At 39.9% G+C, this 72,089-nt stretch overlaps 3 protein-coding genes across 3 annotated transcripts; 2 read left to right on the top strand and 1 right to left on the bottom strand.

Annotated features, from left to right (window-relative positions):
- The first annotated feature begins 640 nt into the window (after positions 1 to 640).
- On the top strand, positions 641 to 1,507 carry LOC138885037 (uncharacterized). The gene is made up of 2 exons (XM_070165922.1): positions 641 to 808; positions 926 to 1,507. Exons 1-2 carry the CDS (start codon positions 641 to 643, stop codon positions 1,505 to 1,507), a joined length of 750 nt encoding a protein of 249 aa, XP_070022023.1.
- A 50,219-nt stretch (positions 1,508 to 51,726) lies between these two features.
- LOC104238490 (serine/threonine-protein phosphatase 7) lies at positions 51,727 to 58,058 on the top strand. The gene is made up of 5 exons (XM_009792852.2): positions 51,727 to 52,473; positions 53,231 to 53,725; positions 56,016 to 56,162; positions 57,449 to 57,556; positions 57,703 to 58,058. The coding sequence occupies exons 1-5, from the start codon at positions 51,925 to 51,927 to the stop codon at positions 57,775 to 57,777; spliced, it is 1,374 nt and encodes a 457-aa protein (XP_009791154.1). The 5' UTR covers positions 51,727 to 51,924; the 3' UTR covers positions 57,778 to 58,058.
- A 1,094-nt stretch (positions 58,059 to 59,152) lies between these two features.
- Positions 59,153 to 70,833, bottom strand: LOC104238491 (protein transport protein SEC24 A-like). The gene is made up of 14 exons (XM_009792853.2): positions 70,664 to 70,833; positions 68,620 to 69,718; positions 68,377 to 68,515; positions 67,145 to 67,335; positions 66,613 to 66,720; positions 66,321 to 66,524; positions 65,943 to 66,174; positions 64,777 to 64,926; positions 64,499 to 64,655; positions 64,162 to 64,289; positions 63,740 to 64,062; positions 63,472 to 63,660; positions 60,798 to 61,037; positions 59,153 to 59,808 (listed from the first exon to the last, which is right to left on the bottom strand). Exons 2-13 carry the CDS (start codon positions 69,697 to 69,699, stop codon positions 60,804 to 60,806), a joined length of 3,135 nt encoding a protein of 1,044 aa, XP_009791155.1. The 5' UTR covers positions 69,700 to 69,718; positions 70,664 to 70,833; the 3' UTR covers positions 59,153 to 59,808; positions 60,798 to 60,803.
- Positions 70,834 to 72,089: the final 1,256 nt, after the last annotated feature.

The raw sequence follows: 72,089 nt of genomic DNA, 5'->3' as shown, positions 1-72,089 counted from the left end.
CCCTTGACAGGGAATTATGGAGGTCGAGCATTAAGGTTGTAGGTTAGGGGAAAGTGTGAATATTTCTACAGCACAATAGAGTGAGACTAGCCAGTTAGGAGTTAGACTAAGAATGTCATTGGTCGTCTATTGATGCAGGGCTTTACCTGCTAGTTTTACTATACCAGCCATCTATTTCGTATTCCGTATTCTGTATTTCATATCTCTTATATTGTTGTTATTTTATTATGCATTTTTATGGTACTAATATATCGGCCCCTATTGTTTTTTTTTAGCCGAGGGTCTCCTGAAAACAGCCTCTTTACCCTTCGGGTTAGGGGTAAGGTCTGCGTACATATTACCCTCCCCAGACCCCACTTGTGGGATTATACTGGGTCGTTGTTGTTGTTGTTGTTGTTGTACCAATACCAACTCCACCACAACATCATCATCAAATCCCGTACCACCAACCACCACTTACCACACTCCATAAAACACACAACCCATTCCCGATCCCCAAAACTCCACCAATGACCATCATTACACCTAAGTCCCTGGCACCCATCAAAGCAACCCTATATATGTGGAAACTGTACCTCACTCTACCCATCCAATCTCATATACATTGAAACCCTCCAAGAAGGACCTGCTCATTAAAAACATGGCTGAAGAACTCAAGAAGTTAACAAGTCAAGTTCAAGGTGTTGAAGGCGACAGAGGAATAGAAGGCTTGAACTATAAAGATCTCTGCATACAACTAGATGTCAAACTGCCAGAGGGGTACAAACCTCCCAAGGTTGAAATGTTCGATGGCACAGGTGATCCCAGGGTTCATCTAAGGACCTATTGTGACAAGCTTGTTGGGGTCGGGAAAGATGAAAAGACCTGGATGAAGCTCTTTATGAGGAGCCTTACTAGGGACGCTTTGTCTTGGTATATCAGCCAGAATCCCAATAAATGGTCCAATTGGGTAAGCATGGCATCAGATTTCATGGACCTGTTCAGGTTCAACACAAAGAATGCACTAGATGTCTTCTACATTCAGAATCTTAATAAAAAACCTACTGAGACTTTTCGCAAATACGGTACTCGTTGGAGGTTAGAAGCGGCCAAGGTCAGACTCTCTTTGGACAAAGAACCGAAGAATAAATTCATCGCCAAGGCACAGGATCCACAATATTATGAGAGATTGATGGTTATTGAAAATCACAAATTCTCTGACATCATTAAACTCGGAGAACGAATCGAAGAAGGAATTAAGAGCGGAATGGTAACAAACTTTGAGGCCTTGCAAGCCACGAATAAGGCACTACAATCAGGTGGCATATCAAAGAAGAGAGATGTTGGGGCGATAATGGTTGCTCAGGGCCCAAAATCTCTACTTACCTATCAGGCACCTCCACCCACATACCAAACACCTTTGCCCACATACCAAACGTCATCACCTACATATCAATCGTCATCTCCTAGATATTACCAACCAGCCACTGTATATCACACCTATAATTCCCAACCGTCCCACTTCTAATCACCATCAACTCGCCAAAATTATCCAATACCAAGACCCAACTTCGACCGCAAGTCGCCCAGACAATACACCATTATTACTGAGCCCATCGACCAACTGTATAAAAGGTTGAAAGCCGCATGTTATGTCACTCCCATTCCTGTTGTGGCATTAGAAAATCCATCCTAATGGGTCAATCAGAATAAAACTTGTGCGTACCATTCCGGTATGAAGGGGAACACCACTGCTGAGTGTCGAACATTAAAAGATAAGATCCAGACACTAATTGAGAACAAGGTCATACAAGCAAAGGAAGTCACCCCTAATGTCCGCAACAATCCCCTCCCAGATCACAGAGGTGATGGTGTACATGTGATAGAGACAAATGATGAATGGGACCCCGAAGGGTCGATCGGGCTTATTCGAGAAGGCGATGACTTTAAGGTTGCAGTCACACTTACTCCTATTGTGGTTCAGACTCAGGCACCAATCGATATTGAGGTAACTGCATCAGTTCCATTTGAGGTTGAAGTGGCTCCACCCACAGCCACCTCCACTCCATTTGAGGTAGAAGTGGTCACAGCTTTCACTGTGACAGTATCAACCATACTCCTATTCAACTCAAAAGCAATACCCTGGGATTATGTCGCCGAGGATCGGCGAAAAGGGAAGGCCAAGATAGAGGAATCTAACGCTGCACAAGGAATGACTAGAATTGGAAGAGTCTATACACATGAACACCTGGGAGGTTCAAGTAAGGAGGCCACTACTAGGTAGCCTATCACTGAGATGGGGCTAGATGACCTGTGGAGGAAAGTGCAGGCAAAAGAATACTCTGTTGTTGACCATCTGAACAAAGCCCCTGCGCAGATGTCTATCCTGTCACTATTGCAGAATTCAAATGCACACTAGAACGCTTTGATGAAAGTACTGAGCGAGGCTTACGTACCCAATAACATCACTGGTGGAGAGATGGACAACATGGTTGGGCAAGTACTTGAAAGACATAAAATTATCTTCCACGAAGATGAGCTACTACCCGAGGGTTTGAATCACAATCGAGTATTGTATATCATAGTGCAATTTGAAGACAAGTTCATTTCCAGGGTCTTGCTTGATGGAGGTTCGAGCCTAAATATTTGTCCATTGGACACTCTGAAAAGGTTGGACAAAGGGTTCCATGAGATACGGGTAGGAAGCATGAATGTGAAGCCTTTCGACGGGTCCTAGAGGGCCACGATCGGGGAAATCAACCTTTGCTTGCAAATGGGGCAAACTTGGTTCGACGTTGAATTCCAAGTGCTTGACATACCAGCCTCATATAATCTTCTGTTGGACCGACTATGGATCCATGCTGCCGGATCCGTGCCTTCCACTCTACATCAAGCCGTGAAGTTTGAATGGAACTGCCAGGAGGTAATCATTCACGGAGATGGAAGTAACCCCATCTACACTAGTCAAACCATCCCGACCATTGGACATAGAAGAAGGCTAGGAGAAGAAACCTATTATCATATCGAACGGGTCAATGCCATCGAGAAGGATAAGTGGTGGAGTAACAAAATAGAAAGCATACTAGCATTGTCCGGATATGAACCCGGCAAAGGGTTGGGAAAGAATCTCCAAGGCATCACCAAACCAATACAGCTAAAAAAAACATTGTACCACTTTTGGGCTCGGATACCAGTATACATGGAAAGAGTACAATGACTGGTCGCCTCCATGGTGTGGACCGTATTACCCTCTTGAGCAGCCAGTGCCACATTTGGAACAACCTTTTCATCAAGCTGATATAATATGGGGGACCGGCAGAGGAAGAAGCACTATCTGGGTTGAGGAATTTGTTCTTTGAGGATGAGGACATGGACTGCGGTGCCATAATTAAGGAGGAAGAAGGCCTCACTATTCAGACTATGGAGAAGGGAGTTGTTCTCAGGAACTAGATCGCCACACCATCTCGAGCTCGCCGAGTCCCTGGGTAGCTTGGCAGAATTTACTTTTATAGCTGTTCTAGGCATTTAAGATTTCCTATAGTTTCGTTTTAAGCTTTACTTGTTTCAAAGTAAATACTCGATTCATCGAGTCGTGCTTTATCTGGACAATTTTTCAAGTTTTAATCAAATGCATTTGCTCTTTATCATTCACTACTATCTTTACACTTTTCTTTCCATATCATTATTATTACTTTTCCTGATGAACCAGTGACTGTGACATGTAATGAGGCAACGCAACATGAGAATAGTGATTTAGAGGAAGAAGATGAGATACCCGAGGAAATCGTCAGGGAGGTTGAAAATTTTGAAAATAATCCTAAGTCCAATCTAGACGAGATTGAAGCAGTAAATTTGGGAGACGCCGAGACCGTCAAGAAGACCCGTATCAGCATTCACTTGTCACCAACAGAGAAGGAAGAGTACATTCGTTTCCTAAAGGAATATGAGGACATCTTCGCATGGTCATATGATGACATGACTGGTTTGAGCACTTCTATAGTGGCTCACAAGTTGCCTAATAATCCCATGTGTCCGCCGGTAAAATAGAAACTCAGAAAGTTCAAACCAGACATGAGCCTGAAAATCAAGGAGGAAGTTACCAAGCAGATCAAAGCCAAGGTTCTTAGGGTGGTTGAATATCTAACCTGGTTAGCTAACATTGTGCCAGTTCCGAAGAAGGACGAGAAGGTCAGAGTATGTGTTGACTATCGGGATTTAACAGAGCAAGTCCCAAGGATGACTTCCTGCTGCCGAATATACATATCCTGATCGATAACTGCGCTAAGCATGAACTCCAATCCTGTGTCGATTGCTTCACGGGTTATCACCAGATTTGGATGGATGAAGAAGATGTAGAGAAGACAGCTTTTATCACACCATGGGGTGTATACTGTTACAAGATAATGCCATTCAGTCTGAAAAATGTTGGGGCCACTTACATGAAGGCCATGACAATCATCTTCCATGATATGATACACAAAGAAATAAGAGGTATATGTGGATGATGTCATTATCAAATTTAAGAGGGCTGCAAATCACATAGCGGACTTGAGAAAGTTCTTTGACAGGCTTAGGAGGTACAATTTGAAATTGAACCCCGCAAAGTGTGCATTCGGGGTTCCCGCAGGAAAGTTACTAGGATTCATCGTCAGTCGTCGAGAGATCGAGCTGGATCCATCTAAAGTCAAGGCTATTCAAGAGTTACCACCACCTAAGAGCAAAAAAGATGTGATGAGTTTCCTAGGACGGCTCAACTACATCAGTCGATTCATAGCACAGTCCACCGTCATATGTGAACCCATCTTCAAGATGCTGAGGAAAGATACCGAAACAAGCTGGACAGAGGATTTTCAGAAGGCTTTTGACAAGATCAAGGAATACCTATCCACACCACCGGTTCTGGTCCCACCAGAACTAGGACGACCTTTGCTACTCTATCTATCTGTATTAGATGGAGCCTTCAGATATGTTCTGGGACAACATGACGAGACGGGAAGGAAGGAGCAAGCCATATATTATTTGAGTAAGAAGTTCACACCTTATTAAGCACGGTATTCTCTACTTAAACGCACTTGTTGTGCTTTGAACTAGACAGCCCAGAAATTGAGGCATTACTTTTATGCCTACACTACATACCTTGTATCCAGGATGGATCCTCTAAAGTATATATTGCAGAAACCCATGTCGACCGGGAAGTTGGCTAAATGGCAGATACTGTTAAGTGAGTTTGATATCGCCTATGTAACTCAAAAGGTGGTCAAGGGACAAGCATTGACAGATCACCTTGCTGAAAATCCGGTGGGAGGAGAATACGAACCCTTGAAAACATATTTTCCTAATGAAAAAGTATCATTCGTAGGAGAAGACATTACCAAAGCATATGACGTTTGGAGGATGTTCTTTGACGGAGTCGCAAATTTCAAAAGAGTAAGCATTGGAGCAGTTTTGGTATCAGAAACAGGTCATCATTATCCGGTATCTGCTAAACTCAGATTTCCTTGCACCAACAACATGGCAGAATATGAAGCCTACATACTAGGGCTCAATATGGCAGTCGACATGAACATTCAGGAGCTGCTGGTAATTGGTAATTCAGATTTGCTCGTGCACCAGGTACAAGGAGAGTGGGCTACCAAAAATTCCAAGATATTTCCATATATGCGCCATGTGCAGGAGTTGAGAAAGAGGTTTACAAAGATAGAATTCCGACATGTGCCCAGAATTCAGAATGAGTTTGTCGACGCGTTGGCCACTTTGTCATCTATGATACAACATCCAGATAAGAACTACATGTCATACCTCCTTTTTCACTACACCCCGTAAGGGCATAAAGGAGTTTTTCCAATTAAAGGACAATCAGAACAGGATTTATTATTATTATTCAGAGTCGCCATTTGGGAGATTAATGGTGTCCCAAGTCACTGGTTGTATCCCGAACCGAGGAAACGTATGACTCTGTTAACAGTCCGCAATCCAGAAATCTGAGTAAGGAATTCTGTTAACCCGGGCGAAGGTGTTAGGCATTCCCGGGTTACGTGGTTCTAGCACGATCGCTCAACTATTGTATTTGATTTTATCTGATTTTAATACATGCTAGCTTATGTGCCTTTTACTCGTAAACTGCTTTTATCGTTATTTTAAAAGAATTGCAACGTCTTGAAAACGCGTTTCGAACCACGTCGTAATCAATGCACCCGTGATTTTCAACACATTTCGACTCCGTTGAGATTTGGATTTGGGTCGCATCATTGCGCACCCGAGTTTAGGAACGTAGTTTTATTAAAGTCGTGCTTAAAGAGTCTAAGGTATTATTATTTTGGGAAAACCATGAAATTCGTTGAACGGCCCTTCCGAATTCTACGTATTCTTATTATAGCCATTTATTGAGGGCCCCACAATTTATGTGTTTCGTTTGGCGAGGCTCGTCCCGTCATTTTTATTTAAAGGTCAACCCTGAAGTGACTATGATTTTTTTTATTTATTTTGTCTCTAAAGAAATAAAGAAAAGAGTCCTAATTAGTTATTATTTAGCAAGACCAAAGCCCGTCAATTATGTATTACCAAACTAATCGCCCTTTGGGCATTGGGCCCAGACAGCCCATGCCGAGCATCCCAAACGGAAACTCGAACAACCCGAGTTGGGCCTGAGTTCAGCCCAAACTCACAGCTAACCAGGCCGTGTGGGAAGAGAGTTGAGGGATCGAATCCTCTGAGCCGGCAGGCCTATTAATTTGCTCAGCCAATGCCGGACTTCTTACTACAAACCACAGTTGGTTGCTCAAACCACTTATTGCAAGTAAAGTGTGAATTCTACAACTCCAGTTCTAATTGAAATTTACAACAATTTTTACGAGCAGAATCAGGCTTTCTTGTTTACTTCTTACTTATAAGCATGGTAACGACATGAAATACTCAAAGGCAGCTATATCCCTTTCCCGGGCAACCTAGCACGACTAGGACAAAATTTGCACATCTTTATTTGATTACAGACTGAAAGCACGCAGCTACTAGAGGTCCATTTAATTACTTTCAAATAAACTCATGAAACAAACTGTTAACCAATTAACCTGACTATTCCATTATCCTAACATAACACTAAATACAACTAATGTGCGAATCAAAAGCTCTCATACATTCAAGATATATCAAATGACAGTATAGCTCATAGAGCATAGTTTCAGTCCATTCATACTTTAAGTTTTAATTACAGTATTCAAACAGCTCAAAGCCAAAGAGATCTAATGTAAAATTAAACTATCGCGATGGTAGAGCCAAAGCAGTGATAGATCTTCATTTTTATTTTACTTTCAACAGGAAATGCTACATCAAAGGCTTGAGGTACCTATTTTATGAAATGGAACAGAGGAATGGTCAGTCAGCAGCAACTCAAACGCAGCAAACCAATGGATGATCAACCAAACACAAATGCACAGCCCAGAAAATGGAATCACAACCCAGAATGAACTCGAAACCAGATTAAAATGAGATATCGACCACAAATCAACTGAATGCACCCAAATAAATCGAAATTGAGCTTGAATTAACCCAAATTGAACTAATAGACCTCAGAAGAATTTCAACACATTAGAATCAAGCTATGAGACCAAGAGCAACTATTGAAATTTCGAGATTGAGCCAAAAGCTCAATGTAACAGTACTTTTGTTGATTTTTTTTACTGCATTTTTTCTCTTTTGAAACTAAGAACTTAGAAGAAAATTTGAATCTAAAGTTTTTAGTTTCAGATCTGGACTGGGAGTTTTTTCTTTGGGGAATATTGGGGCTCCCAAAAAACCTTTCTATTAAGGCATTTAGGCATGCCTTTTATAGGCAGAGCTGAGGGCAGCCCTTATTTTCTGTTTTCTATGTCGGTCCCTATTTAATTTCAACTTCAATCCCCTACTTCTTGCCTTGTGACTCAAGTCAACCCTCTATGTTAACTGAAATATGCCTTAACATCTACACCTAGAAGCTTCTAGGAAATGCTAATATGCATTCCCTGTTTTACCTTTACCCCTTCTCTGAATTACCCCCTTGGAATTATCCGGAACTTATTAACTGCATATTTAAACATTCCCTAATTAAATCAACCTCAAACCCCCAAACAAAATTAAACTATCAAACCAAACAATTTACCCTAAATTCCCTTAAACAACTCGATTACCTAGAAAGTAGAACAATTATAACAAGGAGGTAATACTAAATCATTACGCTAAACTAAAGAAAATCTTGAAACCAGTCTAACAGAATCAAACAGCAAATATTGATTATAGTTATGCGGAATCAGAATTTTAAAGGGATATTTACATAAACTAAGAACTAACCATTAACCTGTGATCAAACAAGCCCAGGTGAGTCAGGCGAACAACCGAAAGACTCAGAACACAAGATGAGAAAAGAACAATAGACATGCAAATTACAATTGGAAATTAACCTAGATGAGAAGGGGAACAAACAGAAGAATATTAAACCACTCGAGAACTCACTGATGGGCTTAAGGTCTGCTAACACTTGGTTCGAATATTCAAGCAGTCCTATTGTCGTTTGACCCCCGGTGATGGTAGAAATATCATGAGGAAGGCGGGGAAAGTCCCATAGCACCGATTTGGTAAAGTTTGATGAAGCCCAGGTTCGCCGGAAAATTTTCAAACCTAAATTCGAATGATTCCACCCATATTTGAAGGACGGGGTTAAGGGTGTTCGATAAAGGATGAAGAGAGGATACTTGGGTATTAATTTGGGGCTGTTTGGCGTAACCGACGCCGTGGCCGGAAAACCTTAACCGGATATTCGACGAGCTCCGGAACGATTCGAGGGACACCAATGGCATGGTTAGAAAGAGGGATTCATGGGGAATCTATGGTATGAATTTGGGACGAACTGGCGTAGGTGTTGTTCACCACTGGCGGCGGCTCCGGTGGTGTTATAGGAAAGTACGAGGAAGAGGACTTTGGTCTTAGGGTTAATTGCCTTATTCAGACAATAATATGTAAAAGGGGGAAATTTCCTGATCGTCGGATCAAAGGAAATCAATGGCCAAGATCAAATAGAGATGAGACGACGTCGTTTTGATAGAGAACTGGACCGGGTGGGGAATGGTCTTTGGGCTGGGTCGGTCACCATTAAATTGTTTTGGGCCTGAGTTGATAAACAAGGCAAGCCCAATTCAGCAGCCTTATTCTCTATTTTTATTTTTCCCTTTTCATTTGTTTCTTTTATCTAATTTTTTTTTTTGTATTTCATCTTATATATTTTTTTGTATTTTTAAGATTTTATAAAATTGCAACAATTAAAATAAAGTCCTAATATATTTCAAAATTAAACTAATTGATTTCTAAAATTATTTTAAAAACTATTTCGGGACGACTTCACAATTAAACAATTTAAAAATGCAAAAGTGAACTATTTTTGTAATTTTCTTCATATTTTGTTCTAAAACAAATTAACCCCTAATTATACTAAAAATATGAAATTAAATCCTAAATGCAAATGCATATTTTTGTATTTTTCATATGAATTAAAATGCACAGATAAAATGCAACAATTAACAGAAAATGACACCAAAATTCACAAAAATTGTAAAATAATAAAGAAATTATTTTGTTTGAATTTCTGGGAATAATTTGCTTTGGGCAAAAATCACGTGCTCACAGCTTCTCCTCTTTGCCCGGAAACACGAAGAGTTTTCGTGCAAAGATAAGTGAGCGGAAATGAGCGATTTTTGCCCGTTTGAATATTTCGTGTGAAGCATTTTTTAAAAGTTTGACCGCACCCTGCTTCGGAGGTTGCCTACATATCCTGGGCTAAACAGGAATCAGGTCAGTGTAGTTCAGGAGTGTCTGGTAGCTGGGACTACCAGGAGCTATGATTTCACTGTGATTGTTGTTGCTGCTGCTGCTTGCTGACCTTCCTTATTACACCATGGCAAAATAAAAGAAGTTAAACTAAACTATGACCTATGAATTACAAAATCCTATCTAAATTCTTCAAACTTGTTGTTGTACTTCCTCGTTGCCTTGTTGTCCTGTGTTTTCTTAGTAAAATCCCTTGTTGCCATTGCAAACTACAAACTGAGGTGTTGTTCCTTTCTTCAAATTGCTGAACTTGAATGTATTCCCTTATTGTACGGGTGGGCTCCCGATTACTGAAACTTGAACTGTATGTCTCTGTTCTCCAGGCGGACTCCTAACTTCTGAATCTTGAAATTGAATGTATTCCTCTGTTATCCAGGTGGGCTCCTGACTGCTGAACTTGAACTTGAATGTATTCCTCTGTTATCCAGGCGGGCTCTTGACTTCAAATAGACAAAACAAAGAAAATTTTCTGCCCCAGTTTGGTGGCTGGGGGCAGATGTGATTGTAAAACTGAACCATATTACCAAGTATTACTAAAGATTTGAAAGCTAGGTCCCATTATTCAGGGGGGTCCTGACAACCCTTAACTAAACGACGGATTAAAATCTAAGTTATATCTTCTACAGGTGTGACTTCTGTTAAATCTTGCTATCTAAGAGGATCTTTAAACTACTCCCCATTATCCAGGAGGGTCCTGAAAATCAAAGGTCAAATTTTATCTTAAGGGTGACAACTTTCATGTCTGAATTACACTACCCTACAACAGAGTTTACGCTAAATGTGGTTATCTAATTGAAATCTTAAAGCTAAGTCCCATTATTTATGAGGGTCCTGGAAAGTTCAAATTGAATCTTGTCTCGAATATGCACACTTCTAAACCAACTTATACTCCTTTAGGGTACGTTTATGCTAGATTATGTTATTTTTGAACTTTAAACTAGGTCCCATTTTCCAGGAGGGTTCTGAAAATTAAAAAGCAAACCTTTTTGGTAACTGCCTTTCTCCACATAGAGTTCCTCTGAAACCAACGAACTTTTCTGTCCCTATTTTAATCAAAGAAAATTTGTCAGTTCAAAATGGTGGTTAGTTGGTGGCATTCCTGCTGGAGATCTTTCTGCTGCATTGTTTTGTTCCGACTAGCTTCCCGAACTGGCCCTGAACCGCTTTGACTTTCTGACTGATCTTCGAACCCCTGACTCTGGCAAACCGAGTGTTCTGTACCCATGTTGTTGTTTCACACCTCTGACCCTTTTTCTGAATCTTTGCACTTCCCATGACATTTCCCAATCATTCCACCGATGACATTTCCGGTGATTCCCTGTATTCCACCTTTCATCACATTATTTTTGACATGCTCTGACCACATCGCGCTTTACACTTTCCGGAATCTGGTAGTGAGTTTTGAAATCCCTTTCCACTTGCTTTGAACAAAACTGACATTGAAACATTTTAGACAGATAAAACCCCCAAAGAAAATGAAATGCAATGAGTTTACGAGTTAAGGATAAGAAGAATCCAAAACTGGATGACTGCTAAAAAGAAAAGGGAAAGAAACTTATCTGACCGGAACAGTCGGTACCAATCGTCATGACATGCATTTCGAACTAATCGTCCCAATCTGTCCAACTAACCAACTCTTAGTCACCACCCTTTGTTGCCCCAGAATTTCCATCACTTTATTACTTTATCCAAACCTTAGCCTTGTTCGTCCTGTGGTGCCTCGAAACAGTTTTCCACCAACAGACCTTTCTCCATCAATCATTTCTCAACTCACTTTCGCCTCAAGGTGACCGCAAGGGTTTTCACCAATAAGACTCTCTCATTTTATTCTTTCTCTCAACTCTCGTCGCCTTACGGTGCCTGTGCAGGTTTTCACCAATAAGACTATCTCATTTTTATCTTTTTGCTTTTCTTGCTTGAACTAGAGTGTTGCCCAGACATGAATTACATTTACCTACTTGACTTGGCATTTCTCAAAGATTGATCAGAAGGTCTTTCTTTGGACCGTAATATGGGCTTTGAAAGGGGCTAGAAAGAAAGGGTATGAAAGTTTCAAAATAATTTCAAAATGGGTTAAAATTACAACTTTCGAAATCAGATTTCTTACAACAACCATGACTTCTGCCCCAGTTTCTTGCTTGGGGACTTTAGATTTTATTTTGGTATGACTGAACCTCAGAGAGACTGCCTACGTACCCTTTCGAGATCAAGTCAAACGTAGTTCACGTCATAGAGACTACGTTGTTGTTGTTTTTTTCTTTTCTACTCTTCTTTTCCTTTCTTTTCTTCATTTTCTTTTCTTTTCCCTTTCTTTTCTTTTTTCTTTTCTTCTTTTTTCTTTTCCTTATGTCTGGCACCTATGTTTCTTGATTGTGCCGTTGATTCCGAAAGAGGGGTATGAACGAAAATAATTAATGCTCAAAGGGGATAACAAGGGATAAAGTGTTTGGATAGCAGAACAAAATGTCTTCGTCATTTCAATCTTTAAAAGGTGCCAAATACAAACAAGTACAATCAAAATAAAGAAATCATACATAGTATCTCTTGACCACATCGGAATTGATGGCCATTTATACACATTTTCCTTCTATGTCTGTCAAATATAGTGCACCATTAGACAACACTCTGGTTACAACAAATGGCCCCTGCCAGTTTGGGGCGAACTTTCCTTTTGCTTCAGCCCAATGAGGCAAAATACATCTCAGCACTAACTGTCCGACTTCAAACTTCCTCGGATGCACTTTCTTGTTGTACGCTCTTGCCATTCTTTGCTGGTACAGTTGACCATGACACACTGATGCCAATCTCTTCTCGTCAATCAAACTCAACTGCTCAAGGCGGCTTTTCACCCATTCATCATCATCGATCTCAGCCTTTACTATGATTTGAAGAGACGGGATTTCCACTTCTGCGGGTATCACTGCTTCCGTGCCATAAACCAAAGAGTAAGGAGTTGCCCCCACCGAGGTACAAATAGTGGTGTGGTATCCCAATAATGCAAAATGCAGCTTTTCATGCCACTGTCTAGATCCTTCCACCATTTTCCGGAGTATTTTCTTAATATTCTTATTGGCTGCCTCAACCGCACCATTTTCCTTAGGGTGTTATGGAGTGGAATGACGATGAGTAATCTTGAACTTCTCACATGTCTCCTTCATCAGATGACTATTGAGATTAGCCCCATTGTCTGTGATAATCACCTTCGGGATCCCAAACCGACAAATAATGTTTGAATGCACAAAATCCACCACAGCTTTCTTGGTCACAGACTTGAACGTCTTAGCTTCCACCCATTTGGTAAAATAATCTATAGCTACCAGAATAAACCTGTGCCCATTTGACGCTGTTGGATCAATTGGCCCAATAACATACATGCCCCAGGCAACAAAAGGCCATGGTGCGGACATCGTATGTAGTTCTGATGGTGGAGAATGAATCAAGTCTCCATGCACTTGGCACTGATGACATTTACGTACGAAACTGATACAATCTCGCTCCATAGTAAGCCAATAGTAACCTGCCCGTAGGATCTTCTTTGCCAAAACATATCCGCTCATATGCGGTCCACAGACTCCCGAATGTACCTCAGTCATGATAGATATGGCCTGCCTTACATCCATGCAGCTCAACAACCCGAGGTCTAGAGTTCTTTTGTACAACACTCCTCCACTAAGGAAAACCCCGCTTGCCAACCGTCGAATTGTTCGTTTCTGATCACCTGTGGCCTGTATCGGATACACACCCATCCTGATATATTCCTTGATGTCATGAAACCACGGCTCACCGTCAAGTTCCTCTTCCACTACATTACAATAAGCGTGTTGATCGCGGACCTGAATCTGCAAAGGGTCCACGTAAGCCTTATCCGGATGGTGTAACATCGATGCCAGAGTAGCCAACGCATCGGCCACTTCATTATGAATCCTTGGAATGTGCATGAATTCTATTAACTGAAACCGCTGACAAAGCTCATGTAAACATTGTCGGTACGGTATAAGCTTTAAGTCCCGTGTTTCCCATTTTCCTTGAATTTGGTGTACCAGTAGGTCTGAGTCACCCATGACCAAGACTTCCTGGACACCCATATCTACAACTAATCTCAACCCTAATATACATGCCTTATATTCTTCCATGTTGTTCATACAATAAAAACGAAGCTGAGTTGTAACAGGGTAATGTTGCCCTGTTTTAGAAATAAGCACCGCTCTTATTCCCACGCCTTTCATGTTTGCGGCCCCATCAAATAAAAGTTTCCATCCTGGCTTCTCAACTTGTTCCAACTCTTCAACATGCGTCACCTCTTCATGAGGGAAATAAGTCTTCAAAGGTTCATAATTTTCATCAATCGGATTCTCGGCCAGATGGTCTGCCAAGGCCTGTGCTTTCATCGTGGTCCGAGTCACGTAGACAATGTCAAACTCTGTGAGCAAGATCTGCCACTTTGCAAGCCTCCCTGTGGGAATAGGCTTCTGAAAGATATACTTTAACGGGTCCAAACGAGATATGAGGTAAGTAGTATAAGATGACAAATAGTGTTTCAGCTTCTGTTCCACCCAAGTTAGGGCGCAACATGTCCTTTCAAGATGAGTATACTTAACCTCGTAGGGTGTGAACTTCTTACTGAGGTAATAGATGGCCTGCTCCTTCCTTCCAGTGATATTATGTTGACCCAATATACAGCCGAACGAATTGTCCAATACCATTAAATATAGAATCAAAGGTCGCCCTGGTTCTAGCGGAACCAACACGGGTGGATTTGACAAATACCCCTTTATCTTATCAAACGCCTCCTGGCATTAGTTTGTCCACTTGACCACAACGTCTTTCTTTAACAGCTTAAAGATAGGCTCACAAGTTGTCGTGAGCTGGGCGACGAACCTGCTGATATAATTCAATCTCCCTAGCAAAGTCATCACCTCGGTCTTGTTCCTCGGAGGTGGCAATTCATGGATGGCCTTGATTTTTGATGGATCCAGTTCAATACCCCGGTGGCTGACTACGAACACCAACAACTTTCTAGACGGCACCCCGAACGCGCATTTTGCAGGATTAAGCTTGAGATTGTACCTGCGAAACCTTTGGAAGAACTTTCTCAGATCCCTGACATGGTCAGATTGCTGTCTAGACTTTACAATCACATCATCCACATACACCTCGATTTCATTGTGTATCATATCATGGAATATTGTTGTCATTGCCCTCATATAAGTTGCCCCAGCATTTTTCAAACCAAACGGCATGACCCGATAGCAGTATGTTCCCCATGGCGTGACAAATGTCGTCTTTTCTGCATCTTTCTCGTCCATTAAAATCTGATGATAACCCGCATAACAATCCACAAAAGAACCAATCTCATGCTTGGCACAATTATCAATCAATATGTGGATAATCGGCAGTGAAAAATTGTTTTTTGGACTTGCCTTGTTAAGATCCCGATAATCGACACACACCCTGGTCTTGCCATCTTTCTTTGGCACATGCACAACATTAGCTAACCAGGTGGGATACCGTGAACCTGAATGACCTTCGCATCAAACTGCTTGGTAATCTCTTCTTTTATCTTTACACTTATGTCTGTTTTGAACTTTCTCAACTTCTGCTTGATAGGAGGGAATGCCGGGTCAGTGGGTAATTTGTGAACCACTAAATCGGTACTTAGACCCGGCATATCATCATACGACCATGCAAAAACATCCTTGTACTCGAACAATGCTTTGATTATCCCCTTCTTGAGTTGTGGCTCCAGATGAACACTTATTTTAGTTTCACGAACATTGTCTGGGTCCCCTAGATTAACTGCTTTTGTGTCATTTAGGTTAGGTTTGAGTTTTTCTTCAAAGTGACTTAATTCTTTACTAACTTCCTCATAGGCCTTGTCATCATAATATTCCACCTCATCATGACACTCGATTTCTTGCACTATTATTTCTAAATTAGATTGGCTTTTAAAACTGGGCCGAAGATTCCTCATGCATGTCATGTCATCGATATCAGCATAAAAAGAACTGTACAGAAAGAAAAAGAAAAAGAAATGGAAACAAAATTAGGAATTAAGAAAGAAAAGGAATTGCATTTCATTGAATGCAAAGATAACAGGGTTTTAACTCATCCTAACGGACGGAACATAGCAACTGAATTACAAACCCTGGAATAATCCAGGTGAACAAAAGGAAAACAAAACCCACTACCGTGACTCCTTCCGAGATAGAAGAGGAGTGGCTTCCCAGTTGTTGACATTAGCATGTAGCCCGATGTACTGTATATCTGCTTTTCTCGACCCTTCCCCGGCCTCAACCATGTTCACCTCAGCAAATACCTTCTCAAACCCTTTCTCCAAGTTCCCATCTGCACCAATCAGTGGACCAAACACCTTTGCCAATAATTGCTTCCCGATACTTGGCCTGACGAAGGACCTGGACAGACGTGGAATTGGTCTGGGAAGAACCCAGCCTCTTTTCTTCATCTTGCAGGCTCGTCTTACATCCGCCGCCGTAGGCTTGAAACCCAGCCTAAAGGTATCCAGATTCTTGGGCAAATAAACTGGCTGAACAATACCTTGCAAATCAGCACCCAACCCTTTGCCTGGTACAAACCCGGTTTTCAACATTTCAGAGGCTACCATGACAGTTGCAGATGTTATTCTGGGGACCAGGATGCTTTACCCCTCAGGAACCTTTTCTACTGAGACTGTATCGAAAACCTGGTAAACCCACGGCCCCTTATCATCATCAGTTTCTATGAAAGGTACGATGGCATCACTTACAATGCTCATGTTGTCTTACCTATGTACTACGATCTCTTGTCTATCCCACTCGAATTTGACCATCTGATGTAGTGTAGAAGGCACCGCTTTGGCAGCGTGGATTCATGGTCGCCCCAACAGAAGATTATAAGACACCGCCACGTCTAACACCTGAAACTCCATGGTGAACTCGACCGGACCAATTGTCAATTCAAGTATGATGTCATCCACTGTGTCTGTACCACCACCATCAAACCCCTGAACGCAGATGCTATTCTTATGAATTCTTTCATCATCAACCTTCAACTTGTTCAATGTAGACAAAGAACAGATATTGGCACTGGACCCATTATCAATCAGTACTCGAGTGACTATCGAATCTTCATATTTCACGTTTAAATAAAGAGCTCTATTATGTTCTGTACCCTCCACGGGCAATTCATCATCAAAAAATGTCACTCTGTTTACCTCAAAGATTTTGTTCGCGATTTTCTCCAAATGATTCACTGAAATTTTATCGGGGACATGAGCTTCGTTCAATATCTTCATCAGAGCCCGGCGATGTTCATCCGAGTGGATAAGCAATGAAAGCAACGAGATTTGGGCTGGCGTTTTCCTTAGCTGCTCAACAATAGAATAATCTTGCACTTTCATCTTTTTCAAGAACTCTTCTGCCTCTTCCTCCGTAATAGCTTTCTTAACTGGTGCCCAATTTTCCTTGGGAGCCCTAGCCTTTCTCAACTCTTCGGGGGCAAAACAACGTCCCAAGCGAGTTAAACCTTGTGTTTCACAGACTTCCTCTTTGATTTCCTTCCCCTTGTAGGTCACAACTACCTGTTCATACTTCCACGGGACGGCTTTACTGTCAATTACTGGTAACTGGGTTACTAGCTTTATAACAACTGGTTCTATGTGATCCCCCTTCACGACTGCTGCAGGTGTGCTTGATACTCCCCGAACCACTACCTTGATCGGCTCTAGTTTCTTTGCAACAACGGAAGATCCTTTCCTCATCACCACAACTGGCTTGTTGTCTATTCTCTTCAACTGAACCGATGGTTTCACACTATCTGACTTTTCATTCACTTTGGCTTCACTAGAACGGATCAGCATGACTGTCTATGAGGGATTCTTAAACTCTGCTCCCTTATGTATCAGTTCAATCATGTTGTCCTCATGATGCGCTGGCAACGGGTTCTGGTTGATATTGGGCGCCTCCGGGGCCTGAACCTCGATTCTATTTGTGTCAATAAGCTCTTGCACAACTATTTTCAATCTCCAACATTTCTCAGTATCATGTCCGGGAGCCCCTGAACAATACTCATAGCTCACTGAATGGTCCAGATTTCTAGGAAGGGGATTTGGCATTTTGGCCTCAACCGAGTTCAACAGGCCTACCTGTCTCAGTTTGTGGAAAAGAGTGGTATAGTATTCTCCCAGCAGAGTGAATGTTTTCTGTTTTTGCATTCTCTCGTTTCTGAAAGCCTGGTTTGGGCGGAAACCGAATCCTGGATTATAAGCCCTCGGGTGTGAATATGTGTTTTGGGTAGCCGGCGTACGCCATTGCGCGTGAGCCGGAGGCTGGGTATAAGTTTGGGCATGATGGACGGAAAAGTGTGGCTTTGGTAGTGGATAATAGTGTTGAGGAGAGCCATATGATGTATACGGGTAATTTGGGTGGTGGGGTCTGGGTTGGTTGTAATAGGGTGAAGGGCTTTTAGACCTGGACCATACTCCGGATTCGACAGTTGCAACCTCTTCTTTCTTCTTCTTCCCAAGCACACCCTCAGTGCCATTTTGAATGGCTTGGGTGGTTGCTTTGATTGCTGAATAAATCATGATCTTATTGGATTTGAGTCCCTCCTCGACCATGCATCCCATATTCACGACTTCATTAAAGGACTTGCCCACTGCTGACACCAAATGACCAAAATAGGTGGGCTCCAAAACATGCAAGAAATAACCAACCATTTCACTCTCTTTCATTGGGGGGTCAACCCTCGCCGCTTGCTCTCTCCAATGGAACCCATATTCTCGAAAGCTCTCACCGGGCTTCTTCTCGATCTTTGTCAATGACAGTCGATCTGGGATGATTTCAAGATTGTATTAAAACTGACAGGCGAAGGCTTGGGCCAAGTCATCCTAGGTGTACCACCTGCTATGGTCTTGTATAGTGTACCATTCCAACGCCGATCCGCTCAAACTTTGGCTGAAATATGCCATCAGCAATTCATCTCTCCCTCTTGCTCCTCTCAACTTGCTACAGAATCCCCTTAAATGTGTTACTGGGTCGCCATGCCCGTCGTACAAATCAAACTTAGGCATCTTGAACCCGGCCGATAACTGAACATCTGGGAACAGACATAAATCTTTATAGGCCACACTTACTTGGCCCCCTAAACTTCTCATGTCTCGGAATGATTGCTCCAAGCTTTTGACCTTTCTGATCATCTCCTCCTGCTCAGGATTTTTGGGCGGCTTCTCGGTGCCTGCCATGAGATCAAGATGATGGGTATAAGAGTAGGGTTCTGGTACTTTGAAGGTAGGCTCAGGGGGATAATACTGGTTATCGTGCGTCTGGAATAGAGGTTCACTGGGGGATCGGTGTAGGGTAGCAGGCGGAGGTGCTATAAAAACGGGAATGATTGGTGGAGAAGGGTATGAGACTTGTTTGGATGGAGGAGCCTGTGATGTATGAGAAGTGGTGCCTTGGCATTGTTGGTAGAGGGGAAATGCTGGAGATGATTTCACAGTGGGTGGCTCCTGAGGTTGAGCCAATGGTGGGATATAAGCGGGGTTAGCAGGATAAACTGGCGGTGGATGCCCCTTCGCCCAGGCTTGGTACATTTCAGTCATCTGTTGTTTCAGCTTATATATTTCCTCCCTTATTGCATGAACGTCCATTTCTTCTACTTCTTTCGATGGGTCAACAATACTCGTATCAGATTCCGGGCCAGTCATGTTCACTTTATCTTTAGACCGGGTGTTGTATGGATGAGTTGCCAGAATGCCAAACAACTAACCACCTACCTGGACTCACACATTTAGACAACAATTCCGTTAGCGATTAGGCTTTAACAGATTGGATAACCGCACATTGGGCATGAATGCACCTATACAGTTAATCATTTCTATTATGCATTTGTTCAACCGCATGCGACATCCCGGCATTTCCTTAGTACCAACTGTAAGCTTTCTCTTTTCTTTTCTCTCTTTCTTTTATTTTCATTCATTTTCTTGTCTTTCCGCTCTTTTCTTTCTTCTTTCCCTTTCTTTGTTTTCTTTTCTTTACTCGGTTACGGTCGAATCCTATGGATATTGCCTACGAATCGTGACCCCGCATGAATCAGACCAGGCGTAGTTCGTGAAAATAAGTGCCAAAATAAAGGAACAATTTTTGGGGATTTTCAAGTTTTTCATTACCACAACATTCTATTACAAACTAAACATTTTGAAATGGAAAATAACAGACTCCAACTAAACTCAAATACAGAATCCGAACATACTAGCATACTTGGACGCAAAATGAAAATAGACTGACAAACAACAAACTCTAGAATGGAAAATACAGACTCGATCTATGAATACATTAGTGCTTCAAAAGTGGGTGCCCGTGGGGCATCGTTCGGCCTCGCCGCGGGCTTAAGTGCCAAATCCCTTTCAAGTTGCTCCAGCTCATACATGGTTTGCTTGACATAAATCATTACTGGCGAGAAGAAGGTAGTGCGGGTCATGTCTTCACATGCCCGGCATCTCCTAAGGATGGCGTGAGCAATGGTCTCAATCCAGTCTCTTGTTCGACCCTTTTCTATAAGCAATCGCCTTACTTGATTATTGCGCGCCTCCAACACATGAGAATCCTGAAGATGCTAATCCTGCAGCTGTTGTATTTCTACTTCCATTCGGGCCAGTAAGTCATAGCAGTGTCCATTTTCGGTCTCAAAAGCTTTAGCTTGCTTAGCTGCTTTATCCTCAAGGGTGACCACTTTTCTTTTCAGACGAGCAATGGTCTTTTCATAATCCTTCTCTAATTGTTGCATGTAATAGGTGCGTTCTTCTGTTCTTTTTACCCACTGTGCCCGGAGTTCCGCTATGGTGCCTTCGGATTTTTTCAGCTCATCCCGGCACTCACTAATTTCCTTTTTCAGCCCCTTTATCAACCGCTCGTCTGACCGGCTCCATTGTTGGTTATTGGCAGCTATCCTCATTTGCTGGATTTGGGCCCTAAGCGCCTCGTTTTCTTGGGCCAACCTGTTCTTTTCTCCCTGATCAGCAGCAACTTGCACACTGTTCTCAAATTTCAGAGCTCCAATCTGTTGTTTCAGCTTGCAAATTTCTGCCTGATAGCCTTCTTCTTTTGCTAGCCAACCCCATTGTCCTTGTGATGATTTAGTGAAATCCTGGATGTGGGGTCTTTTAGCTAGCCTCTGATGCTCAAGTTCTCTTCTATACCATGCGAGGTATTCTGGCGACATTTCTCCTTTGGCCCGATCCTGCACACAAGTATCTGCTTGTAGATATTGACATTCATTCCAAATCTCGCGGACTTTTGCTTCGGGAAACTGTCCGTTAGGGCTAATCTCAATTACTTGAGCACTAAGATCTTTCTCCCGTCGCACTGTTTGGCATCTCCCGAGTTGTCTCAGAACCCGACATGGAGCATAAGGTTGGATGCTCTTAAGTCCCATCAAAAGAAAATGTGACCTAGCTGCTGGCATGTATATGATTTCTTTAACATGCAACCATCCCAATGTCCACTGTATCTGACTGTCCGTGAGAGTATGAAAGTATGATATCCATGTTGTTACTCCTTCAGGCAGACTAACCCCGTCAATCCTTGTGTAAAACTCTCCTATACATGTTTTGTCAGACGAACCATAACTCAAGAGCTGGGAGCGGTGGCATAGATGCTCGGTCATCCACATTTGTAGCAACAAGTTACACCCCTCAAAAAAGTTGCCTCCGGTTTTGCAGGCAGTGAGAGCTCGGAAAATGTTAGACACGATCATAGGCGCAAGAGTGCTTTCATCTTGAGTAAGCAAGGTACTGACGACCCCGGCTACTTTTATATCAATATTCTCGTCTTTCCTTGGGAACACCAGGAGGCCCAAAAAGGTTATCATGAAAGCCACCCGTCTGTGCTCATCCCATTTTTTACGGTTATTTTTACTGCATAGCTTGATGTCCGTCTTGTTAAACCCTCCCACGTGGCCGTACCTGTCGTATATGAAGCGCAGAGTGCAGAAGTCTTTTGCCAAATCTGAATTGTGGACTGTCCTGGGTATCTTTAATGAGTCTAAAAATCGATGCACCGTGATGGCTCTTGGAGCAACCAGATATTTTCCTCTTAACGGAACCTCAGCATTTCCGATGTACCCGGCGATTTCCTCCAGAGTTGGGGTGAGCTCAAAATCTGAGAAGTGGAAGACATTGTGCGTCGGGTCCCAACAAGTGACCAACGCTCTTATAATATCACCCTGAGGCTTGATTTCCAATAAACCCGTAAGACCTTTCAGATATTTCTTGACTTCGTCGTGTCCTTCTTTGCCTAAATCGTTCCACCATAGCCGCAACTCGAAAGGGATTTTAGTCATTATTGAGAAAGGTTCGTTTTGCATCTTGCTCATCCTGCACATTTATTAAAGTGATTTAAGCAAAAACAAAACTTTTATTTGACTCAGAACAAAATTAACTATTTCTTTTTTTCAAATGTAAAATGAAAGACTCGGTTTCGAACATGGCCTTTCAGCACTCCCAAGAACGAAGATTTTCAGGCTGTGAGAATCAACCGGTCAAAAATCAAAATGACAAAAAATGGCTGTTTTTGCAAAGTCAGCCTTCCGGTGTCCCTTTCGGGAACATTCGGCTATTTTTTGACAAAAACGACATCACCTAACTTATTTACGACGAAAATTAAAAATTTGATATATTTGTTTTTTGACTATTTTTGCAAAGGGGAGGTTGGACCCGATGAGGGTTGCCTACGTATCTCACGCCCTGTGAGAATCAAACTTGCGTAGTTCGGGCCGAGAAACTAACTATATTTTGAAAACAAGACCCTTTTTTTCATTTTCCATGGCAAGACAAACTATTTTTCCCTTTCTATTTTTTGAAAACAAGACAAAATAACGACTTTTTTTTTCTTTTTCATTTTCGACAAACAATAAACAACCTATTTTTCCCAAACTAAAATAAAAACTCTTTTTTTTTCTTTTTCTTTTCAATAAAAGACTCTTTTTCTATTTTACTTTTGCTTTTAGTAAAACAGACTATTAAAAATAAAGCATTTTTCTTTTTCATTTTCTCAAAATTTCGGCAGAGTTTCGACAGTATTTGGTCATTGGTTTTTCTAAAATAATCAATTAACCCCCTAACTGTTATTTCTCTCTTTTCTCTTTTCCTCTTTTTCTCAATTTTCCAACATTCCCGAGATTCAAAAGCCGGTCTACATGCTGGTTCGAAACAAATATATGTACAGAATAAATAGGATGCATCAAGATGGTCTTTTCATTTCAGGTTGCTAGCCCTAGACGGACCCAACCCCTGTGTTGAGTCCCCTAAGTCAAATGCAGCATGATGCAATTAAGCATTCCTACTAGGGATCCGGCATGAAGTTAAGTTATTCTAGGTTCAAAACCTAGGTATGTGTTCTAAACAGTACATTCGAGCGGACAACTCGAGTCGAGAAGGGGACAGCGTACCGGGGACCCGCGAGATCGTCCGACTTTGCAACTTATCTGAGCCTCTTTTTTATTTCAAGGTATGACACTAACAGAATAGGGAGTCTCAACCAGTAAGCACATCCCCGGAGGTGAAGAGAGAAGGGTGTCGGGACAGTTTATATACAGTTCAAATGATATCAAAGCGGTAGCATTTAGCATATTCAACACAAAACATGTAGGAAAATCAGATATAACCAAATACAACAATTTATCTAAGCTCGAATTCTGAACCCTGAACCAGAGATTCTGGGTTCGCTCCCCAGCAGAGTCGCCAAAGCTGTCACACCTCCTTTTTCACTACACCCCGTAAGGGCATAAAGGAGTTTTTCCAATTAAAGGACAATCACAACGAGATTTATTATTATTATTCAGAGTCGCCACTTGGGAGATTAATGGTGTCCCAAGTCACCGGTTGTATCCCGAACCGAGGAAACGTATGACTCTGTTAACAGTCCGCGAACCAGAAATCTGAGTAAGAAATTCTGTTAACCTGGGAGAAGATGTTAGGCATTTCCGGGTTCTGTGGTTCTAGCACGGTCGCTCAACTATTGTATTTGATTTTATCTGATTTTAATACATGCTAGCTTATGTGCCTTTTACTCGTAAACCGCTTTTATAGTTATTTTAAAAGAATTGCAACGTCGTGAAAACGCGTTTCGAACCATGTCGTAATCAATGCACCCATGATTTTCAACACATTTCGACTCCATTGAGATTTGGATTTGGGTCGCATCAATGCGCACCCGAGTTTAGGAACGTAGTTTTATTAAAGTCGTGCTTAAAGAGTCTAGCGTATTATTATTTTGGAAAAACCATGAAATTCGCTGAACGGCCCTTCCGAATTCTACGTATTCTTATTATAGCCATTTATTGAGGGTCCCGCAATTTATGTGTTTCGTTTGGCGAGGATCGTCCCGTCATTTTTATTTAAAGGTCAACCCTAAAGTGACTATGATTTTTTTTATTTATTTTGTCTTTAAAAAAATAAAGAAAAGAGTCCTAATTAGTTATTATTTAGCAAGACCAAAGCTCGTCAATTATGTATTACCAAACTAATCGCCCTTTGGGCATTGGGCCCAGACAGCCCATGCCGAGCGACCCAAGCGGAAACTCCAATAACCCGGATTGGGCCTGAGATCAGCCCAAACTCACAGCTAACCAGGCCGTGTGGGAAGAGAGTTGAGAGATCGAATCCTTTGAGCCGGCAGGCCTATTAATTTGCTCAGCCAATGCTGGACTTCTTACTACAAACCACAGTTGGTTACTCAAACCACTTATTGCAAGTAAAGTGTGAATTCTCCAACTCCAGTTCTAATTGAAATTTACAGCAATTTTTACGAATAGAATCAGGCTTTCGTGTTTACTTCCTACTTATAAGCATGGTAACGACATGAAATACTCAAAGGCAGCTATATCCCTTTCCCGAGCAACCTAGCACGACAAGGACAAAATTTGGACATCTTTATTTGATTACAGACTGAAAGCACACAGCTACTAGAGGTCCATTTCATTACTTTCAAATAAACTCATAAAACAAACTGTTAACCAATTAACCTGACTATTCCATTATCCTAACATAACACTAAATACAACTAATGTGCGAAATCAAAAGCTCTCATACATTCAAGACATATCAAATGGCAGTATAGCTCATAGAGCACAGTTTCAGTCCATTCATACTTTAAGTTTTAATTACAGTATTCAAATAGCTCAAAGCCAAAGAGATCTAATGTAAAATTAAACTATCGCGATGGTAGAGCCAAAGCAGTGATAGATCTTCATTTTTATTTAACTTTCAACAGGAAATGCTACATCAAAGGCTTGACGGGTACATGTTTTATGAAATGGAACAGAGGAATGGCCAGTCAACAGCAACTCAAACGCAGCAAACCAATGGATGATCAACCAAACACAAATGCACAAACCAGAAAATGGAATCACAGCCCAGAATGAACTCGAAACCAGATTAAAATGAGATATCGACCATAAATCAACTAAATGCACCCAAATAAATCGAAATTGAGCTTGAATTAACCCAAATTGAACTAATAGACCTCAGAAGAATTTCAACACATTAGAATCAAGCTATGAGACCAAGAGCAACTATTGAAATTTCGAGATTGAGCCAAAAGCTCAATGTAACAGTACTTTTGCTGATTTTTTTTACTGCATTTTTTCTCTTTTGAAACTAAGATCTTAGAATAAAATTTGAATCTGAAGTTTTTTGTTTCAGATCTGGACTGGGAGTTTTTTCTTTGGGGAATATTGGGGCTCCCAAAAAACCTTTTTATTAAGGCATGCCTTTTATAGGCAGAGCTGAGGGCAGCCCTTATTTTCTGTTTTCTATGTCGGTCCCTATTTAATTTTAACTTCAATCCCCTACTTCTTGCCTTGTGACTCAAGTCAACCCTCTATGTTAACTGAAATATGCCTTAACACCTACACCTAGAAGCTTCTAGGAAATGCTAATATGCATTCCCTGTTTTACCCTTACCCCTTCCCTGAATTACCCCCTTGGAATTATCCGAAACTTATTAACTGCATATTTAAACATTCCCTAATTAAATCAACCCCAAACCCCCAAACAAAATTAAACTATCAAACCAAACAATTTACCCTAAATTCCCTTAAACAACTCGATTACCCAGAAAGTGGAACAATTATAACAAGGAGGTAATACTAAATCATTACGCTAAACTAAAGAAAATCTTGAAACCAGTCTAACAGAATCAAACAGCAAATATTGATTATATTTATGCGGAATCAGAATTTTAAAGGGATATTTACATAAACTAAGAACTAACCATTAACCTGTGATCAAACAAGCCCAGGTGAGTCAGGCGAACAACCAAAAGACTCAGAACACAAGATGAGAAAAGAACAATAGACATGCAAATTACAATTGGAAATTAACCTAGATGAGAAGGGGAACAAACAGAAGAATATTAAACCACTCGAGAACTCACTGATGGGCTTAAGGTCTGCTAACACTTGGTTCGAATATTCAAGTAGTCCTGTTGTCATTTGACCCCCGATGATGGTAGAAATATCATGAGGAAGGCGGGGAAAGTCCCATAGCACCGATTTGGTGAAGTTTGATGAAACCCAGGTTCGCCGAAAAATTTTCAAACCTAAATTCGAACGATTCCACCCATAGTTGAAGGACGGGGTTAAGGGTGTTCGATAAAGGATGAAGAGAGGATACTGGGGTGTTAATTTGGGGTTGTTTGGTGTAACCGACGTCGTGGCCGGAAAACTTTAACCGGATATTCGATGAGCTCCAGCACGATTCGAGGGACACCAACGGCATGGTTAGAAAGAGGGATTCATGGGGAATCTATTGTGTGAATTTGGGACGGACTGGCATAGGTGTCGTTCACCGCTGGCGGCAGCTCCGGTGGTGTTACAGGAAAGTACGAGGAAGAGGACTTTGGTCTTAGGGTTAATTGCCTTATTCAGACAATAATATGTAAAAGGGGGAAATTTCCTGACCATCGGATCAAAGGAAATCAATGGCCAAGATCAAATAAAGACGAGACGACGTCGTTTTGATATAGAACTGGACCGGGTGGGGAATGGTCTTTGGGCTGGGTCGGCCAATATTAAATTGTTTTGGTCCTGAGTTGATAAACAAGGCAAGCCCAATTCAGCAGCCTTATTCTCTATTTTTATTTTTCCCTTTTCATTTGTTTCTTTTATCTAAATTTTTTTTTGTATTTCATCTTGTATATTTTTTGTATTTTTCAGATTTTATAAAATTGCAACAATTAAAATAAAGTCCTAATATAATTCAAAATTAAACTAATTGACTTCTAAAATTATTTTAAAAACTATTTCGGGACGAATTCACAATTAAACAATTTAAAAATGCAAAAGTGAACTATTTTTGTTATTTTCTTCATATTTTGTTCTAAAACAAATTAACCCCTAATTAATACTAAAAATATAAAATTAAATCCTAAATGCAAATGCATATTTTTGTATTTTTCATATGAATTAAAATGCACAGATAAAATGCAACAATTAACAGAAAATGACACCAAAATTCACAAAAATTGTAAAATAATAAAGAAATTATTTTGTTTGACTTTTCTGGGAATAATTTGCTTTGGGCAAAAATCACGTGCTCACACTACATTGATCTCATTCCGGTGAGGATCCATAATCAGCCGTCATACTGTGTTCATGTTGAAGAAGAAATGGATGGAAAGCCTTGGTTCCATGACATCAAGGAGTATTTGTCAAAAACAGAATACCTGGAGCATGCAAATCACACTCAGAAACGCACACTCTGGAGATTGTCAAATCACTTCTTCCACAGTGGAGAGAACTTGTACAGAAGAACTCCTGATTTGGGTTTACTAAGATGTGTCGATGCAAAGGAAGCTTCTAAGCTACTTGAGGATGTGCATGCTGGGACCTGTGGCCCACACATGAATGGTTTCGTCTTGGCTAAGAAGATACTCAGGGCAGGTTACTTATGGATGACCGTGGAGACAGATTGCATTCATTATGTCCGCAAATGCTTTCAATGTCAAGTACATGCCGATATGATAAAAGTGCCATCAAACGAGCTCAATGCAACAACCTCACCTTGTCCATTCGCCGCTTGGGGAATGGATGCTATTGGTCCGATTGAGCCCACGGCTTCAAAAGGACATAGATTCATTATGGTAGCCATTGTTACTTCACAAAATGGGTAGAAGTTGCATCGTACAAAGTTGTGACCAAGAAAGTCGTCCCAAATTTTGTCAAGGATCAAATTGTTTGCCGATTCGGTTATCCCGAATCCATTGTTACTGATAATACCGCCAATCTCAACAGTGATCTGATGAAAGCTATGTGTGAAACTTTCAAAATCAAGCAAAAGAATTCCACAGCCTACAAAGCTCAAATGAATGGAGCTATAGAAGCCGCCTACAAAAACATTAAGAAGATACTAAAGAAAATGGTAGAGAACCACAAACAGAGGCATGAGAAGTTACCCCTACAGTTCGCACATCAATCGGAGCAACTCCCTACATGCTGGTTTAGGGTACCGAGGTTGTCATCCCAGCCGAAGTAGAGATTCCTTCTTTAAGAATCATACAAGAAGCTGAACTCAGCGATGCAAAATAGATAAGGAGCTGCTATGAGCAATTGGCCCTCATAGATGGGAAGAGGATGAACACAGTGTGTCATGGCCAACTTTATTAGAACAAAATGTCCAGAGTTTTCAACAAAAGGGTCAAACCAAGGCAATTTGCCCTAGGTCAGTTGGTGCTTAAGAAGATCTTCCCACATCAAGATGAAGCCAAAGGGAAATTCTCTCCCAACTGGCAAGGTCTGTACATGGTTCACATGTTACTAACAGGATGAGCACTCATACTTACAGAAATGGATGGAGAAATCTGGCCAAAACCAATCAATTCAGACGCAGTTAAGACATACTATGCTTAGATTATGTATATTTTTCTCTTCTGATGTAATTAAACTACGCTTGACCTGATTCCCGTTTAAGAAGGGATATGTAGGCAGCCTTATGGGTTCGGTCATATCATAATAAAATTTCATTTCCCCCAAGATCAGAAACTAGGGCAGAATTTTGAGGAGGGTCCTCAAAATTCTAGAACAAGTCCGGGCAACGCCAACATGTGTCAGACGACCAGCAACCAGTTAAGAAATTGGGACATAATTTTGAGAAGGATTCTCAAAATTCCGAAGAAGGCTTGGCAAGATCCATTATCCACAAACGGTCAAAAGATCATCTACCAAACTGGGGCAGAATTTTGAGGAGGACCCTCAAAATTCCAATATGAGAGAGTTGCAATGACTTTAAAATGTGTTACAGTCACTAGTTCATCAAAATTACTTGATATATCAATACGTTTCTAAAACAACTCTATTTTTTATCAATAATTGCATATTTTCGAAAACTCTATTTCCATAACAGTCAGGTGTCACCCAGGGAAAATCAGAAGGCTTTCAGAACGAAGCAAAGCAAAGCCGGCCGACAGAAACACGAACCAACTTTCCCCCCACAAAACTTACAATTTTTCTTTGAACGTAGGTACATTTGACGTAACGATAGTGCTCGCACACGTATATACACAAAGCAAATTCATTATCTTTCTGGCCATCAGACACTGAATATATCTCCAGCTAAGACATACACTACTCTTATTTGCTACTCGCTCTTTTCATGAGGCTAATCCCTGCCTCCCCATTTGCATGAGGCTAATAATTTCCACCATCTGCATGAGTCTAATCCTTGACTACATGAGACTAATACCTACCTCCATACTTGCATGAGGCTAATCCTTACCTCCTTATTTGCATGAGGCTAATCCCTGCCTCCCCATTTGCATTAGGCTAATCCTTGACTCCATGAGGCTAATCCCTGCATCCATACTTGCATGAGGCTAATCCTTGCCTCCCTATTTGCATGAGGCTAATTCATGCCTCCATACCTACATGAGGCTAATCCTTGCCTCCATATTTGTATGAGGCTAATCCTTGCCTCCATATTTGCATGAGGCTAATCCTTGCCTCCATATTTGCGTGAGGCTAATCCCTGCCTTCATACCTGCATGAGGCTAATTCCTGCCTCTCCATCTGCATGAGGCTAATCCCTGCCTCCCTATTTGCATGAGTCTAATCCTTGACTCTATACCTACATGAGGCTAATCCTTGCCTCCCTATCTGCATGAGGCTAATCCTCGCCTTCATGCTTGCATAAGTCTAATCCTTGACTTCATACCTGCATGAGGATAATCCTTGCCTCCCAATTTGCATGAGTCTAATCCTTGCCTCCATACCTGCATGAGGCTAATCCTTGCCTCCACATTCGCATGGGGCCAAGCACCGTTCCTTTTTGCACAAGATATTGCTCTATTTCTAAGTACTCTTTATTCACTTTTTAATCGGGCTAAGCTATGCCCTCCATTTCACAAGACTAAGTATTGTCCTGAAAACATCATGACTATTGCATATCATGGGCTGAAATATCGACAATATATCTGAAGGCGTCATAGTCTGAAGTCATCATCCTCATAGCCGGAAGACACCATGCCATGGCCTGAGGATCTCTCAAACTTGCATATCATTATTCAAAGGAGTCATGGTTCGGAGGCATCATCTTTATGGCCCGAGAACATCATTTCATGGCCTGCGAATCCCTCACTAAACAATTCATGGCCCAGGACATCATGGTCTGAGGAAGTCATCTTTAACCATCCAAAGACAACCTTCATGGTCCAAAGGGAATTTGCATCATGTTTATTTTTTTCGCAAATGCATGTTTGTAGCATCTCTTATATGCAGGTAGCCAGTAAGCAACCGCTATCCTAGCAGGTCAGGAGCAATCTCACTCCAGTACCTTCAACTATCCCGAGCTTCAACCGCATGCCTTAACCGTTTTGCATCTCATGTCCATTTTTGCAATAATTTCATTGGCACATTCCTCCAATGAATCCAGAACTACATATGGCCTGATTCCTGTAAAACTAGGGATATGTAGTCATCTCAAAGACCAGAGTTCGGCCTCTATCTTTCAAAACATCTCGCCCGATCAAAATTGGCCATCATTTCTTTACCCAAAAACTCTTTCATCCTTCCCGGGTAAAGAGGGCAGATGTTGATACCCAATTTTTCTCTATATTTTTTATATGCATAAATACCTTCAAAATAGCATATATATGCATATATAAGCATGCACAAGGTCGTTATAATTTTCCCCATAATTTTAAAGATTTTAAATTGATTTATTTCCTTCCCTTTTACTCATAAAATCCCCAATAATTATCCCTCAAATTATTGTTGGGGTGATATAGTCATTTAAGTTCTATATTTATGCTAAAATATTGTTAAAATATTTTTAGTATATTTTTATAATTGCATTTTTTTATTTTTAAAGCTAAATTGCATATAATTGCAATATTAGCCTTATTAATGTATTATTACATTTATATGCATAAAATTGATCTTCTATATTTTTAAAATGTTAAATATCTATTTTAAATCATTTTAGTACACAAAATTATTTTCCATAAATTATCTATTATTTATAAATTATATAGGGATAAATTGGCTATTTAAAATATAGCCAGATTGCATTTCAATTTTAGTCTTAATTTTAACCCAACCCCAGCCTAATTTCGTATTAAATTACCCGACCCAAAGCCTAAACTTGCTTACCTGACCCAGAACTAATTAAATCATGGCAGTTGATCTAAGAGATCAACAGCTCGTATTAACTCCTTCCTTTTTTAATCCTAAACGACCCTAACCCTATCTCATTCTCTCAAACCCGCCGCCTCTATATGTTCCCATCTCCTCTCCTCTCTCAGTAACTCAACCTAACCCTAGCCCCTTTAACCGCCGACCTCTCTTCTCCGGTGATCTCCCATCAACTCCTAAGCCTCCAATGGCTCCTCTAGTGCCAAGCTTGCCTTCTCTAAGGTTTTCAAGGGCCCATGGCCATATCGACTTGCATCTAGGGTTTGTCACTTGTCTATTCTTGGCTACTCCAGTGTGATTTCGAGCAAAATCATGTTGTATTTATTACGATCCTTGGGATTCTAGACAGGTTATTTCATCTCTATATGGATTTCTTCTAAAACCCTAATTTCTTCCTATATCTCTTAGATCCGTACAGACTTAAAACGATTTGAGTTTGTTTCTTTGATATTTTACACTATCCTTGGAACTCTTTACGAGAATTATATGGTTTCAAGTGTTTTCACCTTCTTCTAAAAAATTAGGGTTTCAGAACTTCTTTTAAAACTTTGTTTAAACTTCTATTTATTGCATATTTCGACTGATTCTATGATTTTACTACCTTTTCAACTCACCTATGTTGAAAGCCCTAATTTTCTAGATTTCTTCGTTTGGTTCTGTGTATTAGCATGACTACTCGTTTCTTGTTTGAGTTTCTGTGACCATCTTGTCTCGAATATGTTCTTATTGAGTTTTTTAGCCTAACTCATATCACCTCTATGTGCTTATGTTCGTCTTGACTGTTCAAGGATCGCTTCTTTCTTTCAGTGTTGTTTAACTTGCATGTTTGATATGCCTGATTATTCTTATCTTATTCTATTTAAATGCTGAATACTGAATCACGACTCTCTCTTTGATTAACTCTGAGCTCCTTATTTCTTGGCTTGATTTGAAAACTTCCCCTTAGACCTCCGAATCTCCTGTTTAAACTTGGTTTATTTTCTTATTTATGGGTACCCATGATACTCTCCTTAAATCAGTAATTTCGAGTCCTTGATTCATTGATTTACTATATGCTGCTTTTCGATTATTTCCCTATTCTACAGCTTTATTTTGTTTTCTTACCTTATTTGGTTAACCGAGTATTTTACTGATTCTGCACTAGCTATTTCCTTAATTGAACTCTTATGTTTTTACCCCTAATTGTCAATTTTGTACCTAATACCCTACTTGATTTCTTTCCTTAAATATTTTCTGCCCATTACTGTTGGTTAACTATCCCTTAATTAAAGGGGTACTTGCATTGATTTGATTCTGATTAGTACTTGATTCCATAATTACTATACTACTATGGTTCTTGCCTTATTTTTACCTAGTTTTAAACTACTATATATACACACACTCTCATTAACACAAACACGCGAACATTGGTTCAAAAACTCTCTTTTTCACACTAAAAGCTTTCTGCTCTCTTTTGTGTCACTTACTACTGTCTAAAGTCAGCCGGCTGCAAGCCAAGGCTGACTACTGGGTTCTCTTCCACTTTGTGTTTACTACCCCCTTTACTAGTATGTTCTAATTTTAATTCAAGTCCCAAAAACAATATGCTTCTCCTATTATTTCAATTTGTCATGTTTCTAATATGCTTTTACCTATGGTTTTGTTGTTCAACCTGAAATTAGCATGTCTACTTCATTGTCTCCTTTACTGCATGATATATACCCCTTAGGATTCCCTTCTAGTATGTCTTAATGTGTCTATGTTTCCCTAATCTCTGGCATTCCCTTTCTTGTGTAACGTAATTGGCTATCCTAAGCTTCTTGATTCTGTATTAACTCTACAGTTCATGTATACTTTAAAAAGTCTTTACCCCCTTTTAAGGGCCCATGTTCTGTACCTATGTGTATCTATGTTTACTATGTTCCATATGCTTATCCCAAATCCTCATTACCCTCTAAGTGGATGTGTGCACCTGTCTGACTTCATGTATTGAAGTGCTGATAAACTTCTTCTAATTCTGTATTTAGTTTGGTTGATTGTTGATCACTTACCCTTTTTAAATTGTATTATTCAATAACTCCCTATATATTTTACAAAACCATTTGAAGCAAATGTCTTTTAATATTGTTTTCCTACTGAAACCTTTTAAACTATGTCAAGCACTATCACTCTACTCCTAAGTCACTAGGTTCTGCCCCCTCCACTATGTGTACTGCCTTGGAATCCTCTTGAGAACCCTCTAAACTGTGTCACACTGAGGCTGGCCCTTCCACACTGTACTTATTCAATTTGGTTACCAAGTCTAGGTGTGAGCACTGCCCAGGATCCTTGAGATCCTTAGGGAACTTTGACGCACCTAGACAATGATATTGTCTATGAAATTGGCATTTGAGGCCATTTGAGGTTTTGGGAAATCACTTGGGCCTGCTTCAGGCTCCCTATAGCATAACTTCTTCTTTTCCTTTTTTTTCATCTATTTATGTAATGCATTCAGATGGTCTGTAATAACTTGTAAACGAATATTGGGGTAACTAGTGAAAAAGGTGGGTAGTGACATATTTGTGGGGTAATATGGGTAGAAACCCTACCTATAGGACTTTACATTTTTGCTATGTTTGCCTTACCATGTTAGAAATCATGCCTATAGGTGTCAAGTGGTTCCAATAATATAAATCATGTGTATAGGTCTTAAAATCAACTTCATCAGTAGAACCATACCTATAGAACCTTCATATCTTGTTGTGTTTGTCTTACCATGTTAGAAATCATGCCTATAGGTCTCAAGTGGTTCCGACTTAAAATCAATCTCACAAGTAGATACCACGCCTATAGGATATGATCCAATCCAACTTCTGTTATAACGGATATTACATATGTTTTTATTTGTTATCATGCCTACCATTTTCTAACATCAGTTTTTAAACACAATTAGATATCATGCCTATAGGGAACAATACCAGAAATTATGCGTATAGATTTAAAGCAGTTTAGTTTAAACAAGTTAATCCAGTTCACGATTAGTTCACTTCGAAATTAGTTTAATTAGTGGGTTTTTTTCCTAAAAATGAATTCTTAAAAATTGCTTTAATCAATCATTAGACAACATGCCTATAAGGATTCAAGAGTCTATTTTAAAAAACCTGCCTTGTTTTACTATATAAAATGCAGTTATCAGTATTCCGCGTATAGGCAAGCCTAGGGCGTTTTCAAAATCTTGCAATTCTAAAACTATTTCTGTCACTTAATGTTGTTCTGATTTAATAGGCTAAATAAATCAGTAGGCAAACTGATATGGCCATTACTTCTGAGTTTATAAAATAAACTGCCTATCTTCTGTGTCTTGATATTCACTTAGATATCATGTCTTAGGATACTGTTTAACAAAAGGCCCTTATTTGTGTTTGAGTCGTGCTGCTTGTGTGCATTGTTTGTGGAGGTAAACTTGAGCCTTCAATTGCTTATTTCTTGTGTGCTAAGGTCCTAATTGTTCTTGCATGTCGCCTTAGTATTTCCTCCTTTAAACCTTAGGGGTCTATCTAGAACCACATATAGGTAAAGGTCCTAAATCCCTCCAGGACTATTAAGAAGGGACGGGTAACAGCACGTAATAGAGATCGCTGACCAACACTCGCTTTAATGACCAACAAGGGAGTGGGAAGGGTAGATATGGGATATGATGACTACGCACTAATGTCACGTGTAGCCCCTTATTGAGGAGTGTTTACCGGATATTGTGTGGGGTGATCTTATAGGCTAACCAACCTAGGACTCTTCCTTTCCCAAAATTCCATTTTGTTTAAAACTTTATTTTATACAACTTGTTCAAATCTTTATCTTATTATTTGAGTTATGCAACGTGCTTTACTTGTAACCTATTTGATTCAACTATTTATCTGTTAATGGAATAATTTGTAAATATAAGTTCGGCTGGGACTCATAGTTGTGGACCACGAGGGGTGCCTAAGACCTTCCCCTCGAGATCATTTAGATCCCTTACACTAATCTCTGATCATGCAAACCAATCTAAGAGTTAATCACTCTAGGTTCCCTAACGCACCATAACCTGTTAGGTGGCGACTCTTCAAAAACCCAAATTCCCAAAAGGAAATGAGTTATTACCCCCCATGAATGTTGAAACCCGAACTACTCTCTCTCCGCAGAGGGGAAAAAGGGGGCGCGATAGCATACATAAACTAAACAACAACACATGATATTCCCCAATAGAAGCAAGATTAAATAAATCTGGACTCACCTTGACGCATGCATAAACGATGCATCAACGAGTAATATTCTCCAATAAAAGCAAGGCCGCATGCAACATTCTTACCACTTCACCGAGCCCATCCATCGCCAAGCAAAAGTAAATTCGACCATGTTCAAATTAACAAGTCAATGTTCGACCTCGCTCGAACTCATCACAGGTCACAATTCGACCTCGTTCGAATTCACACCCATGTGACCCCCAGCCATCGCCAAGCGAAAGTAAAATTTGACCTCGTTCGAATTAATAAGTCAGTGTTCGACCTTGCTCGAACTCATCATGGGTCACAATTCAACCTCGTTCGAATTCAGACCCATGCGTCCCCCGGTCATCGCCAAGAGAAAGAAAAATTCGACCTCGTTCAAATTAATAAGTCAATATTTGACCTCACTCGAACTCATTATGGGTCACAATTCGACCTCGTTCGAATTCACACCCATGCGGCCCCCGTTCACCGCGAAGCGAAAGTAAAATTCGACCTCATTCGAATTAATAAGTCAACGTTTGACCTCGTTCGAACTCATCACGGGTCACAATTCGGCCTCATTTGAATTCACACCCATGTGGCCCCCAGCCATCGCCAAACGAGAGCAAAATTCGGCCTTGTTCGAATTAATAAGTCAACGTTCGACTTCGCTCGAACTCATCATGTGTCACAATTTGACCTCGTTTGAATTCACACCCATGTGGCCCCGGCCATCATCAAGCGAAAGTAAAATTTGACCTCATTCGAATTAATAAGTCAATGTTCGACCTCGCTCGAACTCATCACGGGTCACAATTTGACCTCATTCAAATTCACACCCATGCGGCCCTTGGCTATTGCCAAACGAAAGTAAAATTTGACCTTGTTTGAATTAATAAGTCAACGTTCGACCTCACTCGAATTTACAAGTAAAAACTGACTCCGCCCAAGTTGGCGAGACAAAATTCGACCTCGCTCGAATTAACAAGTCAAACGTGACCTCGCTCAAACTGGAAAGACAAATTTCGACCTCGCTCGAATTAACAAGTCAAAAATGGCTTCGCTCAAAATTGGTAAGACAAAATTCGACCTCGATTGAATTAAACAAATCCAAATTGACTTCGCTCAAATTTGTAAGATAAAATTCGACCTCGCTCGGGTTAACAAAGTCAAGTTCAAATTAGCAGGTCGAATTTGATCCCACTCAGATCAATTACTAGAAGTAAGGGACTTATTGCGAGAAAATCCAAGAAATTTGAAAAAGAAAAGAGAAGGGAAAGACAAAAACATACAAACGAAGACGAGCCGACTATTCCATTCAAAGAAAAAATAAGTATCTTACAAAGGGTCAAAAAGGGGGCCCCTACACAGCCAACCAAATACAAAAAAAAACTAAGTACAAAAGGACAAATTAAATGCACAAAGGTTTCACTCAGCATTATCACTATCCACGCCACCACCTCCCTTCACGCTCGGTTCGACCACTTCGTCTCCACTACCATCCTCTCCAGCATTGTCATCATCGGAAGGAAGCCATCTTCAATATCAGCACCCCCACCAGCCTCCGTTGTCGTAGGGTCATAACCGTAGGCAAAACGAGCCTCACGTGCCTTAGCCCGAGTATCTTCAAAAGTGGCCTCAGGAAAGCTCCCTTCCATCCACAAAACCATATATATATATATCGTTGGGCCTCAGCATGGACCCATAGCTTGTGTCGCACCCCCTTTTTCCCTCCTCTTTTTTATGGGTAAGAGGTTCGGTTTCTACATTCACGGGGTGTAATGACTCATTTCCTTTTGGGGATTGAGTATTTGAAGAGTCGTCACCTAACGGATTATGGTGCGTTAGGTCACCTAGAGCGATTAACTCTTGGGTTGGTTTGCATTACCAGAGATTAGGGTAAGGGCTTGAAGTAACCTCGAGGGGAAGGTGTTAGGCACCCCTCTTGGTCCACAACTGTGGGTCCCGACCAAACTTATATTCACAAATTAGTCCATTACAAGTAAGCAGTTGGATCAAATAGGTTGCAAGTAAAGCACGTTGGATAATTCAAGTAGTAAGATAAAGGTTTGAACAAGTTGCAAAATAAAGGTTTAAATAAAGAAAGGATTTGGTAAAGAGGGGTCCTAGGTTAGTTATCCTATAGGATCACCCCACGCAATGTCCGGTAAACACTCCTCAATGAAGATCTACACGTGACATTAACACGTAGTCATCATATCCCATGTCTACCCTTCCCATCCCCTTATTGGTCATGCAAAGCGAGTGTTTGGTCAATGATTCCTATTGTGTGCTGCTACCCGTCCATTCTTAATGGACTAGAGGGAGTTAGGACCTCTACCTATAGGTAGTTCTAGATGTACCTCTAAGGTTTAGAAAGGTAAAAATTCTAAGTCGACAGTCAAAAACATCTAGGACTTTCACACATAATGGGAGCAATTAAGAGGCTCAGAGTTTCCTCCTCAAACAAACACATAAGCAGCACGACTCAAGCACAGTTAAGGTCTTAGACTCAGAAGTTACACCCTAGTAGTTGCCTAGGGACTCTTTAAAAGTCTGTTAGGATCAGAAAATGTTAAGCAATGGAGACAGTTTCAAAGAATGCATTTTTGAAAATGCCCTAAAGGCTTGCCTATACGTAGAAGTATTGATGTCTATATTAATACAGAAACAAACAGATTTTGAAATAGACTCCTTTAATACCTATAGGCATAATATCTACTGAGATAGTTTGAAGGAACTTGTTTCAGGAAATACTTAATACTTAATAAAACCAATGCAGAAATGAACTAGGCGTGATTAGTCGATTTATTAGACTAAATTAAACTATCAGACAGTATTGCGAGTAGAGCTCCCTATAGGCATAATATCTAGGCGGATTACTGATTTTAATCGATTTATAGTAACATATAGAAATACTCATTATAACTGAATTGGAATTAAGTCCTATAGGCATGTCATCTATTATTGAACTGATTTAAGACATGAATGTTTGGAACCTATATGCATGGTTTCTAAACATGAGAGAATGTAAAACCTTATAGACATGGTTTCTACTTGATGAGCAAACAAACTTAAAAGTAAAGCCTTATAGATAGGATTTCTATTAGGCAAAGCAAACAGATTAAAGAGTAAAGTCCTATGAGCATGTTTTCTATTAGCAAGCAATCAGATTAGAGAGTGAAACCTTATGAGCATGTTTTCTATTTAGGAAAGCAATCAGACTTTAAAAGTAAGGTCCTAAGAGCAGGATTTCTACCCGTATTACCCCATAAAGTATGCATCTACCCACCCTTTTTTACTAAATACCCCAATATCTGTTTATAAAATATTACAGGCCAATGAATGAATTACATAAATAAAATAGAAAATTAAGAAGCTATTCTATAGGGAGCCTTCAATTAGGCCCAGGTTTCCTAAAGCCTCCAATGGCCTCATATGCCTCTGTTCCATAGACAAATTAGAGTCTAGGTGCATCAAAGTTCCCTAAGGATCTCAAGAATCTCGGGCAGTGCTTACACCTAGACTTAGTAACCAAAGATTGAACAAGTGCAATGTGGAAAGGCCATCCTCAGTATGCCAGAGTTCAGAGGGTTCTCAAAAGGATCCCAAGGCAGTACACATACTAGAGGGGGCAGAACTTATTGACTAAGAGTAGAGTGAGAAGTGATGGACACATGTTAAAGAGGTTTTACTAAGAAACTGTATTTAACCAAAGTCTTTTCCTTTGAAAATAATGTAGTAAAATGACAGAGACTTGCTTGAAGAGATGAACAGAAGTCAAAACACCTTAGGATAGGTTTACACATAGCTAGTTCACAGAACCAAGTAAATTCAGTAGTCACACACAGGGGTCAAGGGGTTTGGGATACATAGAACATTTGACTACAAACACATAACCCAGCAAAGGTCTAGGACTGGTTTAGACATGCTCAGAAATAGCTGACACTGGCATAGTCACAAAACCAGACATGAAGAATACAACCACATAGATGGGTGATAGGGATTTGGGGATTCATGAGATATAGGATGGTAAGTACACAACAAGTAAGAGATTATTGGTAAGACATGCTCAGAAACACACATACGGGGAATATACTGATCTAAAGGAAGGGGAAGGCATAATAACTTGCTGATATTGTAAATCTTAACTACAAGTTTCACAACATAACCACAAATAGAAGCAAACTAGAAATAAGAGAAACTGAAACAATAAGAGAAGCATGTTGTTGTTGGAACTTTGAATTGAAACTAGGACATACCAGTGAAAAGGAGAGTAAGCAGAATGAAAAGAACAAGATAGCACAAATGATTAGCCTTGGCTTGCAGCCGGCTAACTTAGACAGTAGCAAATAGCATAAGAGAGAGAGCAGAGATTTTTTTGTATGAGAGATAGTTTTGAATCCAAGTGTTCATGTGTCTGTGTTAATGAAAGACTAGAGTATTTATAGTTTGAAAACATGTAGTAAATAAGGTAAGAATAATAGTAGCATAGTAATTAAGGAACTCAGAATCAGTCAGTCAGCAATCAAGGCAAATACTCCCTTAAGTTAAGGGAATCAATTCAAACGATAAGAACAAGTATCATATAAGCTAAGAAAAAATCAGTACATGACTAATAAGGAAAGAATCAAGGTTCAGAAAGCATAGGGTAGTCAATTGGACTAGGTTCAGAAAACTCCAATTAAGGAACGATTCAGTAAGAACAAATACCACAGCAAATAAGGTAGGGGATCAGTCAGTTTAAATAGACGAGGTAGAGTTTTAGGGTTTTAAAAGAAAATCTTTCAATCAAGCCATCAAATAAGGGAATCAGGATCAATCAAAAGGGAGTCATGATTCTATACTTCAACATATAAATAGATAAGAACAAACAGACGTAGCAAACATGCAAGGTCAGCAATATCGACAGAAAGGGGCAAGTTTTGAAAAATCAAGATGAATACAATCATATAGAGGTGATATAAGTAGGCTAAAGACTCAGTAAAAACCCATTTGAAGCATGGTAACCACAGAGACTTAACAAGAGTCGAGTAGTCATGCTAACACACAGAACCAAAACAAAGACGATCTAAAAAATTATGGCTTTTAACATATGTGAGTTGAAAAAGCAGTAAGAACATAGAATCAGTCAAGATATGCAAGGATAGAAGTTTCAAACATAAAGAATCAATTTAAACAAAGTGTAGGAGAAGTTCCAAAAAACCCTAAATTTTGAAAGAAAGTAAAGCAGCTTAAAGTTGAAGACTTTTCAAGAGAGGTTTGTGAACAGTGTAGAACATAAAAGAAACAGGCTTGAAGCGTTTAAAAAAGGCCCAGATCTATGAAACACAAACGAAAAATAGGGTTTCAAAGGAAACCTAGGTAGAGATAGAAGAACCTGCTTAGAACTTCATAGATCATAACAAATATGGTAGAGCACGTGATTTTTGCTTCACGAAAACTACTCCAAAAGAAATCAAAAATAAAACAAATTTCTTCTGTGTACAATTTTGAGAATTTGCGTGACATTTTTGGTAATTATTTTGTCCGTAAATGTTTACCCTTGTTGTGATTAATTAAAAAATACAAAAATACATGTTGCATGCACATTCAAGATCTAATTGTATATTTGGAATTAATTAAACCATGTTTTATTTTAAAAGAAAGAAAATCACAAAAATATGTATTTTGTTGCATTTTTGTCATTTATGTGTGCCATTGTGTAATTTTATTTTTTAATTAAATGTTTGACTTTGTGTGTTAATTGTTGTTAAGGTTTAATTAACGATTTTTGTAGGCTAATTTTGGTTTTACAAATTATTTTAGAATTTTATTAATTGTTAATTAAAAATAGAAAAAGAGAAAAAGTTGAAAACAATAAAGAACACTCGGTTTGGGCCCAAAACCTAAAATGAAAATAGGCCCAAACGAGCTGGCCCAATGTATTAAACCGGTCCGTCTCCTCAGAGGTGCCCGAACGGCACCGTTTCTGGCACAGTTGAACGGGGCCATTGATCTCAAATGGATCAACGGCCAAGATCACATCTTTCATACTCGTTCCTGTACCCGACCCGTTTCCCGATTCGAACCGACCCCCAATTAAAACCAAACGACACCATTCCCTTTAAGTGTATTGATCTGGGCCCTAGATCTCATCAGATCGAACGGCTCAGGATCAATTCCCCCCCCACGCCCCCCAAACCAACCCCCACCCCCCTCTCACTTCTTCGTCTCTCTCAACTCAAAGTCCGGTCCCCTTGAAAACCCTAGCCACCACCCCACCCATTCACCTGAAAGTCGGCGGCAACGGCGCCGCTGGCCATGAAAATTACACCCCTGAACCACCATGATCCCCTCTCTCCAAATCCACACTCATCTTACCTAGAATCTTCCCCGAACGTATCGAATCTTCATTTGAAGGTTCGAGCAAAAACCTGATCTACACCAACCGACCCCAGATTCACACCAGTCACGCCCCTGGCCTCATTCATAACCAAACCAAGCTTGGTTTGGTTTGAATCTAGGTAGAGACCTTCGATCCCCAAATCGGACCGTATAAACCCTAGAACTCAAAACCATGGGGGTCTGTCCAGTTTAAAGGAAGAGTTGGGGTCTAATAGACCTTAATCGAGGTGTTCTCAGCCGAGGACACTTCGATTAAAGTCCGTTCGACCTCAAAGAGGTCGAGTCCAGTTCGAGCATGGGTCATTTTGTTCTTAAGCTTCTGAGGTAATTTTCCTTTCCTATTTGTTCCGTTGGTGTTTGTTTATATCTGTTTTTTTTTTGTTTTTGTTTTTGTTTGTTTATTTAAGGTGGTGTATTAATTTTTCAATTTTGTCAATTGATCCCTGTGTCTATCAATATGAAATCACCTCTGTACTTGGTCAAGGTTAATTATTTGCTATTGATTGTATGTGTTGTTCGCGTAGTCGATTCGATATATGTCGTCGATTAGTTTTACAGTCTTGAATGGTAATAATTTGATCCATCCTGCTTTTCTGATTAAGCCATTTGTCTGAATTTAGTTGCGAACTGGTTATAGGTTGTAGCTTGTTGGATAATTAGGGGCCAATTGTTAGTTAGCTGAGTTTGAATGGGTTATAGCTGAAGGGACTAAAACAGATTGAAACGGGGGGGGTAAGGCAGCAATTTCAGGAACTTTTAAGAGGGTATTTCCGGATTTAAAAGAGTCTGAAAATGGCTTAATTTGAATGGCTGTCAATAGGGTATTAAAATACCATTAAACTGATACATTGTTTAAGAATAATGGGGAACAAGACTTAATGGCATGGGGAGGTTGATTAAAATAAGTTAAAATACCCATAACTTTGATTAAAAAGAGAAAAGCATGCGGTATGGGGGCTGTCAGGAATATCATGGGCATTTTCTGATTAGTTTTAGTATGTTTAAGGGGGTATGGGCAGAGAAAAGGTAAAAAAGGTATCAAGGCAGCCTGGTGCTTGCCTATTTTTGCCTATAAATAGGCTCATTTAGAACAAAAGAGGCTGGATTTTTTATCCTCAGAAGCCAGAGAAAAACAAGAGTGTTAAGGCTGGTTGATCCTCATAAGGCTAAGCTTTACATCAAAGAGCTGGAGCTTGTCTTTTTCTTTGAGTGTTTGACAAATCAGAAAACTACTATTTCTTGCATCTGTCTGTGTTCTTTTGGTACTATTGGATTTCAGTTTGGTATTTTCCTAGTTTTCTATTGGTTGAGCACTGTTCCATTGGGTTACGGCTTGATTTTCTGCTTGGTTTTCTTTAAATCTGCCACGGGTTGTCTATTACTGGTTGTTATTGGCTTCACTGGTTGTTGCTGTGTTGCTGAATCTGTTGTGTTGCTGCTTACACTGCTGTTGCTTCTACTGATTTTCCTTTGCTTCTTTGTTTTCCAAATATCAGGTATTTATCTCAACATTGAATGATGTATAAATGTCAAGTTGATTGAAGCCTATTTGGAAGAAAGAATGAAGTGCAAGCACTACTGTTATGGCATTGGTCTCTATGCCGTTTTATTTCCTAATCATTTTGAATGCTCAAGTTCTGTTAGATAGGTAATGGTAATATAGAGATTTGAATAATTAGGATTTGTTATAATTTGTGTAATTTGGACTAAGTGAACCAGTAATATGTGATGGACTGTGATGAAATGAGGAACTATTGAGTATAAATGTATAAATATTTTGGTCGTTGAGTATTAGTTGAGATTGGTTTGAATTGATGGCCGTTGGTTAAGTTGATTTCCAGTATTATCAAAAACACTTTCAATATGTGAATAGGAAGAATGTAAGCTATCGAAGTAAGGTGATACTTTTTCTCAACATGGCAAGTTTTAGATAACGTGAATTAGTATAAAAGTTCGAGTTCTCGAATTCAGAGAGTTTAGAGCAAAGTTGTGGTTTAAAAGGCAGGAATTATTGTTAAGTAGATACAATTAGTAAGGATAATTATAGGCAGTGCATTTTAGGCTAGTGTCACTAGATCTTGACTTTTCAATTCTCATGGTAGCCATGTTAATATTCAATTTAAGCTCGTAAATCGGCACTTTAACAAATTGAGTAATAGTAAGGGATTTGAAACTCGAATTAGTTTGCAATATATTTGTAACTGTGGTTATAGGAGCTTCTGTAGGATAAGGAAGTCGAAGTTCGGTCATCTCCTAATTCACGTTCGCTATCGTACCATTGGCTCATTATTTGGAATACAGTGCGTAGCTTCGGTTTCATTCTTTTGAAATAGATTCGAATGCGGTTTTCCTTAGGTTTAGTTTTAATCCAGTAATTGATTAAGATTCTTTCATTTTTAGAGACGGACAAAAGTAGAAGAATGTAGCCGCTTTAGGATGGTCCTTTTAAAAATAAACGAGATGAGCCTCGCTGGATAAACACATAAACGGCGGGGCCCTCGTTAAATGTATGTATTAAATACTTAGACTTTGGGATGGACCGTTTAGCAAAATTTCACGGCCCTACCCAAAATAATGATACGCTAGTCGCTTTAGGCGCGTATTTAATAATGTTATCTTCTTAAACTCGGGTGCACATTTATGTGACCCAAATCTAAATCTCGACGGAGTCGAAATGTGTCGCTAATCACGGGTGCATTGATTGTGACGTGGTTCGAGATGCATGTCCACGGCGTTGCAAATTCCTTTTAAAAAAAATAATGAATGAGACGAGCCTCGACAAACAAAAATACACAAGCTGCGGGGCCCTCTATACGTGTTGGTAAAATTGCTTAGACTTCGGGATGGACCGTTTAGCAAATTTCACGGCCCTACCCAAAATAATGATACGCTAGTCTCTTTAGGCGCGTATTTAATAATGTTATCTTCTTAAACTCGGGTGCACATTTATGTGACCCAAATCCAAATCTCAACAGAGTTGAAATGAGCCAACAACCACGGGTGCATTGATGTGACGTGGTTCGAGATATATTTTCACGATGTTGCAATTCTCGATAAAAAATAATAATAATGATAAAAGCGGTTAAAAGTTAAAATTCGCACATAGGTTCAACTTGTATTAAATCAGATAGTCAAGCCGAATATGACAGTTGAGCGACCGTGCTAGAACCACGGAACTCAGGAATGTCTAACACCTTCTCCCGGGTTAACAGAATTCCTTATCCGGATTTCTGGTGCGCAGACTGTTAAACAGAGTCATTCTTTTCCTCGATTCGGGATTCAACTGGTGACTTGGGACACCATAAATCTCCCAAGTGGCGACTCTGAATCTTTAAATAAAATCCTGTTTCGATTGTCCTTTAATTGGAAAAACTCCCTTCTACGCCCCTTTGCGGGGTGTAGGTGAAAAAGGAGGTGTGACAGCTCTGGCGACTCTGCTGGGGATTGAACCCAGAATCTTTGGTTCAGGGTTCAGAATTCGAGCTTAGTTGAATTGTTATATTTGGCTTTATTTATTATTTGATCTTATTACATGTTTTGGCCTAAATGTGCAAAATGATGCTTTTTACCGCTTTGATATTATTTGAACTGTACATATAAACTGCGTCGAAACCTTCTCTTCTCACCTCCGGGGATGTACTCACTGGTTGAGACTCCCTATTCTGTTAGTGTTAATACCCTGAAATAAAAGAGGCTCGGAAAGTTTCTAAGTCGACTGGCCTTTTGGTTCCCGGAAAGGAGATCCTTCTTCAATTCGAGTTGTCCGCTCGGGTACACTGTCTAGAACATATACCCAGGTTGAACCTAGAATAACTTGACTTCATGTCGGACCCCTAGTAGGAACGTTTATTTGCATCATGTTGCATTTGACTTAGGGGACTCAACACAGGGTTGGGTCCGTCTAGGTCAAGCAACCTGAAATGAAAAAAGACCATCCTGTTGCATCCTGTTTGTTTTGCACATTTATTTGCTTCATATCTGCATGTTGACCGGCTTCTGAAATCGGGAATTTTTGGAAAATTTGTGAAAAAAGAGAAAAAAAATATAGTAGTGTAGGGATATAACTACTTATTTTTAGAAAAATAAAACCAATATCCAAGTAGTGTCAAAACCATGTCGAAGTTTTGGAAAAAATGAAAAAAATTGTCTTTTTTAGTTTGATTTATTTGAAAAAAAACGCAAAACAAAGGAGTCTTGTTTACAAGTTTAGTTTAGGTTGGATGAAGTACGCCGGTTTGATTCTCACAGGGCGTGAGATACTTAGGCAACCATCGTCGGGTCCAACCTCCACTTTGCAAAAAAAAAAATATAGCCCAAAAATGTCAAAAATTTTAATTTTTCGTCATAGAGTCGGGTGATGCCGTTTTATCAAAAATAGCCGAATGTTCCCAAAAGGGACGCCGAAAGGCTGACTTTGTATAAACGGCCACTTCTGTCATTTTTTTTTATTGATTGGTTAACTCGCACAACCTTAAAATCTTCGTCCCTGAAGTGCTGAAAGGTCGTGTTCGAAAAATCTGGTTTTTTAGGAAAAATAATAAAATCATTTTGAGTTAAATAAATTTTGGTTTGTTTAATCATATTAATAAATGTGCAGAATGAGCACGACTCAAAATGAACCTTTTTCAATCATGAATAAAATCCCCCTCCAGTTGCGGCTATGGTGGAATGATTTAGGCAAAGAAGGGCGTGACGAAGTCAAGAAACATCTGAAAGGTCTCACGAGTTTGTTGGGTATCAGGCCTCGAGGGGATATTATAAGGGCACTGGTCCCTTACTGGGACCCTGCGCACAATGTCTTCCACTTCTAGGACTTTGAACTCACCCCGACTTTAGAAGAAATAGCAGGGTACATCGGCAGTGCTGAGGTTCCGTTGAGGCATAAATACCTGGTTGCTCCAAGAGCCGTAGCGCTAGTTTTTGGACTCGTTGAAGATAGTCAGAACAATCCATAACCCTGACTTGGCAAAAGGTTTTTGCACTCTGAGCTTCATATACCAAAGATACAGCCACATAGGAGGATTCGACAAGCCAGAAAACAAGTTGTGCAGCAAAAGTAACCGTCGAAAGTGGGATGAACATAGACGGGTTGCTTTCATGATAACCTTCTTAGGGATTTTAGTGTTCCCAAGAAAAACGGGAATATTGACATAAAGATAGCTGGGGTCGTCAGTACTTTGCTCACTCAAAATGATAGCACGCTTGCGCCCATGATTGTATCTGATATGTTCCGAGCTCTCACGGCCTGCAAAGTCGGAGGGAGCTTTTTCGAAGGGTGTAACTTGTTATTGCAAATGTGGATGACCGAACACCTATGTCACCAAGCTCAGTTCCTAAGCCATGGATCTTTTGAGAAAACCTGAATAGAGGAGTTCTACACCAGAATTAATGAGGTCCACCTACCTGAAGGAGTCTCGGCATGGACCTCATATTTCCGGAACCTCAACGCCAGTCAAATACAGTGGACACTGGGATGGTTACCGATCGATGAAGTCATATACATGCCAGCAGCTAGGCCCCATTTTCTCTTGATGGGACTTAAGAACATTCAACCTTATGCACCGTATAGGGTTTTGAGGCAGCTTGGGAGGTGTCAGATAGTTCCGAAAGATGAGGATCTAAGCACCCAAGTGATTGAGATCAGTTCCGATGGCCAGTTTCCTGAAGCAAGGGCCGCCAGATTTGGAGCCAATGTCAATACTTGGAGGTAAATACATGTGTACTGAATCAGGCAAGAGGGGAAGTTTCACCCGGATATCAGGCTTGGTACAAAGGGGAAGTGTCGTCTGGAAGGCCGGCTAAAAGACCTCACCTTCAAGAATTTGCCAAGTCCTCACAAGAACATTGGGACTGGTTGGCAAAGGAAAACGAATATAGGGCCACAATAGGCAAGCTGAAACAGCAGGTCATAAATCTTCAGTTTGAAAAAGAAGTTGAGACCGCAGCCAATGAAGGGGACAGAAAGAAATCAGCCCAAGAGAATGACTCCCTTAGAGCTCAAAATCGACGAGTCATAATGGACGCCGACAACCAACGGAGGACACAGTCCGATAAAAGGTTGATAGCAGGGTTAAGGAATCAGGTCATTGAAAGCCGAAAAGACTTGGAAAGATCCGAGGCTAGCATAGCAAGAATACGGGCCAGATGGGCAAAAGGTACAGCAGCACGAAAAAGGCACATATGGCAAGTGAGAAGGGATTATGAAGGGAGCATTGCAATATTGAGAGAAACAAATTCCACTCTCAGAGATCGGGTCTTTAAACAAGCCCGAGATGCTAGAACGGACAGGGAGCGCTGCTATGATTCAATAGCCCGAATGGAAGAACAAATGGAGAGGTTCCAAGATCAGCTCATTGACAACACTCAAGTATTGGGACTAAAGAATCAACGAATAGAACAGTTGTGTATGGAAAGGGATAGAATCAGGGGTAGGATCGATGAGATTGGGCACTACATCACCACGAAGTGTTTAGCATGTGAGGAAATGCCCCGTGACACCCTTTTCGCCTCAGTCATGGGTTATGTCCACCGGATTATGGAAGAATTAAAAGGCTTGCAAAGAGGTCTGGCCCCAAAGCCCGCGGAAAGGCCGAACGATGCCTCGCGAGCACCAAGATTCAAGGCTTTAATGTATCCCTAATTCAAGTCTGCACTTGTTGTTTTTAAGAGTCTGTTGTCTACCCCTTTGTTCTCTTTTCATATCAAACAATGTTAATAGTGGAGTATGTATTTTGATTGTCTTTTTTCAAATGAGTAGCTTGTAATAGTGGAGTATGTATTTTGATGGACCACTCGAAACAATTGTGGCGGCCTCCAAACTCTGCCCCCTACCATGGAAGCTCGCCCGAAACAGGCATCGACTCCATACCTAGGCTGGTATCACCACCGGCTTCAGACACTGCCAAAACAGGATCACCCCCGAGGATGCCTCGATCAAAAGCATCCCCTCCGACATTATCCTATGCCTCTTTGACGGAGCCTCTTCGTCATCACCATGAGAAAGTTCGTTCGCCAAATGAATCGTGGGGACCTGAGTGTCCGACCGAGGAGCAGCCTCTGAATAACCAGATCTGGATGCGGACGCGATTTGCAGAATAGCTAGATTCTGGACGCCCTCATCCGTAGTTGCCACTAGCATGGGCCTAGCAAAAGAGGCCGACTGATGGAAAGTAAGAGCGGGATCCCTCACCCTTCTCGCCCCTCTCCGACCTGCCAATAAAAGATTCGACCAAATGAAAATGTAAGGCAAAGAAAAATACAAAGCAAAGAACTAGATAACTACGACCGAGACAAGGCGACTTACCTGCGGAAGGTTTGCACCCAAACCTCTCGTGAAAGGGTGCCCATTCTCGAATTCCCATCGTATGAGGTAGAATCGAGCTCATCACCCGCGAATATCAGCAACTTGTGGAGGGGGTAGTCTCTCGGCAGCAAAAATAAAAACTCAACGAGATCGCTAGAGGAAAACAACCAACAACCATTTTTTTTAAAAAAAGAGATGAAAAGAAAGGACTACGGGAGAAATCCTACGCCTCGGGGTACTCAACGGGGTAAGACACAACGTGGTCTGTGCGGACATAGAAGTAGTTTTCCCAAAACCGGCGGTTGGTCTTGTCATCCAGCTTCACCATCAGGCCCTTAGTGGCTCGGTGTCAAAGATGTAGCATGGTGCCCCTATGGAAGCTGGGGACGAAGATATGAAGTAGGTGTTGGAGAGAAACCCCCCGATTGGCCAGCTCCACGTATTTGATGCGCATTAAGAAGAGTTTGCATATAGGAGGAGAGTTGAGCCAGACACACCTCGTAGAAGCGGTAAAAATCCGCTGCCAGAGAAGGGAGGGGAAGCGTGTATCCGATGACAAAAGGGTATGCATAGAAAGTGCAGTATCATGGGCAGTGTATATGCACAACGTCAAAACCCGCTGGAACGAGTTCGATATGCTCAGGTATTCTCCATTTGGCTTTAAATACCGCGAGTGTCGCGACATCCATCGTAGAAAGAACAGGTTCCAGCTCATTCTTAGCAGGGCAATTGAAATTCGTCCTTGCCTTCCCTGGGTGGGGAACCACCTCATCTACCATCGGAAAACTCTCTTCCTCTGCCAGACCCACCCCCTCTTCGAGTAGAGGTATATCGTTTTCCGGTACTGGAGCACCAACAACTCGATCAGGGTTAGAAGAAGCACTAACCATCACTTCGGGTGACTGTATAGGTCGGGAGTGTAAAGAAAGGAGGGTAACAACCACGAGGATTGTTGGTAGAAAAATAAATACGAAGAACTGAAGAAGAAGGAAGAATGCCCTAAGATTGTCTTGTAAACGATTGGGAAACACTACATTCGAATGGGAAACTTTTTCCTACTTATAAAAGATATGGATATGCTCGTTTAAGAAACCAATCGCCGCTTTTTTTCAAAAATAATGGAAGGGGCACGAGAAACGATGCAACACACAAAGAACGTGTGCCATAATGACGTTTGACGAATTTAATGTCATTTCGAACTGACATAGTAGTATGACGAAGCACTCAAAATGTCACATCATCATCTCGCTAAGAGGTGCTCGCACATCGCCCAATACGCTCAGATTTCTCAAAAGTTTTCTTATTGACTAAGTCCGCCCATCAAGCTCGCCCAAAGACGACCTCAATAGGCGGATAGACTAACTATATGGATCGAAATCTGACCACACAAGAATCGGTACAAAAAGGAATGGCGAGGGGTCGATTAAGTCGTGGTTGTATTCATAAGACACCATAACGAAGAGCATCTCGGCCACGATCAAGGTCGAACCATCAGAAAGCCTGTATGGCGAAGTACACACCATGACACTTAGGGAGGTCGACCTAAAGTGCACTTGGCAGATTAGGGTATTCTGGCTAAGGACCATTGGGTAAAGGGGAATACCTATTATATATAATACTAGGTAAGAGAATTTGAAAGGGGGATTTTTCTTTCTCTCTGAACACAAAAGAACGGGAGAATGTTTCTGAGGAAAAACAAGAGAAAGTTTAGAACTTGGCTACTGATCTTTGTAATCACCATTATGGAATCAATAAAGATAGATCTCATAGCTGTTAATGGTGCACCTTCTTTTTCTTCTTTATTTTACAGTACAGAATAGTAGTGTCAAGAATTTAAGCCCGTCATATACATTTGATACCTTTTACAATCTTAAAGAGTTCATGAGCTTAACTATATCCTATTTTTCCTACTCAATATTCTTTGATCTAGAGTTAATTATACTTGGCTATGATTTATCCTTTATTTTCTTATTAATTCGTTTTAAGAAAAGCTTTAACACTTTTTTGGTAAAACAATAATGATGGTGGAAGGAAAGAAATTGAGGGGAAGGGTAAAATGGGTTAAGCGGGCTAGGGTGGGATGTCACGTGGTATCTACCTCATCAAATATCTGTGTCATGTAGGATTGGATGTTCATATTGGACAAACTTAACGAAATAGGTATATATTTGAATCAATAGTATTACGACAGAAATATATACAAATCCAAGATATAACGAGGAATATATTTAAATATTTTCTAAGAGTATATATATTTGGCCTTTTCCGTTTCAAGAATAGCGAGTTGCATCGCAAACCAGGCGAACTGAGCTGTCAATGACGCAGCACCAACACATTAATTACTAATACAAAATTTGGGCTTCTCTCGTTTCCCCATGAACATACCCTGTCAACAAAACTACTTCGCACAGTTCCTTTTCTATTCTTGTCTCACTTCTTCTGTGAACTGAAAACCTAAACAAACATAATTAAAACGAAAAGAGAAAATAGGAATATAAAGATCCGCATCCAGTTGAAATGCTCGAACCAGAACCACCGGCCACCGCCGTCAGTCTACCATCAGAAACGCCGCCACCGCCGTCATCCGACGAGGACTTTTTCTCGTCAGCATCGGCGGCTTCAACGTCCTCCGCGTCATCGCCTTTAACTCCAATTCCTTCACCACAGCCTCATCCGCAGATACCCATTTCATGGCCCCAAGACGGGACCCTAACCCTAGCCTGGGTTACAAATCTAATGCTCGCATTCGATTGGGGATCTAAGAATCTTCCTCCGGCTGAGCTCCCATCGGTGTTACCAGTAGAAGCTTTTGATCGGCTCGTACTGACGGCGTCAAAGATGCTGCATAAAGAACCCAATTGTGTACGTATCGATAGCGGGTCGGGTTTGGGTCCGGAATCGAGGGTTGTGGTGGTAGGCGATGTGCATGGTCAGTTGCATGACGTCATGTTCTTGTTAAAAGATGCGGGCTTTCCGTCAGATGATCGGTTCTTTGTGTTCAATGGGGATTATGTTGATAGAGGAGCTTGGGGTCTTGAGACCTTCCTTCTATTGCTCGCTTGGAAGGTAAAAAAAAAACTTCTTTTAACAAGGGTTTTAGCTGATTGTTGTAACTTGCACAGTTATTTCTAATCTGAATATTATTAAGGTAATGTAGTTTGAAACTCAGTTTTGGTAGATATTAGTAATCCGGATTAATTATGCTGCTATCATACCCGCGAAAAGTAATTTTATTATGCTTATTACGTAGCTACGAGTTGTGTTTCGGTGATAAGATAGAAATATGTGTGTTTGTTTATGGAAATTATATGAGCAAAAGTGATAGTTGATCAGGAGTGTCACTTTACGGGGTCACTTTGCATGGAGAGTTAGATTCTTGTAGAACTTGTGGAGCTTCTGTTTAGAGAGAGATATTTTCTCACTTTGTCTATGACAACGCCATTTAACATTTCTAAGGGTGCACAACGACAAAATACTGAAGCAAAATGAGATGGTGATCTGTAAACTATTAAGTACCAGAATTCATATCAATTCATGGTAATATGTAGAATAGGGATATTCAGTTTTGTGTTAGGTTTTATTACCCTTTGTCTTCCTAAAGTGCTGTATCAAAATGAATTTTCCTTGGTTATATTGCTTCAGTCTTGTACCTTGTTTTGCTGGGAGATAGTGATATGCGTCAAGCAGCTGTGAGTTTATAGCACCTTACTCTTGATATTTTGATGTTTGTGGCTTTGAACTCAACTGGTCCTCGAATATGAATTCCTATGAGATATCAGACAAATGCAACAGTGGATATTTAATGGAGCTGTATGTTTTTCAGGTTTTTATGCCCAGTAGGGTGTTTCTCCTTCGTGGAAATCACGAGTCAAAATATTGTACCTCTGTGTATGGTTTTGAAAAGGAAGTTTTAGCCAAGTATACGGACAGAGGGAAACATGTCTATAGGAAGTGTTTAGGATGCTTCGAAGGACTTCCTCTTGCCTCCATTATTGGTGACAAGGTCTATACTGCACATGGAGGTATTTTCCGCAGCATTCCTGTCACTCCAGCGAAAAGAGCTAAAGGGAAGAAGAATCGCAAAATAGTTTTGAATCCTGAAGTAAGTGCTTTATCTCTTGGTTCTTTGGAGGAGTTATTAAAAGCCAGGAGATCTGTCCTTGATCCTCCTTGGGAAGGTGCAAATTTGATACCTGGTGATGTCTTGTGGTCAGACCCATCAATGAAGCCCGGACTTTCCCCGAATAAAGACAGAGGAATTGGTCTCTTATGGGGTCCAGATTGTACGGAAGAGTTTTTGAAGACGTTGAACTTAAAGGTATACTGCCTAATTTTTATTTCTTTGTATATGCTCTTTTCTTGTTGTTATTGACACCGCCCTGCCGCTAAGTTAATTCTAAATTGTCTTTAACCAGATCTTATAGTACATTCTTATCATTCATTTCTGAATGAACATATACAATATAATGTGTCTTGTTTGACGGTTTTACGGTTGAATGATGTGATTGAACGTACTATTTGTCAGAATATAATCATTGAGTGTGTAGTTCTTGGATTAGATTTCAATAGCTTCTGTTTTAATTATGTTTAGTTGAGGAGTAAGTAGAAGGTTACGACTTACCAGGAGTCCAGGACAGCTACATGTCGAGGAACAAAGGTGATTTTTCTCATATATAAGGGAAGTAAAAGAAGAGGTGGAGTTAAATTGGAAGGTTTAGGTACCCCTACATGGTAGTTTTTTTAATTGTTACCCCTCCATGGTGGCTTATTAAATCCTTCCGAAACTAAATGGAAAGGAGAAAGTATACCACTCTTGTTCACTTCTTACCTTTCCAATCTTATCAGACAACTGGGTGCAAATTGATTAATATCTCACCTAAGTAATGAAACCAGCTATTTTCTCTTCCTACCAGCTATTTTCTCTTCCTTTACTCTCCCCTCAATTTTCTGGAACCAAACATGGTGTTAACCTTTGTGCTAGTTCCTGCAGTTTTTGATTCATCCATCCATGAGAGTACATCAGGAAAGGATTCACAAACTGCAGTTGCTTTATTATTATTTTTTATCTTACCCCCCAAATTTTCACTGGGACATATTTTTACATTGATGTATTTTAACTTGGTCATAACAATTCAAATATACTTTTTTTGTAACATATTAAGTCACTTAATATTTGAATCCATCAGTTTTCTTCTCATATGACTGACTCTTCAAATGGTGGGTCGTTGCCTGATGTGTATACTCATGGAGTTCTGTGCTCATCTCATTGCCATTTCAACCTGTATGATGAACTTAGAAAATCTACTATCAGGCAAGAGAAATGATCCAGTGTACTTTCAAATGGAAATTAATTAATTATCTGAATGTTTTGAGTTCACAAGAAGAATTAGCATAACCAATCCAAGCAACTCTAAGAGGTTGTCATGACATAAGATTTCTTGCGCGTGTCCTATCCTTCCTGTGCAGGGTAACGCTCTTTCCTTAGTTCCGAACTTTGGTTATTAATAATAGGACAAGGTCGTACGTTTTCATATAATACAGTGTGCTCTCCTAGGTTGTGGCCTGTAGGGCTCTCATCTCACCCTTACTTTCGTCTTGTGGTATTATGGACTTGCTTTTCAATCAAACTGATTTCATAACCATAGAGAAAGACTCCTTTGGGATCAGTCTGCAATCCTGGATGTAGTAGTCAATTATGCGACCTACAAAGAGTTGATGCACCTCTTTTGAATGTTAATCAGAAAAGTCTTTTCATCCTCGTCCACCTGAAGGGGGTTGGGTGTAGCATGTTTTTCTTGAGGAGAGCACTGCTCTCTATCTAGCTGCAAGGCTATAGTGTTAACCAATTACAAGCGCATAAGTTTTAGACATAGCTATACTGAGAATCTAAGAAAAGCATGCAATTTCCCGTAAGACAATGATCTGGTTGTTGTTTCCTAAAAACTAGTACATAAAGATAGTAGTGCACATTAATACCTGAAGTTCTTTGCTCTTTCCAACATAGCCAATCCAATGTAGCTGGACACCAGATATTTCCTAGAGATACATACTGAACAACCTCTGGAGATGAATTTACTTGTATTTTGAAAGGCAAAACCAACTCAGATTTAGCTTTATCGTGCTGCAACATCGCTTAATAAGGATGAGATAACACTCTGTTGGACATTGTAGCTGTAATAAGTCGCTAGTGTTCATTTTTTCCTGGAATTTTGTTTTCAAAGAAATAATATTTTCTTCCATAAATGTAGTCCTATCGTTTAATTGAAAAAAGAAAAAGAAAAAGAAAAAAGCTAAAAATGGTATGAGATCTTAATCGTAAGTATTGATAAATAAAAATTGCAAGTATCTATCAACAGAGCATCTAACCACCTAAATACTGAGGAAAAAGTGAAGAAGCACAAAGGATTAAACATATTTTTGGGAGAAATAGGCCTCTTGAGTAATAATTCCGATGTTCAGAGTTATTCCATCTATCCTTTGTATTTTCCGATTACGTTGTTCACATAGCTTTAGGTTCTTGTATTTTATGTGAGCTCAACACCTCCCTTTGTAACCTTTAACAATGAGAAACTTGCTAACATTTTGGTCTTCAATTGTTGCTGCCTCAGTTGATTATAAGGTCACATGAAGGTCCAGATGCAAGGGAAAAGCGACCTGGACTTGGAGGAATGGATGTGGGGTACACTATAGATCATGTTGTCCCATCCGGGAAACTGATTACAGTATTTAGTGCCCCAGACTATCCACAGTTTCAGGTATCTTCAATTTTGTCATTCACTATTCTTTAATCAGAAAATTCACCTTACAAGGTCACCTTTTGTCAACAGTCAGAGTTTGTATTTTGTGTTATACACGAGTATGGTGTTATCTTCCCTCTATGAAAACCTTTGTCGTGTTTACTTTCAGCCATCTTGTAGAAGGGTAGTGCCGTTACACTATGTTATTGTTGATAGAATATGTAAATGCTTGTAAGCTTTGTTAATCCTGAATTACTTTTCGTGAAAATATGTGCCTGAGCATACTGATGGCATATTAGGAACATTTATCATCTACTGCCATGTGCTTTCAATGATTGCATCAGTCAGATGTAGAAATGGGTAATAATGAGTTGCAAGGTGTCTTTGTTCTTTGGCAACCAATATTTACCAAACATGCATAAAGAACTTCATTCTTCAGAAGTCATATCTTTCATATGCATCCTTTTGGCTAGAAAATTTATGGACTGGTCAGCGAATGATTTCCAATTAGAAGTCGGACAATTAATGCAGAGAAGGATACTCCTTGACTATGATTTTGTAAGTTTCTTAAAAGTGTTCTAGTCTAAATTTTCAGGTGGTGAAGTTCTGGTGATGCTTTTTATAGCAAAAAGACCTGAAGTATCTGAAGTATGGCTAGCATTAACCGAAAAAGATATCTAAGAAAGCTGTAAGGAAGCTTGTAAGGAAAGTTGTAAAGAAAGCTTAAAGTGAAATGAACATAATTTGATTTATTATGATGATTGGACGGTGTCCATTTTTACAAAAGTGTTCTACGTGCGAGGCTAGCTGTTATGTGCCTAGATCGCTTTTCTAACGTATCCCAATTTAATGCAAAAATCTTGGCACGATCTAGTTAATGACAGACTGCCCTACTTTTTGTTCGTCTGCACGGTTGCATGTTGAAGAGTAGTTTGTGGGCTTGATTAGTCATATTATAAACTGAATTTCCAATGACATAACCGGCTGTGTCTCTGTACTTGGCCCATTTTTTGGTGGAGTCCCAATAATCTTTCATGCTTTCAGCCTGGTAAAGGGAAATAAAGCCCACATTGCTTGCTCAGGTCCCTGCCCAAGTTTGGTGTTAACACAACCAATTGTCACTTCTAGGAGTATTAAGAAACATGCAACACTTTTTGCAAGTTTCCTAAGGTTCTATGAAAATAGACTAAATTTAGGCATTCAGCATGCAAAAAGTTTAAAATATATCTGATGCCATTTTCATACCTGGAAGCTGCAGTACAAATGGAGAAACTTATCTTTCTTGTTTGTGCTCGTAACTGCAGGCAACAGAGGATAGATACCGAAATAAAGGAGCATACATTATTTTGGAACCTCCTAATTTTGACGTCCCTGTTTTCCGTAGTTTTGAAGCAGTTACTCCAAGACCAAAGGTATAGAACAATTTGAAGCATTATCTTCTGTTGAACTGGATTCATGGGGTGTTCCTTCGCTAATAAAGAGTAAATTTTCTTTAAAGTTACTTGCATCTTCCTTGCTGTTGAATTTTGTAATAACATTAAGTAAATTATTGTGACAGGTAAATCCGTACTATGATTTTGAAGATGTCATTGATTCTGATGAAGAACTAGACTTGGCATCTATGGCTACATGAAAGTGGTTCCCATGATCAGTGTGGCGTTTGCAAATCCTATCTTATTTGTACAATATTTGTACATGTTTCTATATTGTTTTTGAGGTGATATGAGTAAAATTACTGCTAAAGTATTTATTCCTCCAAAGCTGCCTTGCCCGATAGAGAAATATGTATCATGGTTTTTTACTCGGAGCACTAGTGGTACAACTCTTTTTGTATCAACATTTATATTGGTTGCTTCTAGTATAACTAATGTCTTTCATGCTGCTTGTTTTTGCAACCATGGAGGACTTTACGTACATGTTATGCTTTTGAGAAGGTTTGTCTTTCAGTGAAATGTCCACTTGATTTCTCCAACCTTCTTCAGGACTTGAAGACTTCTCATTTAGATGGTCCAAAGTTCTGGTCTTGGGAGAGTTGTTATATGTTTTTTCAGATTGATCCATATTAATTAAGCTACATGTTTGTCAATGGGAGATGGGACTATATTATAAGGTTCCCTTTGTTATGTTGTAAGAGTTGCGGGGTTATTTGGTAGTAGTTTCCAATGAGCATGAAGCCTCCTATCTTCAAGTTATTCTCTACTCTAGTTTTACCTCAAAGGAAACGAAGAGTGGAAAACAGAAAAATTAGAAGAAGAGTCGGAACAATCCTATTATACAACCGACATTGCAATATGTTGGTTTTTTTTATTACGTTTCTTGTTGGATTAACTCTTTGGTGGTTACTTGTTCGAAACACAAGAGTACCTGAACAATTTCACGGCCTTTGTCCTAGGATGTTCTGTGGCAGGTAATTAAGAGAAAAGCTGCATGCTCTTTTCCTTTGTCTTGACTCTTGATAAAAGCTTTTATTTTCTAGAAACATGTTATTTGTACTCCATGATACTTTAACCGACACTTGAAAAGCTACTGCCTATCTCCAAAAGCTTGGCTTCATCGTCATATTGTCCTCTCCTTCATTATTGCTACTGCACCGAAGCTTCCATATCCAGCTCCAATGGCTGTGGTTGCAGAATTGCAGCTAGTGGTCGGAGTTTTTTTAAATTGGAGTTGAAGGCGGCAAATTGATGGGGGAGGAGAAGAAAAAAAGCTTTCTTTTATAAGTGTCAACCACTGTTTGGTCCATTTTCATGGCAGCCGCGTGAATATCACTCCATTTTCAAATAGACTATAACTAAGGTGTTAACATAGGCACATTTAGTTGAGTACTAGTAGTAGTTATAATCTCACGCATAACAAAATTCTTTCCGGTTTGCCAATGATAAAAACCAAAAACCGAAAAAGCAAACTGAGAAATCCTAACCAAACAGAATTTACTTTGGTTCAGATTGGATTGTATATCTACAGCACCAAGATTCCAAAAACCAATAAAATAAAATAAAACAAAATAATCAGATGAAACCCTTCTTATTGAATATTGATGCAGATGTATCCCAAGGGAAATACCGTAGAAAAAAAAAGAGAGTAATAACCATCCGCATTACATTTCAGCTCAACAAAAAATTCATTATGGGCAGCAAATATTGGATTATTGCAAAGAAATGCAATGTACAAGATCTCTACAAAAGTCCAAATAAATCCCACTGAAAAGGCACACCCTATCCCCACAACAAGATCCAAAAAATAATTTAATTAACTGCAATATTATTATATTTAATCTCATCCCACTCTAACCAGACCAACATATGAAAGTAAATACTAGTTAATTAGCATTCCTTTCATGTTGTTCACCCCAACCAAAGGGGACAGCGCTAGCACACAAGGACGAGCACAATCTTAATATCCCTTCCTCATCTTAATGGACGACTGGTCCAGGTGTATGAAATGATCCCAACATGAGAAGAGAGAAAATATTAGTTCTTCAACTAATGTTACACGGCAAATCAGGTAGCGCAGCAATCAATTATGTCAATTAACACTAACAGCAGATTTCTTCCATGGAAGCTTTTGCTCATTGGATGAACCATCCATAGTTGGAGCTGACAACTAGACCAACTTATTCTGGAATCCGCACTCTAGACCATAAAAGCGTGAAGAGTTGGGAATCCTGCTAAAATAGGAAGTGTGCAATCAGCAAGCAACCTTAAAACTCATAATTTTAGGTTTAGAGTGGAGAAATCCATAGGGGCAGTCTCTTCACCAGGAAACCTTAAGTTATTCTGTTTTCAATTCCCTTCAGATATGCAATTACAAAGATTCACCCTCCACTCTTGTTATGAAACAATTTCTATAACACAAGGAACGACGAAGAGACCAGAAAAGAGAAAGCTTAGAAACCACCAAAAAGATGAAGTCAATGGATTAGCATGCACGGCAAAAATATAACTACGAAGAGATAATAGGGAGATTTAAAATAAAAAACCAAAAATGACAGTTATGGTTCCTGATTTAAGAAATCAGAGTAACATCGTAACCATGCATGACATATAAAAATGATTACTTGGAGGTTTTCTTTTTCTTTTGATAATTAATGGATACTCCCAAGAGATTAGTCAGAACTGATAATATATGCCTGAATGTGCCATAAATAGGTGTTTCACTAAGAAAATTACCTTCACTTGGTTGGGAGCCACTGACATTCTACACTTGATCCATTTAAAATCGAAAAACGAAAACAAAAAAATGAAGCAGCTCCTTTAAAACTGTCCTTGGCAAATGACAATATTGTTCACAATCAGGAAACTAGTACCAAAACCATTCAAATCCTGAGTTGAGCCCATGAAATATAAAGGAAAACAAAAAATTAAAAACATAGACCAAGTATTACTGAAATCATGTTACTAGCTTATGATTAGTGACCCAACTTTCTTTTAAATACTTGAAATTATCACACTCGCAGAGTTTCACACATGAATGCTCTCGCAAATTTTCATCCCCTTATCGACCTCTCTCTCTACCACTCCCTCAAGGGAGAGACAGGATGACATTTATAAATAGATTGGTTGATTTATGTTCACACAAAACCGACATTCCGTCATCGTTAAACCATTTCATGAATACAAAAAAGACCAGCAAATCCTTGTCATTACTCATTACCTTAAATTATGCATTTTGCTGGACTTGCCGGTGTAATTGCAGAATCCAATCCTGATAACCATTAGAGCCACCAACTGAGTCCTCAATTAGATGTGCAAGCAAGAAGAAGCCTTCTCTAGGCTGTTCACCTTGCCTCACAAGATGGCATAGTTGATAATATGATCTGTCACTCTCCCTTTGCTTTTTAAGCAAGCCCAACAGTTTTCTTGACATTTCATTATCTAGCTCTTGAAGTGAAACCTGGTTCTCAATAGAAAAGAAGAAACAAACATTAGAGACTGCAAAACAAGCAGAAAGTTTGCAGGAGTTGAATTCAAATATCAACACAGTGAAGGTCATAGAGTTTATTTGGTATGACAATGACATAAGAGCTTAAACAGAGATGTGACGATTCGTGTAGCAGACCCTAACTTGTTTGGGACTGGGGCGTAGTTGTTGTAGTGAAGGCCATAGGGTTGAATCAGCAAAGAGACCAGCTGAGTCAAAACATTGTTCCTCTATTCCAAATTAAATGCCCCAAGTTCTGTCTTAACTCAGGTTGTGCCTAAGTTGTGTCCTCTCTCCAAACAGGTGAAGTCATTCCCTGCACTATCAAATACCTTTTTTGGGGGGTGGGGGATAAGCAAGAAATGGAACCACCCTTATTATCAAAAGAGTAATGGTAGACCGAAGACCAGATCTTTCTTTGTTTTTTTGATAACTGAGAAATCCCAGAGGGCTAGTGAAGCACAGTTCAAATTCCTCAATAACTCAACCTAATCTCCAACTTTTTCACAACTTTTATTAAAAATAACACTTCGACTCATGACTTAATATTTGTGCGAAAAGAAAATGGGGCACTTAGATTCGGAAGAAGGGAGGACCATGCACCCTTTTTTAAGGGTTTCATAAGCAAAGAATGCCCTATAAGTAAACTCATTAATAATTCCCAGTGAACATCATATCACCTGTAAACAAACTTATTCTAAAATGAAGATGTGAACTACTCAAACAAAGATTTAAGACCTATCTCCATCAAGGGATCTCTTTCAAAGATCCAGACTAAATTTAAAATTGCAAGGCAACCAAAGAGCAGTAGTTATCTCTTTTTAAATGCCAAAATCATTATGTGGGTCTAAATTTCTTATCTTCCACGTGCTTCTTTAAGTGACATACCACACTGTCAATAAAGTGTAGATGCTAAAGAACCATAAATTGTGTGCACTTGCTATTTTTTGGACAACATATCGTTATCGACTTGGATCTCCATTCCAACTACTTGGATCTCAGCATTTCAGGGAAGTGACAGATCTGAGCACTCAAGATATTGACGGAGTATGTGCCTTCACCAGAGAAGATGATGTTATGAATGAAGCTCTTCTTTAATTGCAAACCTAGCCACATGCTAGCTAGTGCTGCTGACTACTGTATGCTCCGAAAAGCAAATATACGGGAAGTTTCTACACCTTCAGGGAAAGGAACTCATATGGGAAGTTTTTGAATCTTTGGGCCTTCATTATACACTTGCACAAAGGGAAAGAAATCCTGTTCTGAGACTAACCACAAACCAGAACGTGCAAACCAACTAAAGTACTTCTAAAGTACAACTCATCCATATCTAGGAACAAAAATAAAAGAGAAATCCCAAAATATGTCAAAAGACTGCCTTAAGCATGAACAATTCTGTTAATATAGTAGACAAGGCACACAATATTAACCCTGAGTTTCAAAGTCCCATCCAGTACTCTGCTCCATTGGTCATAGGAGTGAATAAAGTTAAGATGATAACATCTAGAGCTGAACACACCAACACACTAGTAGAGAATTTCATCATCCAAGGAAAGCAAATATATAGAGGTCTAAACCAGAAACAATCCCGTTTTAGCAATTCTGTTTACATGCAGGCTAAAAGGAGAGCAAGAATTAGGCAAATGTTAAGGATTCTACAGTTTTGAATGACGTGGTATTAAAGAAAATGACAATAAATCAGTGAGAATAACAACAGGGGTAGAGCTACAATAAAGAAGACAAAATTTAGAAGATGGCAAGAGTAGAACCTTTAGGAGAAAAATGACAAAGTATAAGCAAAAAAGAATTGGAGACACTCATCTATAACCTAGTGGGGACCAATAAAGGATTGCGTGCTCTTTCTACATAAGGGGGCGGGCTCTAGCAGTAGCTTCCAGCACTTGCCTAAAGGCCAGTGTTGATTAAAGGAACTAACCCTAAATACAAATGCCTGAGGGATGATGCTACAGAAATTAGTCGCATAGAGTAAACAGAAGACTATAAACAATAAAGAAACATATAACTTATGATCCATGTAAAATTAAAAAAGGAGGCTTGTTCAATAAAAAAAGAAGGTATAGGTGAAAAGGTATAGGTGAAGTTGAATGGAGATTTTATATCCTTTTAATCAGCAACATCTATACATGGTGACACTTCCGACATGCGCTCCCTGGAACCACTTTGAAAAATAAAATGAGAACATTGCTTTTGGCTACCTACATCCTATTATCCATTGTCAAAAGTCTACTCAGATATTACCAGTTAAACCAAACCAAAATAAGTACCAAAGTAGTTGGTAGTAAAAGTGCACATTCAATTTCAGATGGCCCACTTTTTGGTCCACTCAGCACCAAATGGAACCTATTTAATATGGTTGTGAGAAGATGTGGTGATCTAAAAAGCTTACCTTAGAGTAGTCAGCAGCAAAGTTTTCTCCGAGCAAGTGCTTGATCATATCAGGAGAAAGCATTCTACCAAACCAGATGACAAACCGGAAACCATCATCGTAGAGATAGAGACCCTGGGGATCTAAGCTCTCTTTTGTAAGTGGAATCCCTTTCAAGATGTCTTTAGACTCCTCAGGTGAAGATGGTTTCTAGAAATAGAAAATTATTATGTTTTAGAACCTTTAAAGCATAATGAGCAACAATGTGGAAGGGCTGTCAGATGCATACTCTTAGAAGATATTCATCTATACGGATCAATTTAGGATACAGAAGCTTCAACAATCTTTTAACGGGCAAAGCCATCATGGTATATCCAGCAGCACATCGTTCATCAAGCTGAGCATCAGCAAATCCACCATGGAGGGCTGTTGATTTGCATAAAGCTAATCCATATAATGGCAAGTACTTCAAAGATTCTGGATATATCATCCTTCCAGCCACACGGTGCTGCACGGCATGGAGATTTCGATATTCTCTAAGAGCTTTCGCAATCCTGAGTTGAACAGAATTTCGAGCCTCTTCCAATTTAGAGGTCAGAGTTTTCTCAATTGCTGAAAGACAAGAACTTCAGCGTGAGAGACCTAAAAATACTAAAGGCGAAGGTTTAAAAGTCAAATGACCAAATACAGGAAAAGTATAGCAAAATTTACCAAGCCTGGTAAAAAGAGAAATGATGGCACCAGTATCAGCCAGGCGATACATTTCTCCTAAATCTGAAACAACAGGTGCTGCTGCCGTGTGTACCCTAATGCGCCTTTCTCCAGAAGATGATGTGTATCTTTTAATCGTTAAGAAAGTGTTCCAGGAAACCAAGTCAAGTAGAATTCGTCACGGGAAAATTCATTCATTACCTAAAAGATATATAAAAGGTAGGAAACTAATGCTTCTATAAAATATGGGGGGGGGGGGGGGGACTGGTGCAGGAGTACTCAAGAAAAATACATGAAGTGAATTGAGATCAAAACAACATTTCATGCTAAAGGATACAGTAAAGCAATTTGGAAAAATACTGTCTGGGAAGTGAGTAGTGTTTCTTCAAGGGATAACTGCATTGCATATGCTTTATCACAGTCGACAGCAGGAAGTGCTATTAGATCAGTGGATCTCAGCATGAAGTTCCCATGATAAGTTGTAAAACGGACACCTGAAAGCACCATAAAAAAACACCTTAATGACCATTACCAACATACAGTCCACAAGCTCGCCCTTTATTTCACGTGGAAGAGGAATCCAGCTTCTAGGTTAGAGTAATATAGCAAGATTACCTTTTCCACATCTTATACGCATGACAGACTCCCAAGCAGTTTCCCTTGTAAGATCTCGGGTTAACTCATGATAAAATCTATCTTTGTGAATGGAAGCTTGAAAACTTGGATAGTAGTATACCTGACCACCTGTATACTTCGCAAGCGTCCCTACAACATGATTGAAGAAAATTATACACCAATATTTCATGAGGCATACGTACCTAGACATTACCAACTGTGGTAACCAAGATTACGAACTCCCTTTATGTGTAGCTTATAATAAAAAAAATTGAACCTTGACTATAGCGATACGGAGGATACAGAAGGTTTCAGTATACCAAATAGTGTAAAGCACGACATATGTTTTCACAGTTAACTCTGTAAGTGATTTGTTCCTCTAATTCTAGTTTTGCTTATACTACTAGTGAACTTCAAACTGAAAGAACATCAAAGTTCCTTGCAGTAGTCACTAAGCTGGCCTTCCCTGATTGCCTTCAGCTCAAGGTCCCTTTATGGAAACAAGATTATGTTTGATAAAGCAAGACACTCATAGAATCCAGTGAGAGAATTTTGGGCATACAGAAAAAGAAAATGCTGGCGTAGACCTAAGTATTCATCAATGGACAACTTGAGAAGGGGGGAGGGGGGGGGGTATTTGTGGGTTGGTGTTCAAGGAATCAGAAAGGATACTAATCATCTGTCGTTGCTCACAGGTTGACTACACAATTGGGGACCCAAAGCTTTATAATAAATCAAGTGTGTCATCCAACGAAAGCGGGGGAAGGGAAACACGAGCTACAGATTATAAAGGATCAATAGTGGAGAGAGAGATAGCCTGGAACATCACCACTATGTCACTTTTGGTGCTTATGGAATGAGGAAGAAAGAGTGCGTCAATGATGTAAAAGGCATCAAAAGATCCTTCATATTTCACTTCTTAATTTGGTGTAAAGAGAGAATACCGTGTTCTATAGACAATTGGCAACTTGATTAGATGCCAGTAGACAACTTCGCTTGAGACAAACAAACAATCTGTACTAACTTTTGACAGCGACTTGATGCTAGTAATGAAAATTTTGACTCATCAAAAGGAACAATTAAAAATGAAACGAGTATTTCAGCTTAAAATGAAACACAGTTTAAATTTTTAGAGCAGATGTCCTCTATTGTGAAAGTTCAATTACCTAATGTAGCTATGTCAGTATATTTGTCACTGAAAGCATATATATTGACTGCTATCTGATACTTAGTGAAATCAGCAGCCATCTGTTTATAGAAAGGATCTTCAGGGACTCTCAATGTATGCTCTTTATCAGTTCCATAAACACGAAGATCATCTCCTCGCAGTCTTAAGCGGCCAACACCAAGTGATGGAAGACTGCTTTGAAAGATCAGCAATTTACCGCCAAGTTGGCTCTGGAAGCAGAGAGACGATATTAGTTAGTGTGAATCAACAGAAGGAAAAAAAAAGGAGATTTTACATAATGGAAAGGAAAAACTTCTTTGATACCAAGAACTTGAAAGTCATAAAATCATGTGAACAGCATAGAAAGTTCGCGCACCATAACCATGAAGGCTGCTTTAAGAGCTGGACCAAAAGCTGACTCCACATTTACATTATCCTGAAACATTGAGGGAAGGCTGTCTAGAAATGCATCGACCACAGTTCTTGATTCTGACAAGTTGACAAGGAGATCATCTGGCAATGGCACAAATACATCTTCGAGATCTGACATGACCATCATTTGAGGTTGAGTGAAGGACGACTGGTCCAAGAAGAAGAGAGTCTAGTTATTTAACAGTAAATGGATATTGATATTATGTGATAAGATTAATTTTACTCAGCTGACTTGCCTTCATGTTGTAAAAGTGTACTGTACTGTCATAAGTTATAAACCCGATCTGTGTTCTGGGATATCCAGGCAAGCTGTCCAAACAGTTCTTGATTGTTTGTGCTAAAACCTGACATAGATTTATAAACCAATTATAAAGGGCATACCAGATAAACTTGCAATTTAACAGATTATTCTACAAAAAATTGCTCTAGTAGTCAACACAAACAGAAGTTTAACAAGGCAGGCAACTGATTCTGACTAAAAGGAATATCGAATGAAACAACCAAATGAACGGAGACTCTCATGCTCATTTGTATACACATTCAGGCTTATCTATGCGACTGCTTTCCCAAAAGCATTCTAACATAAGGTGGTAACAGCAAGAGTTGCATCAACAAGCCACATGATAATGGACACATACAGAATCATCTCCTAGTTAGGCAACTTCTATGTATACTGGCCATAATTGAACATATTTTGAATTGATTTGTCCTATGCTGCAGGTAGATTCAGACTGGAAGCTCAATAACTAAAAGAACAGAAGTTCTTACCTCAAGCATTCCACTTCTCACAGCAGTCACAGATACATCGATGAGAAAAAAGTACAGGGGTGGCATCGGAGGCCGGACCATGTACTCAGCCGGAGCAATAAAGTCCACGCTACCTTTGGTAAGTTCAGGCCTTTGATCCAAATCGACTCTTCTGCCACTGGCATCCAAATGGGCGAAATATTCACCAGGAACTAGACATAAAGAGGATTAAATGAGCCCATGCATTTCAAAAAAGGACACAACATTCTACATCCTCAATATGCAATGGTAGCAATGAGAATCCGCGAGATTATTTAAAAATGACAAAAAGCACAACAACATAGCTGGGAGGCCCTGAGGCCCCTGACATTGGATGCTAACTTGTGCATATATGGCAATGAAAACAATACCATAAAGGCACATTAAAACCAGGATAGCTCTTCAGCAGTCACAATCAGAGAGGGCATGGTGGAGTATCAAAATTCTCTTAGCAGCAATTTGAATGAAAGGTGAGTAACGAGTAGAAGATAGACTGATAAAGATGCAATGAGCAGAAAGAAAGGTCTACATAGAAGTTTTCATTCATTAATAAGATAGTATAGTTTAGGTTTAAAGTTAAGTGGGGTCAATACCAATTAGTTAATCAAGGTTAAGGTTGTTTATAAAATCGGGACCAGAGGCGGATTTACATGGACCCGAGCGGTGTCACGGGACACCGCTTCGTCGAAAAATTATACTACATATGTATATAAAAATAATAAATAAAACAGAAATACAAGATAAAATCATTAAAAGTGACACCACTTGCATCAAAATAGCTCAATAATCTAGTGGTTGATACCTTCAAATTTGATGTGAGAGGTCTTGGGTTCGAATTCCCTTGGCTCCACAATTATTTTTTTTGACTGTTACAGGCCTATTGCTAAAAATAGTGACACCACTTATGAAAAATCCTGCGTACGCCACTGATCGGGACGCATTTGCTCTTGTAAGTTGTAAGTAAGTTACTTGTTAGGAAGCAATGACAGCTTCGTGAACATTAACCCACCTCCCTCCCTCTCTCTCCCAACCCCCTCCCATCCTACCCACAAATTAGGAAGTAACAAAACTTCTAATCAGAAATGCAACAGAATATTCAAGGAGGAATTTGACTATTCTAGCTACATATTACTGAAACTTTTAAGTAAAAACCAAAAGGAGAGCTCCGACAATAAACTGGTTAAAAACTCAAGAAATGAAGCAACATTATTTACCTTCATTAAGCAATGCACATATGTTACATCTCCACTTTCTTCCACTATCAGTAAATGTCACATAAGGATTTACATAAGTGCGACACCTTCTACAGCGGATGATACCAGTTGGGGCAAAATTAACTACAGGAACTTCCTCCTGCATGACGTATATTTTGCACGTAGAGCAAGTGAGATTCATATGAAGCCCTAAAAACTGTAACAATCAAGAATATAAAAGAGTACTATGTTATGAATACAAACCCCATCAGGAGCCTCGGCGAGAGGACAAACAACTGCTCCAAGAGATAAGTGCCACCTTGAAGCCAAAGACTGAGAATTCGGAATGCCACTAGTTGTTAGCCTCAAAAATCTAGAACTACAGTTCATGGGATACATATCAGACAAAACGTTCTGCTCAGGGTCATCTTCAATTGGTCTCGGTAAGACTTTAGAATCAAGGCCGGAATCAAATGATCCTGGAACAGACCCAATAGAAAAGGAACTGAAGTCTTCCACCAAACCCTGAATAGCTGACATAGGAGGCGTCGATCCTGGATGTTGAGATGTTAGAGGTGGTGGTGCTGCATAGCCTCCTTGTTGAGCAAGATATGGGGTAGAAGCTGCTGGCACTGGTGGGACATAGCTGCCTGGCTGAGAAGGATATGATACTGATTGTCTAGGTGGAGCCTGTGTAAACCCTGAAGGCTGCTGACTTATATACCCAGGAAAAGAAGATTGAAAGCCAGGTCTAGCAGCAGGATAAACTAAACTAGCTGGAGGAGAAGACGGCTGCATGGTTGCTCTGGCAGCAGAAAACTGGGATGGTATGGATGCCTGATGAACATTTGGTCTAGGCTGCAGTGTACTTGCACCTTGAGGGGGAGATCCCATCGGAACTGGAGGAGGTTGGATTTGTGGATGATGGGCAACAGGAGGTGGTGAGAAAGGACCTGAAACAGGTCTAACTGGGGGTGCTAAAACAGGCTGTCCCGGCACTGAAGTGCGTGGAGGTGGTACCTGAGCTGTAGAAGGAAACTGCGGTGCTGGGAAACGCTGGAAAGGGCCAGTGCCTGTCAGCCCATATGGAGGTGCCGATGTTGGAGGTGGCATACCGGGCGGCATCGGTCTAAAAGTAGAGGTCCCTGGTCCAACCATGGGGCCAGATGAAGACGGAGATGACATAGCTGGAGAAGAAGTAGGAGGAGCAGGCCGAAAAGCAGAAGCATCAGATCCAACTACTGGAACAGATGATTGAAAAGGACTTGCACTCTGCGGAACACCAAAAGGTGTAGTAGCAGGCCTTGAGGGAAAGGTTGGTCGATTGGGGTATTCGGTGCCCATGGTCACAAAGGACCGCTTCCTGATGTTTTTCCACCAAAACAAACAAAAAGGCATGTCATTATTATATTAGCACAAAAAAAGCAATGCAAGACTTATACATCAGCCGAAAATAGTAGGAAAGCAAAATATTTGCAGAGTTAAAGTACAATGCAAGAATGCAAAAGGGAAAAAAAGGCAAAAAAAGAAAGATAAGGACAAAGGAGAAGAAAAACAGCTCTGTCTAAGTAGTTAAATACTTCACCTGAAGCTTTTATCATTTTGTCAATGAGCAGTCCGACGAGTTTGACAGCAGATAAGGAATACTTCCGAGAAAGAGGGGACAGGGCAAAGGGTAATACCAGTTGCATTTCCTTTAGTTGCCTACTGCGCAGAGAATCTGTTTCTAGTAGCTAAATTCTTTTTTGTTTTTCTTTTCTATAAGAAGTCTCTAGTAGCTAAATCTCGTGGAGGAACACTTTAATGAAAGCCAAATCAGAACAGGTTTTGCAGGTTTTGCCTCTATCCTGATATCTTCCTTTAACCCCAGCATTAATACTGTCCCAGTAGTCTACATTCCACCATAATAGATGACAAAACAGTTACATAAGAGCAGTAACAGTAAATTATCTGTAAAGAATAGTTTATTAATTAAAATTTCTTTCTTTATCAAAAACAATAATACAATCTAGAGCAACATTCAACTCTGAGGCTGATGTTCATATCCTTTATTCGAATCAAAGTAGCATTAGCACCATTAATTCTAACAAGTAGCCAAAATCCATACGTAGTTTAACTCAACACATAAATAAAACTATATCACTCAACAATAGAATTCAGCATCTGGTCTCAGAAGATCAAAATTAAAGCAAAATCAAATTCCTTGATTCAAAAAAGGTCCAGTATTTGTAACGAAACAACAGTTCCTAATCGCACAATCAATGAGAAATTGCAATAGAAGTCATCGATTTGGATTAAGATAGATGACCTGATGATAGATCTCGCCGGGACTCCGCCGGAATAAAAGTGGAATTGGAGTAGAGAGAATCGGCGATCAGCGGCAAGCGAGGTCGACGCAATGGAATGTTTTAATAAAGCATGTTTTTTTATTCTCCTTTTATGTGAAGAACTAATAAGATCCAATTCCAAAGCGAAATATAAAACCCAGAAATTTTACTTGCAAATTGGCAAGGGTAAATATAATAGGATTAAGTTATCTTCTGTTATAAATATATTATATTATGGATGTTCATTTAGTACTCCGTTGTGAAGAAGCTTATCCATATGGGACTCCACCGTAAATATGTTTATCTATTTAGTACTCTATTGGAAATAAGCTTCCTGAAGAAGCTTATCACTTCGGTACCCGGTTATGGATAAACATTACCCTAGGTAGAAGATTATCCATACCGGGTATAATAAGCTTATCCATTCAGTACTCCGTTATGGATAAGCTTATCCTTTCAGTACTCCGTTATGGATAAACATTGCTCTCAGTAGAAGATTATCCATATCTGGTATAGTAGCAGCTTACACAGCAGCTTCCTTTCTTCTATAAATAGAAGAGATTTCAGTTCATTATGTACATCAGTTTGAATTCGAATAATATATCAGTTTCTCTCTATACTTGTCTTTACTTTACAGTCTTTATTTTATAACACGTTATCAGCACGAGACTCTGACATCTCGAGCAAATACTTTGAAAGTATTAGAGGTAAGAACTTTCTTTTCCTAAATAATGTCAAATCTTTCTAAACTTGAATTTGTAGCCCTGGATATATCGGGCAAAAGCTACATGTCTTGGGTGCTTGATGCTGAAATTCATCTTGATGCGATGGGTCTGGCAGACACCATCAAGGATAAAAATCAGGCATCAAACCAAGACCGTGCCAAAGCAATGATATTCCTACGCCATCACCTTGATGAGGGCCTGAAAATGGAATATCTCACTATTAAAGATCCAGTCATACTGTGGAATAATTTGAAAGATAGATATGACCACCTGAAGATGGTCGTTCTTCCACAGGCACGTTATGATTGGACTCATCTAAGGCTACAAGATTTTAAATCTATCAGTGAGTATAATTCTGCTATGTTCAGAATTATTTCCCAATTAAAATTATGTGGTGATAATATTACTGATCATGATATGTTGGAGAAAACTTTCACCACTTTTCATGCCTCGAATATGCTCCTGCAGCAGCAATATCGAGAGATGGGATTTAAAAAGTATTCTGAACTTATCTCACATCTTCTTATAGCAGAGCAACATAATGGGCTATTAATGAAAAATCATGAAAGTCGACCTATTGGTTCTTGTCCATTCCCTGAAGTGAATGAGACGAACTTCCACCAAGCTAAACGTGGAAGAGGTCGTGGCCCCAGTCGTGGTCATGGCCGTGGTCGGGGAAGAA

Source organism: Nicotiana sylvestris, chromosome 2, assembly GCF_000393655.2.
Source record: "Nicotiana sylvestris chromosome 2, ASM39365v2, whole genome shotgun sequence".
NCBI lineage: Eukaryota > Viridiplantae > Streptophyta > Magnoliopsida > Solanales > Solanaceae > Nicotiana > Nicotiana sylvestris.
The sequence above is the reverse complement of the archived record's forward strand: the minus strand, read 5'-3'. Positions and strand labels throughout refer to the sequence as shown.

What these genes read in the sequence shown, in the direction of transcription:
- LOC104238490 (XM_009792852.2), top strand. Translation starts at nt 51,925, where the DNA reads ATGCTCGAACCAGAACCACCGGCCACCGCCGTCAGTCTACCATCAGAA. An exon ending in TTCTATTGCTCGCTTGGAAG is followed by an intron (nt 52,474 to 53,230) that starts GTAAAAAAAAAA and finishes TATGTTTTTCAG; the next exon opens with GTTTTTATGCCCAGTAGGGT. An exon ending in CAGACTATCCACAGTTTCAG is followed by an intron (nt 56,163 to 57,448) that starts GTATCTTCAATT and finishes TCGTAACTGCAG; the next exon opens with GCAACAGAGGATAGATACCG.
- LOC138885037 (XM_070165922.1), top strand. Translation starts at nt 641, where the DNA reads ATGGCTGAAGAACTCAAGAAGTTAACAAGTCAAGTTCAAGGTGTTGAA. An exon ending in ATGGCACAGGTGATCCCAGG is followed by an intron (nt 809 to 925) that starts GTTCATCTAAGG and finishes TATATCAGCCAG; the next exon opens with AATCCCAATAAATGGTCCAA.
- LOC104238491 (XM_009792853.2), bottom strand. Translation starts at nt 69,699, where the DNA reads ATGGGCACCGAATACCCCAATCGACCAACCTTTCCCTCAAGGCCTGCT. An exon ending in ATGTGCATTGCTTAATGAAG is followed by an intron (nt 67,336 to 68,376) that starts GTAAATAATGTT and finishes CTTTATGTCTAG; the next exon opens with TTCCTGGTGAATATTTCGCC. An exon ending in TACTGACATAGCTACATTAG is followed by an intron (nt 64,927 to 65,942) that starts GTAATTGAACTT and finishes ATCATGTTGTAG; the next exon opens with GGACGCTTGCGAAGTATACA.